This window comes from Corapipo altera, unplaced genomic scaffold, assembly GCF_003945725.1.
Source record: "Corapipo altera isolate COAL_440 unplaced genomic scaffold, ASM394572v1 133, whole genome shotgun sequence".
Classification (NCBI taxonomy): domain Eukaryota; kingdom Metazoa; phylum Chordata; class Aves; order Passeriformes; family Pipridae; genus Corapipo; species Corapipo altera.
Genome location: NW_020884939.1, coordinates 2,955,887 through 3,023,347, shown reverse-complemented (window position 1 = coordinate 3,023,347; position 67,461 = coordinate 2,955,887). Strand labels below are relative to the sequence as shown.

General features: G+C 40.1%; 1 long non-coding RNA gene across 2 annotated transcripts; it reads right to left on the bottom strand.

Annotated features, from left to right (window-relative positions):
* Positions 1 to 6,835: 6,835 nt before the first annotated feature.
* On the bottom strand, positions 6,836 to 37,995 carry LOC113955472. 2 transcript variants are annotated; one of them, XR_003530571.1, is made up of 7 exons: positions 37,914 to 37,995; positions 36,616 to 36,763; positions 17,715 to 17,818; positions 15,065 to 15,346; positions 10,546 to 10,641; positions 9,507 to 9,630; positions 6,836 to 6,922 (listed from the first exon to the last, which is right to left on the bottom strand). It is a non-coding gene; the product is annotated as an uncharacterized LOC113955472 (long non-coding RNA). The 2 variants fall into 2 exon arrangements; XR_003530572.1 differs by lacking the exon at positions 9,507 to 9,630 and having other exon boundaries at positions 6,837 to 6,922.
* Positions 37,996 to 67,461: the final 29,466 nt, after the last annotated feature.

Sequence of the window (67,461 nt, the reverse complement as noted above, 5' to 3'; positions counted from 1 at the left end):
TCCCTATCCCTATCCCTATCCCTATCCCTATCCCTGTCCCTGTCCCTATCCCTATCCCCATCCCTATCCCTCTCGCTCTCCCTATCCCTATCCCCATTTCCATCCCTATCCCTATCCCTCTCGCTCTCCCTATCCCTATCCCCATTCCCATCCCGGTCAAGCCCGGCGCGGAGGCGGTGCGGGAGCTCCCCCTCGTGCCCCGTGGCCGCGGTCCAGGAGCGGGGAGAGTGCGGGGTACACGGGGGGAGGGGGGGGGGGGAGCATGGGGAGCAGTGGGGACACGGGGAGCACGAGGGGGGCACAAGGGACAAAAGGGGATCACAAGGTGTGCAGGAGGCGCTCCCGGGGGCCGGCTGTCCCACCGCAAGGCTGGAACTCGGGCATCTCCCGCTCCTCTCTCACACAGGATTTGAGAAGGGGGGTGAGAAACATGAGCATCACCGAGTTCCCTCTGTGTAAAAAACCTTTGTCTCTTCATCTAGGGTAGTTTCTGTTAACATAACTTTTAGAAAGGCAGAGCTTTGGAACACAACAGCACCCTCTGCACGGCTCAAGAGGCCTCTATCCGACCCCCCTTCCCTTCCAGCTGCAGCAGGCACAGGGAAGCAGAGCCACCCCTCCCTTTTCTCACCCACAGCGTGACAGAGGGGACACACATCCAACACACCTGGCGTGTTCCTGCTTACAGGAATGTCTCCAATTGCATATAACGTTTTCATAGTGAAATTCTTAGGAAAAAAAAATCTTATTATTCATTCTAAAATGTCAAAGTCCTAAATTAAAACTGTAAATTTATTTGAAAAAAAAAAACACAACAGAAAGTGAAAATCTTCGGCCTGAGATTTTCTTGTATCCATTACACGGATGAAGAAGTGTGACTGTTGTGTATCAGAGAAAGATAAGTCATCTTCATAAATATCTCCAAAGGCCATTTAGCTCTATCAGCAAACTAGGGAAATGAGCTATTTAGCATAGTTTAGGGACTGAGTTTTCATTTCAAGGTTGAATAATGTCTTAAATAAGAAAAACAAAGGAGGCTTTGAAATTTTTCCTAACCTTCAGCTCCAGTAACATGAAAACTAACTGCTGAATTCTGGGGAAGTGACCTATTTCTCAACACTTCAAAAAGCTTAAAACTGTGCAAATGACATTGACAAAAACACAACCCATGTTTTCTAAGCTCACTTTACACAATATGGTGAAAATCAAGTAGAATATAAACTGAATTCCCGGGAAAAGGACTGGAGTTTCTAGAGGAAATGCACTTGTTCTAAATTTTTTCTTGACTTTTTTCTTCTTTTATAACATCTCATCAAACTGGATTATGAAGAAAAAACTGATCCCCATGTAGTCAAAATATGTCCATTTGATGGAGAGTTCAGTTCCAATCACAAAATAAGTTAGGAAGTTTTTCCCGATCTTGCTCTTCAGTCAGAATTTTTCACCCACCACTGCCACCAGCAGGAGAAAAAGTATTTTAGCTACAAATGAAAGGACGATACACTCAACATTTTACAACTTCTTTGGTACCTGAGTAAATAGTGGACATCATCACTGTTTCTGAAGCTCCCAGAAGAGTTTGCTAAGAAACGAGGCCCTGCTTGGAAACAGTGCTGCTTGCAGGTGTCCCTTGTCTTCCACCAGAAAGATGTTGGGAAAGAGAAATCATTTCGCTCTTCCAATTTTGTTTTGATTTTATGTAACTCCTCATTGTAAACGCGGCTTTTCCTAGAAGTACAATCAGATCAGACTGCTGTCCATACCCTCTGGCAGTCTAAGTTTCCTACAGTGACAATAACACGGAGAGAGAAAAAAAGAAAAGAAAGAAAGAAAGAAAGAAAGAGTGACCATAGAATCAAGGAATGGTTTGGTTTGGAAGGGACCTTAAGGGTCATCTTCTTCCAACCCCTGCCATGGGCGGGGACATCTCCCACTAGCCCAGGTTGCTCCAAGTCCTGTCCAACCTGGCCTTGGACACTTCCAGGGATCCAGGGGCAGCCACAGCTTCTCTGCCCAGCCTGGACCAGGGCCTCAGCACCCTCCCAAGGAGCAATTCCTTCCTAATATCCCATCTAACCCCACCCTCTGGCAGTGGGAAGCCATTCCCCCTTGTCCTGCCACTCCATCCCTTGTCCTAAGTCCCTTTCCACCTCTCCTGGAGCCCCTTTAGGCCCTGGAAGGGGCTCTGAGGGGCTCTGAGGTGTCCCTGGAGCAGAATGCCAAACAGACCATCAACTTGTGCGCTGTAAACTCAACTTCAATATCAAAATCAAACCTAAAAGGGGCAGCATCCCAAGGAGGACACTCCAAGTTAACAATCTCCAGTCAGCCACAGTGAAAGACAGATTCCAGGCAAATCTTCAAACTAGGCTTGAAAATCATTCTATAGATTCTACAGATTCCTCTTCTGAAACACTCTGGTACCTTATCAAAAACAGCATCCTGCAATCCTCTGAAGAATCCTTAGGGTTCTCCCTCAAGAAGAAGAAGGACTGGTTTGATGAAAACAATCAAGAGATCCAGGAATTGTTGAGGAAGAAGAGAACCACTCACCAAGCACACCTTGCACTGCCGTCTTGTCAAGTAGGAAAAGCAGCCTTTCGTCTCGCATGCAACAGGCTCCAACAGAAACTCTGTGACATCCAGAACAAGTGGTGGATCGATCTAGCTGAAAAAACTCAATTATGCAGATACAGGTGATCACAAAGGATTCTATGAGGCCTTGAAAACAGTATACAGGCCTACATACCAGGTCCAAAGCCCTCTACTCAGTGCGGATGGCCAAATGCTTCTAACAGATAAAACCTCCATTCTGAATCGTTGGTCTGAACACTTTCGGACTCTCTTCAGTACCAACCGTGTAGTCCAAGACTCAGCAATTCAGTCCATCACACAACAACTGGATTGTCCCCAATATCCCACAACAACTGGATATTGCCCCCACTTTGGGAGAAACTCTTAAGACCATACAGCAGGTGAAAATCAGCAAGGCAGCTGGGGTTGATGGAATTCCACCTGAAGTCTGGAAACATGGGGGCCAAGCACTCCATGCCAAATTTCACGAGTTTCTGGTGTGCTGTTGGGAACTCGGCGAACTACCATCAGACCTTTGTGATGCAGTCATCATCACTTTGTGTAAGAAGAAAGGAGTCAAATCAGACTGTTCAAATTACCGTGGTATTACTCTGCTCTCCATTGCTGGCAAAATCCTGGCAAGAATACTCTTGAACAGACTAATACCTGCTATAGCAGAAGGAATTCTACCTGAAAGCCAGTGTGGTTTCAGAGCCAACAGGAGTACCACAGACATGGTATTTGTTCTCAGACAACTGCAAGAGAAGTTTAGGGAACAGAACAGAGGTCTCTATGTAACCTTTGTTGATCTCACCAAGGCTTTCCATACTGTGAGCAGAAAAGGTCTGTGGCAGATTTTGGAATGTTTAGGTTGTCCCCCCAAGTTCCTTAAAATCATCATCTCACTCCATGAGGATCAGCGCGGACAAGTCAGAAAGGAAGAGCCTCTTAGCCTGTTTTTCCAACAGTAATTTCTTAACACATGATGATTTTCCATTGGATTTGCCAGCGAGACTGACACCTTTATTGCAGTTACACCCCTGCACGACTCATGCAGACTCTTCGGTACCTGGATAAAGACCATGTAGCTTCCATAACACTCAGAAAAACAGAGGTCATGGAGCTTGTAAAATGGCCACAGAAGGTTAAACAAAGTCACTTATGAATGATAAGAAGAAGCCAGGAAAATATTTTGGTTCTGTGCATAACTTATTCCTTACTATTTTCTTATAACTATAAAAATTCAATGTCTGAACACTTACAGAAAGCACATTTTGGCTGTACATTCAAAAGCTAGTCACCCTGATTTCATTAGGAAGGGTAGTGCACACCTTCTGAGGAGCTCAGTAGGATTTCAGAAAAACTGAGGAGAAAAGCAGCTGGCATTACTGATACTTCTAGAGTAGAACATAAGAAATAAGATTAAAGTAACCTTCTTTGAAAACAAACACTCTCATAACCTCTTTTTAGAACACAGAGCACCTAGAAACCTCACTTTTTGATTGACTGTTTTGCAAAATTCCTTCTGTATCACTTTTTATATGATACATGTATATATCTCACTGCAGCCAGGGATAAATCATATATATCTCTACAGCTGGTGCTGCTTTTGTTTGTGTAAAACCTTGGTTGTAGACTGAAATGATAAAAAGATGAACGTTTAGTGCTGGTTACAGATAAGAGTGCAACAGTGCTTCAGAAGAGACATAAAGTGTTTGAAGTTGATGAGAAAGTTGAACATATGTAAACTCAAAACCCAGCAACCCCTCAGCCCCACCTGCCAAGCCTTTTTTTTTTTTCTGCTTCTCCCCTGCTGTGTACACAGAAAAAACACAAGAACAGTTCAACAATTAACAACAATCCTTTCACATAAATCAACCATTATCCTTTGAAATAATGTGGATATATTAATTCTTCAAAGCAAGATACGGGACCAAATAATTTTTGCAAAAAAAAGCTGTGATCTGTTACAGACACCCTTCAAAAGCCATGAGCTATGTATGAAAACAAGTGAACATTAAGAGTTCAAAATTCCTCATTCTTATGAACATGTGGAGAAAACACATTTAATAAGTGTTTGAGTTTTTTAGGTTGGACTTTGCAAACACTCTCAAGGTGTCAGGATGAATTGTTCATCTGTTTAAGGCAGGAATGTTTTTTGACCATCTTCTTGGAGGATGGACAAAATTTGTCTCAAATTCAAAATGAGACATCAAAGACAAAAACATGCACGTGGTGCTATGAGATAGGAATTTGCCACGTTCTCATTAACAATCCATCTCTTGGTGTGACAATGACTTGAAATAGAAAGATGCAGCTGTATTTTTTGTTTTGCCTGATTTTTGAGTGTAAATTTCTGAAGGCAGAACAAGGAGAGGATCCAGTGTAGAAGATACAGCCATTTAGGCAATGAACATGTTTTAAAAATTGGAATTTTAGTCATGCTGGCATTCTGGATGAGGCAGCCTGCTCTAGCATATAAATGATATAATTCACTAGTGTTAACATCAGTACTTTCCAGGATCACAAAAGCTTGGAGGACACTGTAGAATCCTCTTCACAAAACTGCAGTCTGGCTAAGCTGCTTTACAAAATGGACAGATTCTGTTAATTCAAAATTTAAGACAGTGAATCACTCATTTTGGCACTTGTTTGGCATGTGCTAGAAAAACAAATTACATTTTTTGTTCCTGTCGATGGCTGGCTTTCATAGCAGCCACAAGAGACCAAAATCCCCTGCTGAGTGTTTGCTGGCTTGTTCTCAATATCCATCACTGTTCATCCCCTGTAAGCCTGACTCTGTTTCAAGCAAAATGAGGTCAACCTGACCTAAGCAGGACATATGAAGCCAAGTGTTTTGGGAATCTCCTCCAGAGCACACTCAAGTCAGCAAGCATCCTTCTGCTGGCTGCCATGGGCATTAGATCAGTCCTTGAATAACTTAGTTCCTGCAGAGAAAAATTCATCTGTGATCCTTGGCTCTATAAACAATACCTTCTACAAACAGTCTCACTCCAGAGAAAACTATTTTACAAGGCTTTATTTTCCCCTGTTTCTTTTACCTTGATTACAAATATCGTATCATTTTCTATTCAAGTTGACCAAAACATCATGAACAACATTCCCCTTCCGCAGCTCATTTATAACTAGCTCCAGAATGTACCACCTTGGGTCAGTTGAACATTTACCAAGATTCCTATTATCTTTTATTTGCCAAGCATTATTTAGGCCTCTGTAAGAGCTTTCTTCAATTGCTGACAGTCCCTTGCCACCTCCAATCTATTTTACACATCACAATCCATCAGGAACATGACAAATTCTCTTCTCTTCCTACTGTAGCTTTTTTGCTGCCATTTCATTATCTTTAGGTTAAATTGAAGCAGCACTGACTATTTCTGTGCATTTGAGTTTTTTCTGACATGTAAGGAAAACACACCTTGCTTCCATTTTCTTCCTTCCACAGGACATATGAATTTAAAATTTCACCTTTATTTATTTCCTCAGGTATAGCATTTACCAAGTAAATTCTTTCTCCTATGTTATTTTATAAAACACAGAAAAAAAAGGAAATTCCGTTTACACATGTAAATCATACAGATAAAAATTGCAAGCATTTGGTAAATATTATGAGGTATAGAACCATATTTTTACTTAAATACTTTTAAAAGGACAAGAGAAAAGAAGTGGTATCTAGTTTATGGAAATAGATTCAACAGTAGCTGATGCAGTATTAATCTCCTCTCAAATTCACAATTACAAATTAGTTACTTTACAACTTTGTTCAACAACTTTTGAGGGATTCCACAGACTCTGGCATGATTGCATTATGCCATGACTCACAGCTAATGAATGTTTTCCAGTTCTCACTTTCACAGAAATAAAATTCATGAATGAAGTGATTAGTTCCTAAAATAAGTTTTCCTTTCTAGTATTACAGAATCATTTTAAAACTGACCATGATCAAACTGTCAATGAGCTAATTAACATGATTACTTTGAATTTATATATATATATATAAGTTATAGTAATTAGAGTTGATTATATATATAGTCATAAGTCTTGGTTATATATATATATGTTAGAGTCAATATTTTCTATTAATTATTTCATTAATTTACTGAGAAGGGAGGGAAAATGACAGTCACCTCTACCTTCCAGTCAACAACAGAGAAAATTCTTTAACTATTATTTGAAAAGCCATGGAATTATTTGAAATAACATTCTGAAACCTGAACGGTGCTACTTGTCCAGTTTGGGGATATACTATCAAATCAAGACAAAGTTCCACATGAGTACGTTATGCCAGATTCCATCTCTGCTCAAATGCTCCAATTTACACGTGGTAAAACTGCAAGAAATAAGATTTTTGCTGTTCTGACAAAAAAGCAAGGAAAAAAATTAATGGCTCACTGTATTTTAATGTTAAGTTTGTGGAAATCTCAGTCAATGATAAGATTAAATCTAAACTCTATGAATGAGGAGTGAGAACAAGCGTTTTGTTTTCTTTTCACCCCTTCAATTTATTAGTCATTCCTAAGAGCTTTGTCAACAAGTGACCCCATCAAAGGATTTTATGCCTCTTCAGACTGTTCTTACACTTCCAAAACACTACTGTAGCTCTTTTCAGCAGCTCTCTGCCAGCTACTGAAGATTTTTCTACTACTTCAGTTTCTCTCTTCACCAAATCCTGTTTTTTTCACCAGCTCAAAGGAAATTACCAATGCTTCAGTGAAATCAAAATATGCAAAACCTGACAGTTAAAAAACCCCAACCAAACACCTCCCTATGCCCAACACATTTTGCTAACTATTGAGTTTGTCTTTATTTCCAATTTCAGCAGCTGAAATTTCCTATGTGTTCGTCAGCCATGTGGAAAACCCCGGCACCATCGCTTCATTTCTGTGCCTAATTAGCTGCACAAAAACAGAAAATCACCTCTCAAGTTGCTCTTTGACAAGCTCTGTTATTATTTTGAATATATTCCTCTAACAAGTACCAGCAGTGGTGTTAAAATTTCTATTCAGCACACGTTTATCCATTGGTGCACCAGAAAAACCTTTTTTTACAAAAATCCATAAATTAGCACTATATTTCTTTTATTTACAAGAAGCAGCAAATCTACTATTAACTTCTTATCAAATCTCCCACAAATAAGCCTATTTTATTATTGTGACAAGGCTTAATTCAGCTATGAACACTCTGTTTTGACCTACGTTGCCCTGAAAAAGTGAACCAGAGAACATTTGATTAAGTGATAGCTTGAATGGATTTAACCTTTTTTACCAGTTTGCAATAAAAATGCAATAATAACATCCTTTCCCTGTTATTTCTGTATTAGCATTAGAAATCCTAAGAATATTCTTAAAGTCACCTCTAGAATGCTCCAGTAGAAGCACTAATAACCTTTAAGAAAAATCCTGTGTTCCCTAAAATGCTCTGAAGTAATATTTTACCATCTGCTTTCCTCTACAAGAGCAATGGGGGTGATTATAATTCAATTACAGACGAAGGAACGATAGGTGCAAGAGACATTCTTTCTTGTCTTTGCTAGAAGAAATCAGATCTGACTGTCAAGGGCTTGTACAAATGTGTAAAAATTGCATCCATATGTTATTTGCTTTTGCTTTCTTCCACAACAACACACTGAGTAGGCTGAGCTGTGTTGTGCACTGTGCTATGGCAGTCAGAACTTATCCATTTTCAAGTCTTCAAGTATGTTTCCATTATGCTTCCTAATAAATCCCCAAATAAAGTCAGTCTGATATGATGGCAGACCAGTTCAGGATAGCTGCTTTCCAGGATTGTTGCCAATGTACAGCCTGGATCTTTAATTTGTTAAAAAAGACTTCACAAAAGTTGGCAGGGCACGGGGTATAAAACAAGGGCTCCTGAAAGCTCAGTGCCAGCCTGTTCAGACCACAGTGTAGTGAACCACCTGTGTTTTTCTAGATTGTCTGTATTATGTACTGTTTCTTTATCCAATATTTACTCCTTCAATCAAAATGATTTTCTGTGAACTCATCAGCATAATTAGAAATACAGGAGATGTGTGTTCCTTTTTAAGTCACCTGGAACCTAATCCTTGCCTGTGGGTTGGCTGAACCAGGTGCAGAGCACATAAGGCAACCAACATTTACCTGTCACTAAGAAAAAATGCATTACCCAAAGGTACCTGCAGAATTAGGATACTTGGAAGAACAAACTGGTTACTGGGAAAATGTTGGTTACCTGGGAAAATGTTGGTTACCTTTGAAAACTTCGTGTTTTATTGTTAAGTGGGATAATAACCCATATATCAGTAACACATTTGGAAAACCAAAGAGGTTTGAAAAGACTTTTTCCAAAGCATCAGTTCCAGAGCACAGCTAGTTCAGCAAATAATCAGATTTGAGGATGAAACTTCTATTCCCCAACGAGAGCAGGGGTTGGGAAACATTTATCTAGTGACCATACACACAGTAATCTACGGATAAAGAACACGATGAGAATGAAATCAGGAGTCTGTTGCCACAGAAGGGTGGTAATGGCATTATGGAGAAAAGTCACAGACACCTCTGACACATAAGAAGGAAAATGTGTTCTCTTTAGAACAGGAGTTCACATTGTGTCCTGGGAGCAGCTCTCACATGCCCAAGATGATTCTTCAGGTATTTTCTGACAGCTATTTGACTGAGACTCCATTATGCTTAGGAATCACTTCTCTGGAATTTATGACATTACAAAATGAAGAAGACTGCTGAATACCATGTTCTAGCTAGACAGAAACTGTCCCAATCTTTCCAGCAGAATTTGAACTTTTCCAGCATTTGTGATAAACACATTAACTTTTCTTTTTAAACGACACCTTCACGTGAATGAAGCCCAGGACAAGCTCCCACTCCCACGCAGAAGCAGCAATGCCAGACTTCCACCAGAAAAGCTCCTTAGGTCACCTCTGCTTAGGCAGAGAAGAGAGTTTCACTCTCCAAGGAAAATATATACAATATCCAACCTAGTTTGGATCAGCAGGGGACGTCTGGAGTCTTCTCTGCAGCAAAACCTTTTGATATGTATACCCTGCCAGTAAAAACAAACATCTACCTCATGCCAGCTTTACTAACAGCACAGTTTTGCAGACAGAAATAAGACCAAATTGAGGGGGAGCACCGGAGACTTTCAGTGAGAAAAATTATATGATGTTCTTTCTGTAATAGAAACAACTCCCTTAGTATTCTTTTCAACCAGATTGAAATAAAGTAAGAAAAATCCCTGTTTCTAATGACTCTCAGCATAGCTGTGAGATACATTTGTTTGTGAGGCAATCTGTGTAAGAACATGTATTTTAAAGCATGCAGGAGACAGTCAACCTTTGACAAAAAACAGTTCACAACTTTAACACAGCCAAACTAGTGCTCTGCCTGTAATAGTAATAATCCTTTCTTTGCTGTTTCTTAAGCACCAAAGAAGGGGAATTACAAGGATGACTGACTCTTTGGTTCCTGTGTTTAAATATCTAACTGAAAAGTCAGGCTGCTAACCAAGGAAGAGAGCATTAGCTTCAGGTCAATATACACACTACTGAGCATGGCAGGGTATTATACAATGCAAAATTCTTATTATCTTCTTCTTAATTCTTGTAAATTTGCATCAAATTCAGCAGTATATATTTCTACTATACCAGCAGAATTAAGGCGAAAAAAAGACCCTGATCCATTCAAAGAAATCCATTAAGGACTAGACCTTAAGATAACATTACAAAGTAACAGAAATAATTTTTGCAGTAGCTACTTCAAATTTGACTTCAAATGTTATCATCGTACATTTTAAAATCCAAGTTATCAGGTGATTTGTCATTACTGAAATAGTGCATAAATATATATATATTCGAGACTTACACACCAATTTCAGTTATCTTTTTAAGTAAATGCTTCTCAAACCTGATATAAAGAGGGAAAAACACTAGACAAAGAGAGACACATTAACCATATATACCTACAAAGCTTCTCTTCTTTAATAATGGGAAAGAGTAGAGGGGAGCAGCAATATCTGTTCTTACTTTTTAGCCAAGTTCCAGTAGTATATGAATATCTGTAAACCACAAACAGTAAGTACCTGGCAAAAGTATTTGAATACCTCTGAATTAAATAAAATCTTTCTCTTTATTGGCTTTAGCAGTGAAAGAGATCTGCCTAATTCAGAGTCAGGCTTTTTGGTTTTCCAATAAGAACTGAAAAGATGATTTATTAAAAAAAAAAACAAACCAGCAAAATCAGTGCCAGAAATATCGGAAGTCCTGAACCAGGACTTCTGCCTGTGCTTCTCCACCTGGGCTGGGTGCAATCAGCAAATTATCAGCCTCTGTCTCCCTCATCCCTCATCTCACTGCCTTCCTGACTTCCTTAGGAGAAAGAAACCAGACAACATAAGGCTCTAAACACAGCCAGAAGAAAGGCAGAAAGGAAGAAATAAAAGAAAACAAGTTCCCCACTTCCCATCTATATCTCATTCTCTCACTTCAGCTATTTTTCTATCACATCCAGAACTGTGACTTCTCCCTGTAACTTGCCAACGAGCCTCCTCCATCCAATTGTGTTTTCCTGCCTTGTAGTCACAGCTGGGACAAGGCAGCACTTTGGTTTCCTCTTAAGTCTGTGCATACTATGTACAGAAGAATTCTTTATTAATTTGCATTGAAAATATAGTGGATGGCCTTTAGAATAGACCTACCTTGCCATAAGATACTGAACTGGTGTCAAGCACAACCACAAGTCTCCACTGAATTTACAGCAATGATAACCAAGGCAAAGGTTTTTTTATTCGGGAGGGGAACAACCCTGTGACACCTGAAGTCTCAGGGAGTATTTTAGATCTTGTTCTCTAAGACTTTCTCCTGTGCTGTATGAAGCTTTGCACAGAGAAAGTTAATATTGACATAGAAAAAAAGTACAACAGTCTGTATTTTGAGAATTGACAGGGGAAAACTTTTGTCTTCTCTCATATTTATTGAGTTGCTGCATTTGAGAACAATATAGTTTTGTGCACTCTACATAACAAAAACTACTAAAAATGGTTTCATTTAGTTATCACTCTACCACAGCAAAACCCCCCACCCTTTATGACTAAATTCCAGTGAAAATCTCATAAATTAATTTCAAAGTATGCTTGCATAAATCACAGTTTGTTAGATCTATAGAGCCTAGCAGTCCATGAAAATAGAGATCCCAAGTTGAAACTAGAAGGTATGTGCTAAAACCACCCCTGAAGTTAATGATGTCCAAACCACATGACACTACAAACCATTTTCCGCCGGTGAAACAAGAAACCCAAGTTTCAGAAGGACAAGAATCAGAAGGACAAACTCATGAAAGAAGGGTAGGCTTTCAGTTTGGCACCTTGGAAGTAATTGAAGAGTGCCCTAAAGTGCCCTAAAATGTAATATGATATAATAGACACCAATTTAAAAGACTACAAATGTTCTTCTGCAGTAAACTCATGATCATGAGTTATAAAATCCACAGTGTTCTGCTGCTTGTACTTCAGCATCAAATCTTTACTTGGTCTCTGGGTGACGTTAATGAGGAGAATGTATTCCCCCACTATCAAGCTCAATTTGAAAGAAATCCCAGCCTTACTTTAAGCTAAATCAATTTTTAGTTCTTTCACTGTTGCTTCCTTCTATCAAAACGAAGAAAAAAAAAAAAGGCCCATTCACAGGAGCTAGAGGAATAAAACCCACAGAGCAGTCAGCCTCACTGTGATGGAAATAAGTGAAAATTAATGGAGAAATACTTATAAAATAGTAGGTCATCAAAACACACACACACACACACACACACACACACACACACAAAAACCACAACAAAAAAAACCCACAAAAAACCCCAACCAAACAAAACAAAACAAACAAAAGACAACCCCCCCACACAGGGTATACTGAAAAAAACCATGCCAGAAAAATCAAATTCCATGATGGGATAATCACTGGGATGGAATCTAGGGAAATGGCTGACCACAGCCAGCCAAAGGCAATGTGACTTCACTGCACTGCCTTGGTCCCTTGGTCCTTTTGGGAATGTATTGCTGGCTTCCAGCAGTCCAGAGGATCTTTGGAAATTCTTAGAGTTGATGTGTAGCAGGGCAGACAAAGAACAAATTGCTCTGGTGACCTTGTTCATTTCTAGTACAAAAGTTCAGGCTTCCTTAGAGGTTAATAAAAGATGTGATATTCTAGATGTGACATTTTATATAGAAATATTTTTAGCTTAAAGAAAAACAGTATTGCTTGAAGCACATTGTTAAAAAGAAAAGAAAGTCCACCCACATTTTTGTAAGCTAAACCAGCAGCAATGAAATTAAACAAACTAATGACCCCAATCAGTTATTTCAGAGCATGGTTCCCTGGGAAAAAATTGCCCCATTTAACACTAATGGACTGACCACACAGGCACACTGACATTTTGGCAGGTGACAAATAAAAAGGCTGTTTATATTATGTATTCCATCTGGGTACATTTTACACATACACGTATAACCTCAGGTGGTAATCAAGCTCACTCAAATTTCCTACTGGTAATGTAAAAGTTTCTCCTATTTAGACAAACTATAGTGTGCAGAAATTAAGGTTTCGAAAAGAGAAGACAGCCTCAGGGTAACACCAGGGTAACACCAGTGCTTTTCCTCAGGGAGAGAGCAATCAGTTCAAGTCAGATCACCTAAAGATACATACATTTCATCCAGTGGAATGACAAAATACACACATAAGGAATTACTTTATTTCTTTATGATAGCAGCACTAGTGTCATCAAAACCCAAGGTCATGCCAAAATTGCAGTCATGGGTGTGCATACACACGTGCACCCCCCCCTCCCCTAGAGACAGAATCTTGAATGAACTGAATTAAACACAAAAGAATGTAGAGAAGTAACCAGTTTTGGGTTACATCTTTGAGAACAAAGTGAATAAGTCAAGGATTTTCACCAAAAGCAGGTGAGTCTACACAATCCTAAAGAATGAATAAATCACCAGTATAATGTACCATACACTTAGTCCCCCAACAAGATTAGGTTTCCGTGCTGCTTGCTGCTCACTGTGACATTTAAAAACTCTTAAGTACCAAAGCCCAAATGTGGGCACAAAGAGCACAGCTCCCAGTGAAACTGCCCCCAGTTACCCAAGAGGTCCCCAGCCCCCCGGGGATGATGATCTAGACAGGTACATCCTCGGGCAGTACAAGACTGTCACCCTGGAAGGTAGAACTCAAGCAAGAAAGACACAGAACTTCCTCACGTGGCAGCCTGAGACTGTGAAATGCTCCTGCAGTGTTTATTGAGTACAAACTTCCCTGCTAAATGTGAATGGATCTCTGCAATCCATACAAGGCAGAGACGGGAACGGAAAACAGATTTACTTTGGAACAACAGGAGTCACGCTGAGCCACCTTTCAGTCTGCCTGAGCCACCCACCCATCTCTCACCAGGAATATCTCCGGATGAAAGAAAAAACATGTTCCTCCTTGTTCCCAGGCAATGTTATTACACTAAACAGTGGCTCAGGGGAAGCTACAGCTTCTCTACACATCTCACATGCGTGGTGGAAAGCCCTGGAAAACTAGTAAGCACTGGAGGAAGAACAGAGACTGACAGAAATGAAATTATTTTTTTTTTAATCAAGTTAACAACTACCTCCTCCACTGGACAAGTAATATTCCTTCAACACCTCATCTGAACAGTTAGTATCCAGCTTGTCTTCGTGCAGTCCACCCTGCCTAAAATCCTCTTGGCTTGGAGAGTCTATTTCTAGAGCAAAGAAGCATTTTCTCCTCAGAAGTGAATTTTTTTTCTGCAATACAGCTGCTCAGTCTACACCTTCCAGAACTTCATGGGTTAAGCAATGGGACAACCTTAAGATTTCAAAAAAGAAAAAGTAAACTTGGATATTTAGTTGTTTGCTATTTAGATAGTGCTGTAAGTTCCTCAAAGGGGCAGTGGGTAGCTGTGGAGGGTGGACTACTGCATTCAAGAAGAATCTCTGCTCCTAATTCAAAATATTTCAGGACAACCTTTTCCCACAAGTAGGAACAGTTCCCAGGGATCCACAGAAGAAAATCCTGTGGGATTTCCATGGGTTCAGCAGTCCTTTCCAGACATACAGCAGCTTGTTCACCTGGCAGCAGTGCAGGGAAGGAGTTGTGCTGTGCTCCACATCTCCAGTTGCCCTTCTCAGGCTGTTGCAGGTGCCCAATTTTGATAATACAGACATTTATAAGCTGCTTTTGTTGTTGCTTTTTCAACATGGAGAAAAAGGAAGGTTGCTATTGAGGATGCCTGACATGTAGAAAATTTTCTTTTCAATTAGAACCTCAATTAGAACCTATTTTAAAATTTCTATGCATAACACATCAGACTGACTGTTACAGAAAAGAAAGTCACTTCTATTTTAATACATTCCCTGAATAAGGAATAAATAATGAGATAAATACAAAAGTAATCAGAGAGGCAAGCAATGGTGCTACCTTTGAGATGTCTGGAGGCCACAGATAGCTTCCTTGGGCGCTTTACCATGGGTGGAATATCCTTAGGCAAATGCTCTGATTATTCCCAGAGAAGGACAGACTCAGCTCTCTGTGAGTAAGTGGACATCCTGCCTGGAAAGCTGGGAAAGTGTGTGCAGCTTTATCCCTTTCCTCCTGATTTTATAACCTGTCACAATGAAGAATCTTCTATAACTTTGTTAAAACTTTTACCTCCCAGAAAATGCAGATCAAGAAATGCCTTATGCTTAGCCATGGGGAAAACTGTAATGACATAAATGCAATGTAAAATGTTTAAAACCTTATTAGTAGACAATCTTTATTGGAAAACTCATGAAAATACAGAAAGCTGTCACTCTTGGACCTGAATTACTATAGAAAAAAATTCTGCCTGTTTTTCAAAGGTATTCAGAGAAAGCTAATAAAATAGTAAAGTCTCTAACTCTTTTCTGAAGGAAAAAAATCTGAAAAAAAAAAAGTTAAAAATGAGTATTAAAGAAAGACCAGCACTGCCGTGAAATTGTTAGAAAAAGGATTTTGGTGAAGCACATTTCACACACCGAGTTTTTTTGTGAAATATATTCTTCCACGTACTAGGAAGTCAGCTCACTTGGCTTGATAGTACTTGATCCCCCTTGTCCCAAATATCATGAAGTGGTGCCCAATACTAGGATTTTGAATACAAGTAAGGGACTTTTTTCTCATTCATATGCAGACTTTTATATCAATGGAAATTCTGTTTCATTGCTGAAATATCAAGAAGACACGAAACACAGCGCAGAGGGTTTTTTGTGCCTAATTAGGGAAAACCTAATTAGGTTCTTTTTCTGAGTTCTGTGAAGTGGCTGTAGAATCACACATAACGGAAGCATGAGGCAATGGAATAATAAACAAGAAAACAAATAAACAGTACATCAGAAGGCCGAAAAATCTTTACCGCAGTGACTATGGTAGTGCTGTAATCGAAATTTGGTGGATGTGGTCTTACAACTGGAATGCTGAAGTTAGTGGTTAATTCAGAAATCTAACACCAAAGAAATGGTGCCTTGAAGTAGAATTAACCTCACAGACAGAGAGGGTCAAAGGCAGTAACACTTGCTGAAAATTAAAGTAAAAACATACACAGATAGGAGAAGTCAGCGGGCCAGGTCATCAGCCCAGCAAAGCACACAGTTTGAAGGGGTGTTTAGTTTCAGAACTGAGAAATGAAGTGATTGGCAACCAAAAGCTTTGGAATAAAAATTAAGTTCCAGGCAGCCTCCTGCCCATGTACCTGTGACACCAGTCTGTCAGGGCTGGCTGAGGATGCCAGGGAATGGCTGGTGCTGGGTTTTAATGGGGAGCGGTGAAATCTTGTGATTTTTGCCAGGAATGAGCAAAAAAGTGACACTTTTTGGAAGGTGGACAACACAGGAACGTCTGCCTGGAAACCTTCTCCTGCAGAGCAGCAGCTGCTGTAAAGATTGCATGGGGGTACAGCAGGCATGGGAAGCCTGTTTTCATAAACTGAAATGTTCTCTGAAACCCAAACATCTGCATATCTGAAACACCAGCTGTAAGACAGCACTTCTAGACCTCAATCCCTTTAAAGCAGAGCACTTGAGTTTCAAAGGGACCAACCACTCCCCTCACTCCTACCAATCTGCTGAGCAGTGACGCTAAATGTTACCAACCCTTTCTTGGGCATTTCAAAAATAGGAACCCTACAGAAAGGCTGAGGCCAGAAAGACAACATTGAACTGACACAGCACAGGTAAGAGTGAGGTTTTGCTGAAAACCAAGTGATGGCAGCCCCATGAGGCAGCCAGGATCAAGCAAGCTCAAAGTCAGAAGACCGTGGTAGGAAGACCAGCACGTATCTGGCCCCACTGCTTTCACTGCTTTAAAGGCAAGGCTGGGCTCCAAGTCGAGAAGTATTCCAAGCTGGTTGATAAAAACAGAGGACTGAACAGCTGGAAGTCAAAATTTGGCAAGTTAACCACAAGTTAATATACAATTAAGTAGCATAAGGAAACATAAAAGATAGTGAGATAGGATGTGGCTGCCAAAGTAGAGGCACTAAGCACTGTTTTTGATGCCCTGGAGCATTCCTCACTCGACAGCCATCTGTCACTCAGGAAGAAACCATTTTCCCACAGGTCCTGACTCACACCTGCAAGTCGAACACTGACATCTCATATTCCCAGGCACCTCATGCCCTAGAAGTCTGCCTAGAGGAAAGACCAACTTCTAGGAGAAAACATCTGTTTATGATCCATGAGGACTGATCTTTCAAACTGACAATTGATAGAGCTATAAACCCTTTTGGCCTCTCCTTTCTCATGCTTTCTTGGAGAAGGCAGAAATTTTTGTGTTATTCTCTACACATTCTGAGCACTTTATGGATTGAGCATATCACTAAAGTGAGCCAGGAAGCCTTTGCTTTTCCATACTATGTAAAATCTGTTTTTTTCTGCCCTTCTCTGTGGCATTTTAGACCAGCAGTGAATGAACTGCATGGTATGGGTCACAGCCCCCTGACACTACAAAACCTCTCATGTCCAGAGTCACTGATCTGGGGGTAGGAAGGAATTCTACATTTGGTGAAAAACACAGGATTTTTTGCTTTCTCTTTGTACAAGAAGTGATTTACCTGCTCAAACAATCTGGTATATCTTACAGTATCAATTCCTTGCCAATGTGAGGACCTTCAGGCACTGGCAGCACTCCTCTTCTTTGCTCATGGCAGCTTCTGGCCTGAGGAATGATATTAAAAATATAGATTCTAGAACACAATTCTTCAGGATGCCAAAAGTTCCCACTCTATGGCTTCCATAAATGAATGCCTACCTTCATGGAGAGTAAAGAAAAAAAAACAAAAGGTTGTGGGCTGTAATGCCATTAAGCAAATATAACGTCCACTTACTCAATAATTAAATTGCACACAGTCTTTAACATTAACAGAATCTTGCCATTATGACCAGAAATTATCTGGCAAAAGTGCATCTGGAATATTTCAAAACATCTAAAGAAGTGACCATTTGAAGCTACTGCATACGATGCATCAAACTTACTTGGAAAAGACAAAATGTCCCCTATCTGAAGGCAATTTTTCTGTGATACGCAGACTGAACACAATCCTGAGAAACCTGTTTCCATGCTTAAGTTCTTAAACTTTAATTTCTTCACTACCTTTCTTTTGAGGAATTTTACTTTGCTCTGCATTTGCAATAGAAGACAATATATTATATATATTACAGTAGAGTGATCAGTGACAGAATCCCAGGAAATGGCCTGAAGTTCCTCAGGGTAGGTTTAGGTTGGATCTCAAGGAAAGGTTCTTCTCCTAGAGAGTGGTTGGGCACTGACCAGGCTCCCCAGGGCAGTGGGCACAGCACCAAAGCTACCAGAGCTCCAGGAGGGTTTGGACAATGCTCTGAGGGACAGGGTGTGACTCTTGGGGATGGGCCTGGGCAGGGCCAGGAGTTGGACTCAATGATCCTTGTGGATCCCTTCCAACTCAGCATATTCTATGATTCTCTGACAGTAGATTTTCACATATTTTCATTAGTAGTTACATTTTAGAGCAGTGTTACATTAATAGAAATTAAACCTAAGGATGGAAAAGAGTGACTATTAACTATTCCAGCTTCTATATCTTCAGCTGAAAGTTCTCTGGCATGTGCTGGCATGATCTGATCCTAACCCAGTTACTTAATGTGTGAATTTTTCTGAAGAAAAAAATAGTTAAAGTAAGTATGCATATTTACTTAGGAATCAGGTGTAGTATATATTCCTGATTTACTGCTCTTTGCAATTTAAGGTGCTTGTAATGTCTTAAAAATTTTAAAACAAAATTAGGTACTGAATGACATGCATATATTGCAACAGAATAGTTTCTAAGCTACAAACAAAACTGACTAAAACAATATTAATGCTTCTCTCCACTTTTATTCTTCAAAAGAATGAATACAAAGGCATTTCCAGTCAACCAACCTGGTGTTCCAGAATCACCATCCCTCACAGATGATTCGAAGTTCATCACATTGAGAGAAAATACCCTTTCACTGACCACAGTCACAGAATTATGGGCATTCCACTACCCCAGCAACATATTAATCACAGGTTCCAGCCTAAATTTCTTGGCAGTCTACAAGATGAAAGACAAGCACAGTTAATGGTGTTGAACATGTTGTGGGTTTAGTTACCAGCATGAATTTCCATTAGAAATAGGGAAAATTAAGAGGAAAGGAATAGTTGGAGAAGCAAAGCAAGGAAGGGCAATGCATCTGATCACACTCAGACATAACAGGGACTCACAGGTAGAGAGTCAGAAGGAGTCATGTGGGACATTTAGAGGGAGGGCACAGAAATGGGTGGACAGTTCTATCAGACTGATTTTTCCCTTATACACAAGGGTAGACATGGAAAAAAGTAAAAAGATATTTATGGGTGAAGTGGCTGAGGAATCCTGTGAACAAGGGGGAAACTAAAGTGAAAAGTGGGCTTTACAAAGAGAATTTTGTGTAAAGAGAAATTGCTCTTAAAGCTTCAAGTGGGAGAAGACAAAAGCTAAAGACAAAAGCCAGGTTGGACAGGGCTTGGAGCAACCTGGTCTGGTGGAAGGTGTCCCTGCCCGTGGCAAGGGGTGGAATTTAGGTATTCTTTAAAGGTCCCTCCCGACCCCAACCATCCTGTGATTCTGTGCAGAGGTTGGAGTCAAGATGATGATGTTCCTATGGCAAGAAAGAGAATGTATTAAAGAGTCCTACAGAAGTTGAAGCACAAAAAGTTAAGAACATAGCTGAGTTTTGATGAAAGAAAAAAAGTACAGTTCCAGCAAAACAGCTGTGCCCCATTCTTCCACGCTTACAAGAGGAAAAAGCTGAAAAAATAATAACCATGCTGGAGGCAAGAGTGGCAGGAAAAATAGGGGAGTGCCGTCTAAAATGACAGATACTAGGAGATGAAAACAGTAGCATTTCAGGAAGATTTTGCCTCGATGAATGATGTATTTTTTAGCTACTAATAATTAATTAGATTAGGATCATCTTCCTAGCTCCAACACATTAACTCCAGAGCAACTGAGACATCCTCCTCAATTCCCTTGCCTCTACCTTACTGTTCTCTCTCACACATTTCTGTTACCCTCTCTTGTGCCTCACTTCCCTTCAGGACCTCTGCACAACCCAAACAGAACAGCACCCCCACAACCACAGGGAAAGAAGGCGGCACAGCAGCTTCAGAAACCATCACATTTGTCTGAATTTTAGAAAACTGCAAGTTGTCAAGTTTGCCTTCGTTACAGGGACTTTATTCCATCATCCTCCTGAGTACTGCAAAAATCCCATGAAGAGTTCCCCAGATAAGCCCTGTACTGAAACACTCTGTTCTGCTGTAGGAGTGGGACTAGAGAGATTTACAACAGTCATAATACACCTTTAAAAGGCCATTTTACATGTGAACTGTGACAGTTCAGAGAGACTTGTTATGCCTATGGTGTCGAGTCAGGAAAATAAATTGATCTAGTTTGTGGATGAAACAGTAGGTGGCAAGTACAAAAACATAAAGAACCACCGAAGAAAAAGACGCTCTTAAATTGGATAAATGCAGGATCGGGTGTGGGAGTTGATGGCTGAAAGAAATGCTGAGACATCCTGGACAAACTGAGCAACCCATATCTGGAAACACATGTGTTTGCTTAACAAAATATCAATGCTGTAAAATGCTTTGAAAATGTATTGATTGCAGAAAACATCAAGCAGTAATACCCAAATCCTCTGTTTTCCTTCAGATTTCATAATGACAGATAAACTTTCTCAGGGCTTTAGCAAGCAAAAATAGATAAACCACTTTCTTGTGCAAACCACACGAATTCATCTCTGCGCTCACATTTTGTCTGAAAGAATGCCAACACTGTAAAATAGAGCAAAATATCAAGAGAGTTAATTTTTTTTAAGAGTACATTTATTCTGTGGACAATAAATATCGAGACTGAACAGGATATGGAATTTCCTTCACAGACTTAGAAAATTGTTTTAGGTAGATTCATGGCTGCCAGGCCACGGTTGAAGGCATGTTGTGTTGTAGGACAGATGAAAAAACCCCCAGTGCTCACTCACTGGTCTGCCCATCATCTTAGCAGGATAAAGGACAACTGAAAGGCTGGGAAATCAACACAATGTTTGGCTTCAAAATGCAATAGATGATGTAGACATGTGGCCCATACTAGAGGATTATCTTCACTCCTTTTAAAAGGACGACTAATACTTATTTGTTTCTTGTATATTTAGTTATAAAGCAAAGGGAAAGGATGGGAAAACTGGTTGCTCTTTGACTGGAGTTAGACTGGAGTTAGTCCCATGGTTTAACCCCAGGCAGCAGCCAAGCCCCTCACAGCCTCTTGCTCACTCCCCCACCAGTAGGATCAGGGAGAGAATCAGAAGAGTAAAAGCCAGAAAACTCCTGGGTTGAGATAAAGACAGTTTAATAGATGAAACAAAAGCTGTGCACACAAGCACAGCAAAACAAGGAATTAATTCATTGCTTCCCATGGCTGGGCAGGTGTTCAGTCATCTCCAGGACAGCAGGTCCCATCCCACATAACAGTTACTTGGGAAGACAAATACCATCACTGCAAACATCCCCCCCTTTCCTCCTTCTTCTCCTCAGTATGATACCATATGGTCTGCCATATCCAGTTTGGATCTCCTGTCCTGGTTGTGTCCCCTACCAGCTTCCCAAGCACACTCAGCCCCCTCCCCAGCGTGGCAGGAAAGGCCTCAGCAGTAACAAAACCATCTCTGCATTATCAACCCTGTGCTCAGCACAAATCCTAAACACAGACCCACACCAGCCACTGGGAAGGAAATTAACTGTACCCCAGCCCAAACCAGGACAGCTATTTAGCTGCAAAGCAACCAGTTTCTTCTGGATTTGCTCTCCCTCCCACGTGAACACTGAATGTAACACAGGGTTGCCTTCAGCTGAGATAGACCTCTACCTCCTGCAAACCAGGGAACATCCAGCTATTAAACACTCTTCCTCATCTTTCAATTTGATCCTACTTCTGTGATCATAGAAATGAGTTGCAAAGCTTCCAGAAATACAAGCCATGAATTTCCAATGTGTGGATAAGAGAAAAAGATAAGAGCTCTTTGACTCTTCCGATATCTAAGGCATAATAGCATCATTTTCCCATTCTGGCTGGAACTACAATGAAAAATAACCTTCAAAGGTGCATAAGGAGTGTGGAGGACACATCAGTTCTGTGGTCAGAGGAGTCTCTGCTGCCCACTGAAGTTCAAAACTAGTTAACATCCTACAGAAGCCTATTTGAGCAAATATAACAACATGATAAGAATTAATTAGAATTCCCATTCAGTAATTAAGGGAATTCCCAGGACTCACCTCAATAGCAAGGGCCACTCCACAAGGGCTCTCTGTCCCAAGGTGGATGTTAGGTATCAGGTAGTGAAATTCTCAATGAAGCAACAACTTCTATAATTGAAGAATATTATTTTGCATATTAGCCAATTCCATAAACACTTAAATCTCAACACCTTCTAGAAACTCTTACAAACCTAATTAATATTTATCTTTAGAATATTCAAGGAAGTATTTCATGTGACCCCGTGTCTTCTACTTGCCTGAAGAGTTGCCAACTAGAGCGAATTCCTGGGCTAAAGGATGTTTGTCTCACTGTCATCCTGGTAAATTAATCCTCAAAGTATGTTACAAATATTAAAACATTAAAGCAGTAATTCTGGAAAGCAATCAGAAAAGGCATGAAGCTAGTAAATTTTTTCTTGTGGTTTGGTTACTAAAAGAATATAAAATATAAAGTCCCAAACCTTCTCTCCTGTGACCACAGACCGTTGCAGTAAACATAGGTTTTTCTTACACCATCTCTCTATTCCAGAGACAGCCTCAGTTCTTTCTGTACCCTCCCCAGCACCAAACCTTTAGATTCTATAATTTAGACAGCTATTACATTTACTCCTAATATTTACTCCTAAAATTGTGCAAGAAAATGTTTGTTATTGTCTGTCAAAACAAATGCAAGTTATGTTCTCTTCTTTAAATCAATTCACTAAAAGGTTAATGTTCTTAATAAGGACTTAATAGTCCTTCTTTTGATCTATCTCTACGTAAAACAAAGAATTGTTCATACTATCTTTTGCAATACCTTAACAAGATAACTGGTGTCCATGTCTTTGCATTTGCAATATTTTCCTAATGGAGTTTCCTACTAAAAGAAAAAAATACAAGTGCAGGAGAGAAAGTGAGAGGGCAGGTAAAGCCTTTAGAGCCCAGCTCTAAATTCTAAATTCTGCACTGCAGAATTGAGTTCACCACAGTATAGGTTTTGTCCTCCATATTCTCTAAAGGGGAACTGGAATTTGTGTTTCTCAGTCACTGAAACCCGTAGCTGTCAACGAAAGAGGAGCAAATTCACTTATTCTGCAAGTGGAAGCTGGTTTGTACAGACAGACAAAGTCTGGAGCCTGTTTTTACAGTCAGGGACTGAACGGAGCTATTGGAATGCAGGAGTTATGCTCAGGCTCCATTTCAGAACCGTGACTAGACTGAGGTCCATCACTAAGATACAGCCCAGCTGCAAAGCTGTTACACACGTAACGTGCACACTTACAGGCACAAAAACTGTGCCAAGGCAGAGGCAACAGCGACAGTGAGTAACAGCACAGCCTTCCTTCCCAGGGAAACTGGGACCCACAAAGCAGCAGCAGCCATGGTGGGACTCTTTAGGTTGTATTTTGCAAGTCACAAAGGTATCTCAGAGAAAAAAAACCCAGAGATTTGGACTTCTCTTATCCACCCAGGATCTGAACTTGTTTAGCATGTTAGGAAAAAGTGCATGGGCAGAGTGCCCCTGGGACAAACAACTAATGGTTGTGTCTGACAGACCAAGGTTATTAGTCGTTCCACCTTATTTGCATCCTAAATATAAATGCCATAGTTGACTTTTACAGGTTAAAAAGAAAATAGATAATGAACAGCTCTTTCAAGTGTCAGATCACATAATTCTTCTATTCAAAATCTGAAATGTCATTTATGTCCTGAGTGAAATAACTTTCAATATACTAGAACAATCCCTTCATTGTAGTATCTTGCAGTCCACAATATCATCTGCATTTTCTTTATTCAATAAACTTTGAAGGGTTTTCCTCAACCCTCCCTCTAATGCACAAATAACCGTGAGATATGGAGCCAATGTGCAAAATACTCAGTTGCATAAAAAAAAATTAGTAATGAATATTCATTAAATACCAACAGATTCCACATTTGTAAATATAACAGGAAAGCTACATTGAGCTTGTAAACTGGAAAGACAGTCCTTCAGCTGCAATCAACTTTTCAGAACACGGGAAGGACTTTTAGGAGACAGATGTAGCAGAGTTCCAGACCTCTGTACGTCTCTGCTGAAAAGAAGGGATGCAATAGCTAAAAAAAAAAATAATTGAAACTTTTGAAATATTTGAAAAAGAAAAAAATAAATCCTTCATGGGGAAATTGTTTTTCTCTCCACGAAAAACAAACTGTTCAGAGCACCAGTGATCATATAAGCCTGTCACTGGATAAACTCTCATCTCAGGCAGGATGATGAATTCCTATCTTGCTCATCTTTCAGCTGCTGCTGGGTAAACAGTCTGAAATTCCAGTTCCTGAATGCCCAGGTAGGAGGAATCAGGGGCAGCTCTTAGATCCCTGCTGAGCCCTCACTCCTGTGGACTGTGCCCAGGGCACATCCCTATCAGAACTGGGGCACTATCTGCTGGTTTGTTGCAGCCTCTGCTATTGCTGGCCATCACCTTGTCACAAACCTTACTTGTGCACCTCGAGATACTGAATTTGCAGTGGCAGTAAAGGAGCAAAGAAGCCTTTCAGGCAAGATTCGTTCATTTTTTAGTAATAGAAGCAGAGTCATCTCTACTGTTATACTTAATTAAAGATCACTTTGCAGGAGCTTCCTTTACAAGTGCTATTTAATAAAGCTGAAAGAGTGACAGCACAGAGCAGCTCCTGGGAAAAGAGGGTCTGTTGACAAAGGAGTAGGAGCAAAAAGTGGCATAAAATACATTGAGGTTACAAGAAATGACAAAGGAATTTAATATTACCGTATGACAAACAGTCTGTATTTACTCAAATCTGATCTGAGTCTGTCACACCCCTCTGAAGAGCAGTCTAGACACAGACATATTTCAAAAAGTTCTCATGGTAAAAAACAATGATAACACTTAACTAAACCCCACATCCTACTCGCCATTCCACCAGCAACTGGGCAGTCAATATGTACAGGTGACCGGAGCACCTGCCAAGCCACAAAATTCATTTGGGTTTAACAAAAGGTACCTTGCAATAATACATCTGTGGGGAATACAGAAGCAGCCTAAAATACAACATCAGTCCATTGAGAATCAATATCCCAGCAGAAATCCTGCAACACAACCTGCAGAGGAGGTGTGCTGGGCATTGCCCTGGGGAGGTCTGTGCCTTGGCTGGGAAAGCAGGAATGCCACAGACCTGCAACTTAGTCAAATATTCTGTCTCCTGTGCTGGAATCCAGATGCCAGCATGATTACTTTCCCCCAGCCCTGGAGTCAGAGTGAGTGAGACCTGCTGAAGTGACTTGCCAAGGAGCCAAGAAAATCATGCACTTTGAATTCCTTGCTCCATCAAATCAAATCCCACTTGAAATATAAGTGACCAGTTGCTCTGGGAGAAGATTTGATGGAGGTTCAGCACACAATGGGAGTGAAATGGAAAGCTTGAAGAGAGGTTGTCTTGGCAACATAGCCTGACTCATATTTAAAGATAAAATCACTCTCCAAAGCTAACGTAAAGTGGATGACAGAGACAGGAAAAAAAATGTAGGCACTCATAATGTCTTCATGGCAGAAAGCTCTGCCTTCTGTCAGTTGCCTGAATTATTTTGGGGCTGTTTGGTAGTGTTTCCTCCGTTCATTGTAAAACATTATTTTTATAGCAACTATTAAGGCAAACAAAAAAGTCTGGAAAAACACAGCATAAACTCCTCCAAGACATTCATCATGTGAAACAGCATGATGCTTCAATGTACCAAATATTATGTTTTTTAAGCATATATTAACACACTATCATGCAATCATAACATTGCAGTACAGCCATGCTCTCACTGTCAATTGGTGCAGGTAATTTGCAGAGGTAGGCACTTTATAAAACACAGAGACTGCTATAAACTGCTCTTTGTATAGTAATTGATTTTGAGGTCCTTAAGTGACACGTGATTTCTTCTGCAAAAAATCTCATTAGACCCAGGGGTTTGATGAGATGGGCAGGAAAATCCAGGAGACCCTGGCAGGGGTCTGTCAGGGTACCAGTGTGCACACCACAGGACAGAGTGACAATGCCAGAGTGTTACCTGCTGCACCCCATCAGGTGTCTGGGCACTCTATCCAGGTACTGCCTCCCAGCAGTAATCTCTTAGGCCAGAAATTCCAATTATTAATCATGCTCAGTAAATTGCTCTGTTGCTAAAATGCTCTATCTCTCATTTAATCAGAGTTCTACTTTAGAATAATATAGAAACGGCTTGATTTTGTACATTTTCTGTACTTCTGTCAGGATAATGAGAACAGAGTCAAACTGGAAAGTCCCAGATTATTTGTCTCTTTTTCAAGTAGTTTAACACCCAAAGGGTGCTAACAAGATAGTAAACCCTACATTTTTCTGCATTTCTTTTCCCTCTGTTTTGTTTTAATGGATGACTGCACTCAGTGCAAAATTCCAGCAGGAAAAAAAAGGGTTTACAATGTTTTGCCATGTCAGTTCAATCTCCCTTATCAAATACTTCAAGACTCAGTAAACTTGGTGGGTTATGTCCCCAGGGCTAGCTGGCTGCCCCCTTTTTCTAGCCCACAGGTTGCTTCTTCGCCGAGCACTGTAAGGTCACAGTCCCTCCCTGTCACCTCTGATCTCCACTGGGCAACACCACTCTGTCACCAGCTAATAACAATTGACTGAATATCACTTTCTCAAGATCCTCAGCTCTAAGTCAAGCAGCTTAAGACGCTCCCAACTTTTTCTAACTTGACAGCTTCTACCATTTCTACTTTATTGGCACTTTTCCATCCACCCAGCCCTTTATCTCTCTTGTCCATTAGTCTCCTGAATAGCCTCTTGAGGCAACTACTGCTGAAGTCTGAAGAATTGAGGTAAATTGGTGAAGAAGATTGATTTAAACACAGGTGATGTCTTCATCAGATCTTTCAATCTGTGAATAACAGACATTCCTTAATTTCCCTCCTAATAACCATTTTTCATTGCAGAGAGGTTTGCTGCTCCCTCACTCCCAGGCTCAGCTGAGCACTAAAGAAATGCTATTTTTCTATCAGCCAGTCAGCACACTTTCCAAGGAAACCTTTATACTAATTTCACCATTTGACTTGAATTTCTTTTTTATTAGTTATCTTACTTTCTTCAGTCCTGACTTGTAGCACTGCTCTGCTAACAGATGGCACAGTCCTTCCCTTGCCAATGAGAAGTCTAACACTTTTATAAAGGTAGGATTTTCTTAATGGGAACGAACAGGTGGGTAGAGCAACAGAAGAATGCAACAATTACATTTAACTCTTGGCAATAAATGATGATCCCAAATATCTGCTGTTAACACAATCTTAGTCTGAGTTACAGCAAGCATGAAAAGAAGAGGGGGAAAAATAAAAAAAAAAATTAGAAAGGGGCAAATGTTGCAAGCTTTACCTGGGCTTGAGGTGAGTGACAAAGTGGAACATGAGCAAAAATTAGGGGATTTGGGGCCAAAACAGGTCATCCTTGAAGAACTGAAGACTGGGGAAAAAAATTGTTGGGAAGGTTGCAAATAAAAAATCATCCCCAAAGAAATGCATCCCCTTGTGAATGTATTGCAGAGCTAACAGCACTGGGTTTAGCTGTAGGAATATGAAGCCTACCTGGGCAGTCATCCCAGCTCCTAGCCATTCCTGCAGGCACAGTCCCAGCCAGGGGAAGCAGGGCAGGATTCCCTTCAATGGCCCTTGCTTCATCTTTGCAGTGAACCAAAATAGAAAGGTTCTGTGAAAGGAAGGACTTGGGACCCGAGTTTCTCAGGTGTCCAGATTTTTAATGTCACAGTTGTGTGCCTAACAGGACCCTCAAAGGAGTTTTGAGAGAGTTGGGGGTGTTCACCTGGAGAAGAGAAGGCTCCAGGGAGACCTTAGAGACCCTTCCAGGGCCTGAAGGGGCTCCAGGAGAGCTGGAGAGGGACTTGGGACAAGGGATGGAGGGACAGGACACAGGGAATGGCTTCCCACTGCCAGATGACAGGGATAGATGGGATATTGGGAAGGAATTGTTCCCTGTGAGGGCAGGGAGGCCCTGGCACAGGTTGCCCAGAGAAGCTGTGGCTGCCCCTGGATCCCTGGAAGTGTCCAAGGCCAGGTTGGACAGGGCTTGGAGCAACCAGGGCTAGTGGAAGGTGTCCCTGCCCATGGCAGGGGTTGGGACTGGATGGTCTTTTAGCCCAAACCATTCTGGGATTCTATGATTCGATCTACAAAGTAATGGAACTCTAGTGTCTGTCCCACAAAACTGCATCAGGCATCTTCAGTGCAACACTGTAGTTCAGCTTCGTGGTTCAGTGCCTTCATAGAGCAGCTCAGTAAAATCATGGTACTTGTATTCCATTTAAGTTTTTTTATCTTGTTGTGATGAAGAGCTGTTTGGACCTCAGTATGAAAACTACTCGATTCTGACATTTTCCACCCAAAGAATGGCTGCCATTTCCCCATCACCCTTCCCCCCAGATTCACTGAAGTGGAGCAGCAGTGTCTGTGTCAGCGCCCTGCTGCCCCTGGCAGTGATTCCACATGGATGGATGCCTCAGTTTTGCCCTCTGGACTAAGCATTTCTTCCTGGGATGCACTGAGAAGCTCAGCTCGAGGGAAGAATCACACTGTGTTAGGAGAGAGGCAGAGAGCTTGGCTTAGGGCAGCAAACAGGGGCACAAACTGAAGCATTGCTAGCAAAACACTAATAGAGAAAAGTTGCTAAATTGGTAGGACAGGAAATGTTTGCAACTTTTGCAGACTCAGAAGTGCAAGATTGGAACTGTATTTTATAAGACCCATGCCAATATATTTATCTGATAGGAGAGACCATCACAGAGAATTCTATTTTTCTGACAGAAGCTACAGTTTTGCAGGGCCATAAGAAAATTCTTCAACCAGGCAGCCTCAGAAAACCTTTGAAAACTGATTCCTATTATTGAAGAGTACATTACTCTGCCATCAGAGCCTTCCAAGCCCTTCAAGGGCAAAAGAAACTCAAATATATTCCTGTAATCAAAAATCTAAAACTTAATCTAGTGGGCAAGGGCTATGTACTTGATCTGAACTATGACTGTAGAAAAGCTTCAGTCTTCCTGTCCCCAGTTTCCCTTCCATAAACAATAAAAAACTGATTAAGACTAGACAGGTTAAGTGGAATCCACTTCCTTCTTTTGAAGCTTATATTAATCATCAAGCTTTCTCCTTAATTTTGGTGAGTAGTGACATTATAGAGCTACAAAACAACAGCTAATCATACTGGACTCTCTACTTGGGCTCTCTGATGCTCTGCCAAGGTTAGAAATGGCAGCCAGGTGCAGCACTCAGGTCCCCTTGTCACTCTTTATGGCATAAGCATTACAGGCCTACATGGTCCCTTTGAAATATTGCAGCAATGGGGCATTACAAAAATAAGGAAAAAATTCTGGGCTACATTTACAGCATTTGAAAGAACTGCCAGTTTGCTTTCCTGAAATGAAAATATTCAGCTTTCTCGAAATGTAAGTGAAAGGTCATTAAATAAATAACTCAAGCAGTCAAATGATTGACCAAATTACAAACTTTGTCAATAAAATTTTGATTATAGTACCTTCACAATTTCTTAATAATGCCAACTTTCTTTTGCACTATGCAGAGCAGAAAAGGTTTTAAACCTGTTTCAATGAAAGGAGAAGTATAACCAAAAAGGACATCACTGCCTAAGGTACATAGTCCCCATTTTTGTATGAATATCTGAATGGGTTTTAGAACCTGTTTTTTAGACAGTTGGACTGGGGTATGATTACAGGTCTCTTCCAACTAATGATTCTGTTCTATTTTAACTGACTTCTCTCTCATGTTCACCCTATTATTCTCCTGAACGACCACTGCTCTGGAATGTCTAGAAGAACTTCCATGTTTGAAAGAGGCTTTGGATGCACCTGGTTATCCCAGAAGAAACTTACTGAAGCAATGACAAATCAGACACATCAGTGAATGTGCCATATTTGTACTCAGTCCACATACAGGAAAAAAGCCCACTAAGTAAAATCAGAACCACAGCAATATTCTTACCAATATCTTCAAACAGGAAAAGGAGATTAAAGTTTACTTAATTAATTTATTACATCTTCTGTATCTTAAAACAAAAGTGACATTTTAGTTTCATAGTGTGCTTGCCTGAACAAAGAATTCATCATCATCATAAGGTATGGAACTTAGAGTTTAAATGTTGTCTAAGCTCCAAAGGTATCAGGTTATTAAAAGTAAAAATAACTGCTACTGAACAGACTGAAATACCAACCTCATTCCAACTGGAATATCCTTCTCAATATCAGCTGCCTTTGGAACTGAAAGATAGCAATGTCTATAAAACTTTGCTACAAATTAATCCAAGAGATGAACCAGTAGCTTGTCAACAGTTTGAAAAAAGTGTATAAAACACTGCACAGAGATATTTTATAGGGAAATGAAGAGGATATGTTTTTATATAAGCCAGTTTTATGATTTATTGGATGTCTGCTCAGTATAAGTATACAATAAGGTAAAAGAATGTTTCTACTTTAGCAGACTCATGAAGGTAAAATGTATGAAAATAAACTGATCCCTGAAATTCTAGTACATTTTTGCCTAATAAATATAACTTGTGAAATACATTTGTCCAAATATTTTTCATTTTGTAGATATTTTTATGCAAACTATTAAAATAAAAACATTATGGATTGCTTAGAATCAATTTAACAATTATATCTTGTATATTATCAAATACATTCCTTGTGTGGGCACATAGACAGCTTATGAACTGCCACCATTGGGGGGTGGCAATTTTAAGTACTTCAATATACATTATTTATACTACTTCCTTTAAAGCAGCTTCAGCTCTAGGTTCAAATGCTCAGTGAAAAACCAACAACAACATACAGATTTGCCCAGGTTAAATAAGTCTCCAGTAAGATAAAAACCAGTTTTGCAAATAACACAAACACTACAAAAGGTTTCCATGAGAATTCACTTGGATTTCTACGTGAGCTCCCTTTGGCAAAGGAAGCACACATTTAGTGACCATTGAGCCAAGTTACTCACAACTGTGTTGAAAGCATGTTCCAATGATACACACCCAAACATCACCCAAACATCTACCAAAACTTGCATCCCTTCATACACAAAATCTCCACTGGAAGAGTTTGGATTGGCGGGAGTTCTTGTTAGGGAAGCAAACAAGTGCCTGTGTCTTCACAAAGTCAAACAAGTGAAACAACTGATCTGGTTTTACTCTATTAGAATCACAGAGTGGTTTAGGTTGGAAAAGACCTCGAAGATCAAGTCCAACCATGAACTCAGCGCCACCACCAGCTTCACCACTAACCATGTCCTCAAATGCCACATTCCAATGTTTGACAACCCTTTCTGTGAAGAAATTTTCTTCAATATCCCACCTGACCCTCCCCTGGTACAGCTTGAGGTCGTTCCCTCTCCTTCCTGTCCCTTGTTCCCAGGGAGCAGAGCCCAACCCCCCCCGGCTCCCCCCTCCTGTCAGGGAGTTGTAGAGAGTGAGAAGGTTCCCCCTGAGCCTCCTTTTCTCCAGGCTGAACTGACATATAAGTTTTGGGGGCTGATGTCTCAGACTGTAAGCACTATAATCTTCTGCCATTGCTACCACAGACTCTCCATTGAAGGTCATTCCTGTAGCAACTTATGTTTGCAACATTTGCATAGGAATGTTCATCTGAAAAGCCTTCCTACACAATTGGGGGGCACAGCAAGAGAACCAAGGAACAAAACACTGTACAGCTCTGAGAAGCAATACTGTCCAGTTCTGCCCGTGGACCACCCATTTTCCTACTCAGGCCTAGGTGTGGAACAGACTGCTCAGATTTTCTTTGTTGGCAATGTTTTCTTAAAAAAGGGGGAAGCAAAACAGCTGGCTCAGTTCTGTATGGAAGCTAACTTTGGAGGCTGTGAGATCTCAAGCAGCTTTCCGTGCTGAGATGACCCTGCTTCTCTCCCAGAGAGGCCCCCACCGTGCCTGCTCTATCCTTGAATTTCTCATCCTTTTCAGCTGAAAATGCAGAGGGTAATTGAGTTTCTTCTCTTTTCCAGTCACTCTGTCCCCAGCCCATGGGGCTGCAGGGGTTTGTTTTGACTGAAGTGCAAGACCCAGCACTTGGCCTTGTTGAACCTCATCCTGTTGGAATCTCTCTCCATCTTTCTTGTTGGCTCCCTTCCTGTGAGTTCCTTCTTTTCAGGTTTCTCCATCAGTCTCCCCCTATTCCCTCTCTCCCCTCATACCTTGATACCTTTAGGAATGCAGCACAATACTAGATGGGAAAACCAAAAAAATTGCAGCCCTGAGGCACCTACAGGCAGAGGATTCAATGACTGCATACTAAGCCCTCATGGCAGAGTTTAGTCAGAGAGATGAATGCTAAATTTAACACCACCAAATGAGTGCAACTACCCTTCTAGAGCCAGGATTCTTACAGTATAACTAAAATACCAGAGCCCAGCTCAACAATTAAGGAATCAGAAAGCAAATCAGGGTGTAGGATAAAACTCTTGCTGACACATCTGCTGCCAAATGTTTTCAGACCTGTCAAACCTTTTCTACAAGGAGTTCCTAGTGAGTTCTTTTTGTTGGTCTTTGTGTTGTTTTCTTTTTTAAGTGGACTGCCATTTTTTGGAGTCATCACCAGATACACTTCTCATTTCCAGTTCACTTGGCTGCACGGTTGGTTTTTTTGTTGGACAAGTTTCTAGATTACCCATGTCATCTGTAAATAACAAAAGCATGCTAAGAACCTCAACATCGAATCATCTCTGCTGCTAAACTGGAAAGACAGCAGAAAATGAAAACATCAGCAAGTTCTCTGAGAAGAATATACTAAACCTCAAGAACCATGTCAATTAGACATTGAAACTACTGGTGTCTCAACTAAATACCTACTTACATGCATACCAGGAGACACAATTTATCCCTCATTTTAAGTAACTTTCACTGTCCAACTCACAGAGAAAAGCCTTTCACATTCATAATACAATACAAAGACACAGATTATTCAACCTAAAAAAATCTGACATTTAAGAAAAACAGGTCAAAGGATGTCAGGACACATTAGCTTCTTTACCAAAGTTCATTAGCCCTCTTGAAACAGGATGCTGGGGCTGCATGGCCAGCACCAGAAGCTTCTGAGGAACCTCAAAGGGTTTCAATCCAAAATTTAAAGCACATAGTAAATTTCCTTTCTTAAACTCTAAAACTAAAAAAAAAATTTCAGGTATGCAGTCTTAAGATTATATGAAACTTCCTTTACTGTTTTATGCCTTAGATATAGTACAATACTTTATGTCCAGTTGATGCTCATAGAAGCTGTTTATATATTTATGAAGGAACATTATTCAGAGATTGCATTTCCATGAGGTCTTTTGTGTTTCTGATCCCTCTGACTCTTGTTACATTTTATATTACATGGAGTAAATCTCTGAAAGTACAGGAGCTTTGCTTACAAACAATGGCACCGAAACACTAAGATTCTTTCAAATATTGTAAGCATTTTTGGCTTTGGTTTATTTGTAGTATTGTCACACTTGATTTATAATGGAGTATTCTGTCTGTGAACAAGCATGCTTTAAAAAAAACTCACTAGTCTCTTCATCTCTATGATATCTTGAAACAGCTGAAAATATGGGGTAGGGAAAAAATAAGTAATTTCCTTTCAAACAGATGTTAGGTCTTTCATTTAAATGAATATCTCTATCTCCTATTGTCATGGCAGAAGGAGCAAAGGCAAGAGGCCCCTCTTGGCTTCACAGTATCAAATGATAAGAGACCTTTTCATATCTGTTCTTATTTACTGCTTCTTCATACTGAACAGCATCAATCTTGTCAGTCTTTCATAAAAAAGTTTTTCCACATCCCTAATCTCTCTTGTTATCCCTTCCTGGTTACTGTGCTTTAACTTGGAACAAAAACTCGTGATGAGATCCAAAACTAAGTGAAATGAGTTGAAAGTGCACATTTTTACACTGTGAGAGTAGACACTTGCCCAGCTTACAGAGGGATGTACAATGCTTTCTTATTTCTATGTCACAAATGGGTACTTTTGGAGATAATTTAGTTCAGCATTACCAGATGAAGCCCTTTAGTCAGGACTACAAAGAACATCAGAAAAGATGACTCCAATGATGTCAAAAACCTCTGGCATCATCCCCAGTCTAAGGCAGTCAGCAGGGAAACCTGGACATCCTTTGCCTCCACCCCAAAATTTGCCCAGCTATTCAGGGCAAAAAGGGGATAGAAGCAAAAAAAGTTTCCATGTAGCTGCAAGAATCCATGTGGTGTTTTCAATCTCAATGTGGTGTCTTTCTGTACAAAATCTTATGAAGAAATATGAGACATTTCTTCCTGCTTTAACATCTGTTTGATCTTCCTTGCTTCATTTGTGCACATCCAAAAGAACTGTCCTGAACAAGCTGATGCAAGAACAGGAACATTTACAGAGGTAATGACTGGCATGGATGCATCATCCTGCAAATGCCTCAATACTGGGGAAAATACACCGGATTTTTTGTGCCAGTTTGAGGGAATAAACAGTAGAAGTGACATTGTTAGAATCAATATTTCCCAAATGCACAGATAAGAAAGGAATGGTCCACTGCAGCAGAGGAGGGAGAACAACATAAACATTTTGTGGAACAAACAGTTTTGAGAACTATTTTGCCATAAGGCAGCTTAGCCCATTTGTGAGATAAGGACAGCCTCTTACCTTTGAAAAACCTCCTGCTGATAAACCCAGGAGTAGAAATCAAGGGGCTTAAAAGCACAGTGAAGTGCTTTACTGAGTAGGGACAGGCTTGTGCGTGTGCCTAAATGCTTCACAAAACACTTGTTACCACTGACAGGCACTGAAGGGTGCCTAAGTCCTTCAAATACCCACTTACAAATTTCCAAGAAGCATACAGTGAACATATTCCAGGTTGGTTCTACAGACACAGTTCCTCATGTTTCAAGAACCATCCCAATGCCCAGAATAGGAAGAAGGTGCAATCATCCTTAGGTCACACCCTGCATTTTTCAAGAAGCCTGCTCAATATTTTCCCCCACCCCTCTGCTACCATTGATTAGAACCAAGGGGTGAAAGGAAGCAGAGGTTAGGTCATTTGGGACCTCAGTAGGAAATCCACCGTTATCCAAGCACATGGCTTCTTAAACATCTTAACAAGACTTTTATAGCTAAACACAATGGCAGGGGCCGAGACCTAACGTGGTTCAGTGTTTCTGAACTTGAGGCTTCAGCATGCTCCCTCCTGCCAGTTGTTTTGGCAACACAGAATGATTTGGGCTGGAAGGGACCCTGAAGATCACGTAGACAAACATTCTGGGCACTGGCATTGTTAATGATGCTTCACAATTATATTTTTTGTGCTTTAAGGTTTTCATAATGTTAAGTGCTACTATGATTTCTTCAAAGAAAACAAAGAGAGCTCTGTATGAACAGCAGCTTCATTTAGACAGAGATTACCCACTCTGAATTGGTAAGTAGATTATAAAATAAATATTAATAAGACTAGTCTATATGGGGAAATTAAAAGGACCTATGAATAACGTTGCTCTGTATAATTGAACACACAGATCTATCAAGCTATTAAGGGAATCTGATTATGTCTGATTTGCAAAACTGGAGAAAGTGAAATAAACCGATTAACAAATGAAACTGGGCAAAATTATCTGTTCTTAGCTCCTTGCTCTGTTCCACCAAAGCCTGCCATCCCCAGCACTGAAGTGCGCAGCCGTCTCCTCCTCTGGCTACAAACATTTCAACCACGTTTACCCACGTTAAATAAAGATGAACAGAATGTAACACTATGTAACAGGCCAGGTTGAAATACAGCTTGGATACTCCATTCTATTCAGTGGAGTTATGTCACAGGATTTTTTCAATGTGCACAGCCAATGGTACCTGGAAGTGCAGACATTCCCTGAAACCCACAAGCTCAGGCATTGACTGGATCCAGGCTAGCAGTAAAACAGACCACCACCTATCCCTAGAAAACTGAGGAGTGTCTTAAGAGAAGAGGATGTTTATTTTCTTTACAAGGTGTTGACTCTTTCAGGCAGCAATTAAAATGTGCATGACTACAGCAGCAAGGAAAATTAGAATTTTCCATTATCATTATAATGAATTTAATTTCCTGAACTTGTTTTTTTTTTTTTTTTTAATTTAATTTACTCACAGGCACAGTCTTCAGTGACGCAATCTTCATGCTTCTCAGACAGAAGGAGTTATGCCACTTATGCCATACTCTTTACTACAGGCTAGTTATTAAGAGTTTCCTTTCCATGGAATTTATTTTCTGCATGAAAGCAAGTGAAAATGTAAACCTCGAGGGAAGGACACAAAATGGGTGAGAAAAATGTTACAGTTACAGCTGCCATCAGAAATATCTCAGAATCCCTCAAACACTCCGAGCAGGTCCGTTTACTAAGACCCATAGAAATGGGGGATCTTTAAGCTACGTTGTTTTTTTTTTCTTGACTTTCTAAGACCCTGTCTAAAAAGGTACAAAAGGGGTCCTGCTTTGAGAGAAATCTACTTCAAATGACACTGTTGTTTGCCTGTAGAAAACCTGTCTGGCTTGTTCCAGGTGGGTACTGAATGAGTGAGATGAGGCCAAGAAGGAAATGGTGTCTTGCTGTGAAGGCAGTTGTCAAATGATGAAAACAGCAGGGGGAAGAATGATTCCAAGATCCTTTTAGAAATGAAACTTTTCACTTGAGGGCCACAGAGCTCTCAGTGATATGGCTCCTGGTATGGTAATCAGGCTGCTGCACAGGCCAGTCTGCTCTTGCAGAGTTTACTCAAATTATTTAACCGTAACTTTTTCATGCAAAATTATCCTGGAGACTCTACTGTATTAATACCAGTACTTTTCCCTTGTGCTTTGAACATCAGAAAATTAAATTCATGAAATGCTTCCATTTCATAGTTGCTTAGTATCCTAACTTAGCAATCTGCAAACATCTATGAAGAGTACGATATACTCAGAATACAGCAAATGGTGCTGGAATATTTTAGTAAGAGCCCGTCCTGAGGTAATAACAGGCAGTTGAGAGCAATGCTGGTCACTTCTTGTGTGCTGTGCACTCAACAAGATGCTAGAGCCACTAAAGAAAGAAAAAAATAGCAGTGACAAACATCTGTGGCATGTGTTACTGGGGAGTCCTGCAGTGCACTGCTCCTCTGAATTAGATTCAGGAGTTGCCTCTACTCTTAGTGTTCGGGTTTACAGGTTTATAGGTTGCAGGAAACTTTCTTATTATTTGCTCAAAAATACTGAAGTTGAATGGGAGAGGAGGAGTGAGGCAGGAGGCTGCTCATGCTAGTCATGACCTAAATTCCTACCAGGGAACTTGTCTTTTTTTCCTTCCTTTCAGTCAAACTAGACAACTTCTCGCATTCTGACAGCCCTATATAAAGTTCTTAAAAAAGTCTAATCATCACATAGGAAGTAAAGCTCTCTGGGATACATACCATGTTTTCTCATTGACTTGGGCTTTGTAAATTGCTGGCTCAACCTGGCTTTGATCTTCACCGGTGTCTTTGAATGTCACAGCACTGTAAACAGAAAATGCAAAGAGTCACTGCAGAAACATTAAACATACAAGTAGAAGAATGGCAAAGCGAAGCCCTGTTAGCTATCAGCACAGATGGGGAAAGCCTACAACTCAAATTGAAAGGGTTCAATGGTTTTGAGTATCCCAGCAGTTGCCTGATTCACATAATGAGATGAAAAACTCTAAGCAGAATGGAGCAGGAAACAGACGCAGTGAGACATTGAAATAGGTTCTCCAGAAACAGGAGAAAAAGGATTACACCACTGATCTGGGGTAATGCCAGCAGTGAAACTGAGGGAAGGTGGATGTCCCTTATTAAAAACATTGTTTTACAGGCTCTATCATTCTACCAGCTTTGCTTATGAGGCAAGATGCTCTTCTGTTCTTAATGTTTCTGGGAGAAGGTAAAACAGATTTCTGGGGATATGACTGCAAAGACAGGATAACTCAAAATCTGTTCAAATTTCAAAGTTCAAATTTCATTCAGTGACATAAGAATCCTCACTGATCCCTGATTAGTAGTGCCCTAAATGTCATAGAAAGCCCCATATCCTTCTTGAAACAGGAGATCTAGGTATAGATGGGACTGCTCTGAGCCAGTTTGTCATGGTATGGACAACATACACTCAAGGAAAAAAAGCATGCAGGAGCTGGCTGCTGCTGCAGTCATACCCAGCCTAGAAAAAGAGGATATGACCATGGGGTTTTGCCACTCTGCCCAGGGTCTTACACAGATCTGATGTAGATTGATCAGGATTCCACATCTGACATCATCTATGCTTCTCCCTCCCTCCCCATTATACCAAAGTTTTGTTTATTTAAATACACTGATATACTGTGTTCACAAGCCTAGCACATAAAGCAAAATCTGGTCAGCATCTTTCAACTTGAAAGTTTTGGAGGACAGGAAAGCCAAGAAGTAGAGGAGCACTCTGCTAGAATCTAGTGAAAAGGAGGAAAGATAAACAGAAAGGAGAAACTGGCAGAGACTAACACACTCCTTTTCAGGAGTTTACTAAGCTAGATGTATTTTTTTATAGACAGTATCACAAATGTATTATATAGTATAAGTGAACTATCATTGGTGATAAGGTTTGAACTTATGACAAATCACCCACACATGCCTGGGTGAAGGCTCCACCTAATCACAGCCAAGACTTGCCAGCATCAGGATACAAAAGCCAAGAACCCAGAAAACTGAGAAAGGAGCTTTATGTAATGCCTGCTCCAAGGTGTGAGCTGGGAGAAGCAGTTCCAGGGTCCCTGATCAGCTAGAAGACAGTGTTAGCTCTCAGTGCCCTCTTTGGAGAAGCCACAAGAAGAAGAGCTGTCAGCAAGGCCAGTATAGACAGAGAGAACAGTGGGTGGCAGAGAGCAACAAGGTAGCATGAAAAAAGCAGGTCAACACAAAAAACCTGACAACTTAAATCAGGCCATGCTTCCCATCAAGCTTGAACAATGCCAGGATGGAGTCAGGGAAGAGACCAGCTGGTCTGACCATGGGTTCAACAGATGAAGGCACACTGAAAGTGCTATGTGTACCCAAGGCATAGCAGTGCCTGCTACTCTACCTGCCACGTTAAAATCTACTGCTGCCCTCCAGGGTAAGTCTTGTTTGCCAAGCTAATTTAAGCATGCAAGCATGGAAGATTAACTCAGTGCCATCAGACAGTGTGGTTAATTTTCCCCAGGTTTCTCAACAAGAACTGAGCCAATGCGGTCACAGTGGTGACCCCCCTGGTCTGAGGTAGGCTCTGGTCACTGCAGACCGAGTGACAACAGAAACCCCATCTGTGCAAGTGCTTCCAGAACACCCACCAGCACTGGGATTTTGCTGGTTTCCAGCTGAAGAGCTGAACCGAGTACTTTTATAGGGATCCCCACACACCAAATGTGATTCTGTTGCTAATGGCCAATGCCAAGCAGCAGAATACAGAAGACAAGAAAGAGAAGTGGGCAGAAGTGATGCAATTTTTTTTTCTTGAGCCTTAAGCCTAACATTAGAAATCCAGAATTTTCTCAGAAGATGGTGACTCTGTGTCACAAACCTCACTTCACATTTTTAAAAGAGCCTTAGTGCCTGCCCACAGAAGGATGCCACAGCTTTCATCACTGTTGTCACTTCACACCCTTTCCACTCCTTTCTGCTTCACCGCCAAGGGAGCAAGTGAATAAATTAGCTTCATTTTCAAAACCAGGCTCTGTCATTTTTCTTGACTGTTAGTTCCTAGCAGTATTTTCCTTTTTGTGATACCAGTATCAATTTCAGGCCCAATTCTGAAATTATAGAAAGACAGAGAAGCACTCTTTCTTTACTGAAGTCAGTGAAGCAACAGATGTACAGTCAGAATCAAGCCCATTAAATGCAGAAGATCAAACTTTGTCTTTCATTTGTCTCTCCCGAATACAAGGTACCAGATGGAGGATTTGGAGTGTCTAAAGAAAAGCTTTGGTTCAAACCCAGTCCTGAGAGAAGCAAAAATCCAATAAGTTTATGGCATACAAGTCACTTTTGCTCTGACACCCACAGATGTGGATTCCAACCTTCTGTTTGCAAATCCCTGAGGTCCACCTGACTGTTTTCAAGGGATTCATAAAACCTGCAAAAAATAGCTTAGGAGAGCAACCTGTGTTTGGGGACAAGGTATGGAAGGTTATGTAGAAATCAAACCAGGTCAACAATTACTCAGTGATTCCATTACCTCATTTTTTCACACTTTCTGTAAAGGTAGAAGCTATGAGCAACACCTATATGAATAAAAATATTATATTTATACATATTATATTTATATATATTTAAATTTTTTATATCTATTTATTCTGCTATTGCTTTTTGCTTTCAGAAGCAGGCATACTCCTAAGCCACAGGGATGCAGTGTGGTGGTCATTCAGAGTGAGATCCGCTCATGATTAATACAGTACATAGCCACAAGCACTGCAGTGGTTGGATATTATAAAGCCATGCAGAGTTAAATTAATCCCTAGTCTGGAAAAAAATGTTCAGTGCAGTCAGGAGCTGTCCCTTGGAGTCACTGCCAAATCCTGTTCCCCAAAATGCTATTCCCTCCAACTTCAGTGATTGCACATGACTTTCCTCCACGTTCACTCTGCCGTATCAGAGATCATTGCTGAGTTTTCAGGTCTGATCCAGTTCATAGTTTAGGCATAACAAGGTCAGCAAATTAACTGCCAGAGGCCAACACAGAAGCACAGATCTCCTTCCTCACTTCTGTTCTGTCAAAAAAATACACTGTGAGGATATTTCCTGCTGCAGTGTTGTCAGATCAGAGGTCATCAGGGGCAGCTTTTGTGTGACTGTGGCATATGCTGGAAGCTGTGTGTAAAGAAATAACCATAAAATAAGACATAATTTCAAAACTTAAAGTATAAAGCAGTTCCCTAAAACTGTGTTGCTTTGGCTTGGTTCTGTGTGCATTGTTGGGATGTTTTTTAAATAAATATTTCTCAAGAGTTACGTGTAAACTTTCCACCACAAATGGAAATTAGCTTTTTCTAAAATGAAATCTACTACTTTACTCTCTGTAATAAAGCTGGTACCAAATAAGTCTGACTGGACTAAAGCCTGTCCTTTGAAGAAAAGTTGCAATATAAGGACATTCACCAACAGCATTAGTTTTTCTCTGAAGCTACATCGGCCACAAAACTAAAACTAGTTTTAGCTCAAATCTCCATCATACATTTATGCTACACATAAAAAATTATGTTTTCCACACAATTTCATTTGTATTTCTTTGCAGATATGCAAGTCCACTATAAAGTAGATGCAGTCTAACTGCTTTCCAGAGTGTTTTATGCCAATGTTAGTCTAGATCAAAATCCGAAAAAATCTCTAACCCCTTCAAATACTTATCATATCTCCTCTGTCACTGACTCTGAGGATGTTTCAAATCATTTTTCACACAACCAATGCTTTTTATACTGTCAAATGTAATGACACCATAGCTACAGCGATGATACTTGCTGATGGGTGATGCAAGATTTGATTTACCAAGGCAGACACATTCCTACCACACACTGGTCTGCAATCAGAGCAGGCAATAGGAGAAAATTCCAGCTACCTCCCTGAACCACACACACAGGAAGCAGTAGCAGGCAGAGGACAAACTCTGAGTGAAACAGTGCACAAACCCAATGCAGTCACTCAGTCAAAGCTGTGTTACACACTGCAACTGAAGCCTACCTGAGCAGTTTGGCATCTAATCCTGAGACCAACCTCGAGGTAAAAACCTTCTCTGCTGATAACATCAACTCAGGAAGCACACAAATGAATCCCCAGCTCAGGCGCTGCTCATGCTCACTCATCTGTGCAGGGCAGCCAAGGTTCACCTCTGTTCACTTTACACACTTGTTTCCAAAAGGTAATGTGGAAATCTGACAAGTTCACAAGTGAAAACTCTCTGAAATGCACATTTTCCTCGGGCATAGCTGTGACTCAAGCTAGAAAACTTGAGTTTTCCAGCAACATAAGCAATGACAGCTACAACCGCAAAGGTATTAGCAAGGCCACAGACAGCTTCTGATGGGTACAAAGATTGTGATATCAGCAAAAAGGGTTATGTTTGTCAGTCACATTTAGACTTTGCATCTTGTGTAATCCTGCATAAATTTAGCCAACCACATGCAAAATGGCATGTGACAACCTGTAAGGGGGCATGTGATTGATTACTGTGCCATGCCAGGGGAAAGGCTGGAAAAATGAGATGTTTTTGGAAGTGTTACATATGTCTTAAGACTGAACTGCCAAACTTCTTAGTTCTTGGCAACTTTATTTTCTTTTGAACCTCACAGATGGGGGTTTTACAGGTTCCCTTCTCAAATGTATCATGCAGCAACTTGCATAGTAACTTGTGTTGTGGTTCACCTAACAACGCACCTGGTTGTCACTCAACAGCACCTTTTTCAGGTAACACTGTGGGGCTGTCACTGCAACCAATATAAAGAAAAAGGCTTTCCTTGAACTATTACTGAATGCTTGTCTAATTGCCAGTACAGTATTAAATGCCTTGAGAGAAATCCTATTTAATGGTTTGTCTGTAGGTATGCTGTATAAATAGAGGCTTATATGTATTTTCATTCTGTCTATAAAACACTGACCTTTAATTATCAAGCAAGTGTTTGATACTCATAACGATATTGGAAACAAATGTAAAGAATAAACTATTGGAGAATTCCAGCCAAACAGCACCGAGTTCTAATTAAGGCAAACTAATCAAAATGACTGTGTTTGCCTTATTACAACTTCTGCCTGCCTATTTAAAAAAGCTGCCTCGTGGGAGAGGGTAGAGGAGACAGAGTCAGAGCCATCTCACAGGTGTGCAGCTAAAGGACAGGGATCAACAGGCACAGGGTAGAAAGAGGGAATGACCTTTTTTCACCTGAGAGTGGTCAGACACAGGAGCAGCAGCTCAGAGCAGCTGGGGAATCTCCATCCTTGGAGATATTCAAAGCTCATCTGGACACGGTCTTGAGCAACCTGATTTATCTGGGCTGCTTTGAGCAAGGCGTTGGACTGGGAGCCCCCAGAAGTCTCTTCCAAACCCAGTTATTCTTCAGTTCTGCAATTCTAAATAGGCTTGGGCACAAAAATGCAGAGAAGGAACATATTGATTACTTCATTCCCTCTTCCCAGTAGTCACCTGAAACTAGTCCATGGAAATGGACTTCTTCCTTCAAGAGCAGGTTTGAGTCAAGTTGAAAAACCATTTTCCACTCCAACTACTTTTGTAAAATGTACATATGTGAGGCCAGGAGAAGAAAGGGGACAGAACAAAGTCTGACATTGATAGCATTAAAGTAAGACTGCTTAAATTCAGAGGACAAAAAAGGAAAGAAAATATCCTCGGGGAAAAAAATCTGGTAGAAATCTGATGAGACCAGATTGATATCATCAAGAAAACAGTTACATGACAGCTGTTAATAAAATAAAAAGCCTTTATGGATTAGTTTTTGCCCAAGAAAAAAAATGTTTCCTTCTCTTCCATTACTACAGACAGGGATGAGAGATGGACAAAATCATCTGGGAAATACCAACATTTTAAACTGGATTCTCAGTGTGAATGGGAACACTGCTGTCCTAGTTGAGCCTGCCCTGCCTGAGGACCAGACTGGAAATATCATCAGTTCCTGTGAGAAGAGAGAAGGGTTTCTCAAGATTTTAAAAGCCCCATTCTTTGAAAATCTCCAAAATAATGTAGATATTTAGAAGTATTTCAAGTGCTTTTTGCTTGCTAGTCTCATCCACGACAAATTAAAATGCACTCAAAAATCTGCAAGACAGATAGACACAAGCTGAAATACATGATGTAAAGAACAACAATATAAAGGAAAAATGCTAAAGCACATCTCTGATACACATATTCCTTGAGGATAATGATGTCTTTCCAAAGATTAAGGGATAAGTACAATAACTACTGACATGGGGAATGACTGGGAAAAAGGTAAATGAAAGGAGCAGGTAATTTTAGTTTCATTTAAAAATTTAATTTAAAAATCAGTGTTCTACCTTTGCTGTTTCTGGCATGGAGGAATGAGGACGTACTACTCCTCAGATTTCAGTTCAAGTCATCAGCACATCAGAGATCTTTCTAAAATAAAGTATGGGGGATTTTTAGCTTAGTTTTCCTGGGTTCTTCCTTCATTTTCTTTTCCAACAATTTATTCTTTTTCCTCTCCTCCCATCATTTAACAGCATACTAGTGTGAATATGAGCATTACATATCACTTGCAGGTATAATGAAAGGATAGCTCTGAATAGTACAGTTACTTTCTACAAATACAATTCCTTTGCTATGCTTTCAGTAAAAAAAAAACCAAAAAACGAAACAACACCACCTGACAGCAAATGAATGAGTTGACAGAACATAGGGCCTGGTCTCAAACCAGAGAAGGTGGCAGAATGAGACAAACATCTTCTTCTTTGAAGTAACTCTTGCACCATGATTGGATTACTCCTTTTGTAAAGGTGATGTGTATGTGCTGTGCAAGGAACCACTGTTCACACACTCCAAGTAAAGAAAGAGCCTGACAAGCCACAGTCTGTTTGTCACATCTACCCAGCAAGAGACTTCAGCTCACACGTTTTTCAGGCACATCAAATACCTCTCAATATAAAAAGAAAGTAACTTTCAGCCCAGCTGAAATAATACAGCTCAATCCATCTACTCTCCCCTGTATAATCTAGCTGAGAACAAACAAACAAAAAATAGTCACGGAATTGATTTTCTCCTGCTGTTGCTTCTTCAGTGCTATTGTCCTTTTAGTAACACCTCTGGAGACCAGAGTAGCACATTCCTTTTCCAGCAAGACCTCTTCAGAAATCAATAGCACCTGTTCAAGGGATTTATAGCATGATTCTGCAAAATCCTTTCATGGTGGCATAACTTGTTAGGGAAACCGTGTGCAGCATTGTCTTTGCAAGAGCTCTTCTAAGACTGAAAAAAAATAAGTCAGTGAAGGTATAGTAGCACCAGTACCACACAAATAACTAATGAATTGATGCAAGATTTTAAGATAACTTTGAGAATGAGAAACGGGGGGAAACATCTTATTTCTCTGGCTTGGGGAAGGGCATTACCACTTCAAGGCAGGATACCACTTTATACAACAGAGAACAGTCTTTATTATTTTAAGTTCAGTGTTGCTGTATCAGAGGAAGGATGAGAGAACACTAAGATTTCTGATCAACAGCTCTCATCAGCAAATTCTCAGGGCGATTGATGCAACTGAAAGGGATGAAACCAGTAAGACAACATTTAACAATTTGCTCCACCCAAGCACAGCAAAATCATGGCTGAGCCCCAGTTAGAACAGGCACGTAAATCAGCTTCAGTCTGTAGATCAAACTGCAGCACTGGGAAGTCTTGAGAAGGAGCTGCCCAAGTATTTCCATATATGAGCTTCTGAAAGAAGATTGGAAAATCATTAAACACAGGGAAAGCTAAACTTCACTATAACAACAGGTGCTCTGTCTCTTTTTTAAACAAAGAAACTCACAGAATCCCGGAATATGCTGAGTTGGAAGGGACCCACAAGGATCATCCAGTCCAACCCTCAGCCCTGCACAGCCCCATCCCCAACAGTCACATCCTGTGCCTGAGAGGATCATCCAAACCCTCCTGGAGCTCTGGCAGCCTTGGGGCTGTGCCCACTGCCCTGGGGAGCCTGGGCAGTGCCAACCACCCTCTGGGGGAAGAACCTTTTGCTCCATAGCACTTTAAAATCTTTACTTATTCTTTGTTAGTTCTTTTTCTTTAGGGTGGGTGCTTAAGTTTTTGCTTTACTTATTATTTGTAAGGTGTCTTACTTCTTTGCAAGTTGCTTTTGCATAGCATGTGTGCCTATGCTTTGCATTATTATTATTACTGCATAGTTTAAGTGTGAGTTTTTTGCAGTTAGATCCTATTCCAGACATAGCAAACCCCATAAATTGTCACAAATTTGTATTAATAAATGTGCTATTTCATGAACTGTTAGAGTGAGTCCGTTTTTAGGTGCTGACAGTTTTGTTGATGGTGAAATAACTCATAGGAGAGACCTGTTGAGGGGTTTTTCTACTGCTATTTAGTGCAGTCCTTATATAAAAGGTATGAAAGGTCCTGTCTGTGAATCTGTGAAGCGAATGTCTAATTAGGTGAGACACTAACAGACCGTTTTGGACATTAAAAAGTTTGATCTCCTAGGGGATGCTCCTAGACAAAATAAATTAATACAGATTGGACAGAAATTTCATCTTTTCTGCCCCTTTTTCACATGACACCAATATAAAATACCAATGGAAAGAAAAAAATCTTTCTTTTTTTTTTTTTTAAGAATAGTCACACTAAGAAGGCAGCATGTATGTGTTCTGAGAGTAGTTTCTTGTGTCCAGCAGCAGTACTGATTTAACTTCTCAACCTCTATTGTTCCACACATGTCTCATTTGTTAAATTTTACTGATAGAACTAATCTTTAATTCATTTCAGATCATTATCTGGAAACTATTTTAACATGGCAAAAAAAACCTCCAGGGGATTGAAAAGCACATTGTTTCAAGAGTTTCTCTAATTACAAGAAAATTAACAAAGATATCAGAGAAACTGCTAGCCTGAGATGTTAAAATAACAAATTAATAGGCTGTATTCAGAAACATACAATATATTGATCTTTGTTTGGGTATTAGCATCCAGGGAACTAAAGCATATGAAAGTAAATCATTATCACTTCTCCTGTGGAATTCTTAAAGAGGGAAAAAATATTAATATTCTTTGTTGCAGAAGTAGTTTTAATTATATTTAACCTTCTAGCACTATCCTCCCATGCATTCATTCCAAAGCACCAAAATTTCTTAATGAAATATAGTGGAAGGTGAAAATTAAAAATAGAGAACTAGGCATATAAAGGTCCTGAACAACTACTGCATTCTTTGTTCATACTATTAGTCTTTAACTTTCTGTCTGATACAGAGACTACACAGACACAGACAAGCATTTCTTAATCATATTCCTATGGTAGGTGGAACAGAAAGTTTTGTATAGAACAGTATGGCAGGAAATAATATCGTGGAGATGATTTTAAGGAGAGAGAAGAGTGGAGTAATTGCAATTTGACCCTCAATACTTGCACTTGCCTTCACAAAGGATATATTTAAATTTCAGCATGTGTCAGATGTGACGGTGCTGAAAAGTAATGAGCTGTAATAATATGTGACTGACATATTTGACATGGTCAGGGCTTCAATCAAAATTAAACTACTGGGTACATCACTTAGTAAACATTCTGCATACAATACAAGAGAATTCACTCATTTGGTTCATTACCTAGTCAACAAAACTCTCAGAGAATGAAATGAGTATAAATAAGAAAACAAATCATGCAAATGTAATATCAGGGAAATACACTCACCTAATCAGGGAGTGGAGACTTATTTTTTAAGTCATATACAACCAACCATAGCTCCTCTCTTGGTTAACTGTAGGGTACTAGGCTACTTCTGTGCAATGAAGTTAAAGACGTTAATAATGTTAATTTTTTTCTTGTTATGTTTGTTATAGAAGATCACAGGGAGATTTAACCAACATACTGGAGTTCTGTTATTTACAACCAACATTGCCCTGCCCTGCCCTGCCCTCCCCATCCCCTCTTCCTTTTCCTGGGATAAGATTCATGCTGACTTTCCTCAGCCTTCTAAAACTTTAGTTTCTTTTTCTTAAGGACCTAACTCTAAAATGTGATTACGCAAATCAACCAAATCAAAATAACAAAACCTACCTATATTGGTTTCAGCTGCCAGCTAACTGCATTTCCTTTAAACCATTCTTCTCTAAAGAATACTTCAGCAAACACCTCTATGCCAGACAGCTGGAGATAGCACATCACCAAGACCACCTTTTTAGAGGGAAAGGTGCATTTCTGTATTCCTTTATGTCAACATCCATCATCAACACCATGCCATTATCTCCAAATATACACAAGAGAAACACAAAAATACAGTCTTTTCTAGTCTATTACTCCCTTTGAGCACATACTACAGCTAAAAGAGTTTCTGACAATGCCTCTTCAGTCATGCTAATTCCTACTTCCAACTCGGATGGCATTTCATATGGTCCTGTTGTCCGCTTGATCAGGAGCCCTACAGCATCACTGACAAAAAAGATTTATCATTAACAACAGTGATTTTGTTTCAAGACCCCAGGAGTCCCTTGAAATACACACTTATATCCACAAATAATCCAAGAGTTTTCCTTCTCTATCGTTCCATTACACTGATAGCACCAGACAACTTCAGAAATACCAGAGAGAGTGGAAGCAGAGCAAAATGGTCTCTCGTCATAAATGACTGACTCACAATATTATTGCTTTACATTAGAATGTTTTAAATTCTTTAACCAATTCATATTGTTTCCACTGATGCATGCATCACTAGATTCGAATGGGTTTAAATAACAGTGTTTGAAAATGAGTTGTAAAGAAAACAAGAAAAAAATGGTGTTTGTTGTTGGGATGTTGGTGGGTTTTTTAACAGTTCTTTCTCAGCAAAGACAGGGAGACTAGCCTATACAATTCCCAGAAAGCTACTTAAAATCCTGGAGTTAGTCAAGAAGCATGGGAATGACTACACTGTGAGTAGAGAGTTAGCAACAAGGATAAAGAGAACACTGTGTTTCCCTGTTTTCAAGCATCTGGTGCTCTCCTGAGGTTGGCTGAACTGTCCAGGGCAAAACTTTGGAAGAAAAGACTTCAACCTACTGCCTGATTTTATTTTTGGTTTTTTGGGTTTTTTTGGTTTTTTTAATGAATGGAGCCATTTCAAGACATGTAACAATGTAAAATATTATTTAAAATGAGTTTAAAGGCCAAGAAATCTCAGGAAAAGGGAAACCTAAACCCTCAATAAAAGAAAAAAAAGCCAATATAAAGCAGAGAGATGCACAGCAAGCCATTTTGTGCTACAATCTCTGTAAACCAAAACAAGCTTTACAGCTGTGTAAAGATCGTGATTAAGCCATAGGCAACACAGTGAAGTGCTGTAGTGAAAGATAAGTTTCTTTGTGCAGTTATATTAACAACAATTTAAACTGTGCCTCAGTCTGCACAAAACAATGATGCTTTGATAGAGTCAAGCATGGAAATTTATTAGGGCTTAGTAAAATGCCAGACAAAACCAAAGTGACAACATCTAAGTGGCAATCAGGAGATTCAGTTCACTGCTGAAGCCTGAGATGGTATGAAAAATACCCAAAACACCAGCAAAACTAACACACTCTCGATAATACCATCTACCAAAGGACTTGTGAAGGAAAGGTCTGAAGAGGAAATGAATGCTGAAGATCTAGAGGACATTTGGGCCAGCAAGATGCTTTATTGGTGACCAAAGAAATTCTGATCTATGATGTGAAGATCAGTAAATGATCAGCAATCTGATCCAGGCATTAGTTTCTTCCACTTCTAGCAATGGGTGGAAACCAAAAACCTACTCATACACATCTCCAGATTCTGAAGGCCTTTCTTTATAATGAAGACCAGCAAACCCAGGTCCCACCACCTTCATATTTCTTAAATCCCAAATTTATGTGATGGGTACAGCACTTGGGAAATGGAAGGGCTGAGGCACAACTGACCTTGTGACTCTACACTGGTCAATGTGAGGAAAAGATTCCTCCCAGAGCTGCACAGGGGTCACTTACAGCCTCAACCACCCTGTTAAAGGCAGCTCTGAAACACCTCCTGGGTATTAAGCTCATACTCAGCACAGCACTTCAGTGTTTTCATCTTCCCTGCCTATGGAAGGAATGGAAGACAGCAATCTGGCTAAATATTCTCATAAAAGAAAAGGGACAAGTTTCAGGGACAATATTTTATCTTAAGATGGATGCTGATAATAAATGCAGCTTTTGTAAACTTTACAGAAAATACCTTTTCGAAACTTGAATTGAAGCAACGACAGCCAATGCAAGGATCAATGGGGATATTCACTGAAGAATGTTGACATCCTTACTGGAGACCATCTGCTTCCAGGGGAGGGTACATTTTGATACACTTACACAAAAAAACCAGCAAGGCAATTTTTCAGGCCTGTGATGTGGGTTTCAGGACCTCACAACCCTGAGATCAAACATAACCAGTCAAGAACAAAACACAGACATCATCCTCTCCTTTAATAAAGTTCACCACCATTTATCAGATATTGACAGCCCTGCTCCTCTCCTGGATTTATTTTGTAAAATCTTACCTTTTCAGATTGCCCCTAACAAAAACAGGGCTCTGTGGGTCTACAAAATACAACACTATTTTTCTAAAGAATACAAGATTGCAAACACAGTATAAAAGAACCAGAAATAATTAATAAATATTATGGTTATTCCAAAAGAGAACACATGACTTGCCAAAGTTTCTTAAAATCACTTAGTTAATATTTAGTTATCTACACGAAAGAAACAAAACTTCTCAGTTGACTGGAGGTCCTCAGAGACACTTAGATTGGAATCATCACAAAATTTTTGATGCTTGAAGAATTGGTGTCTTATTATGTAATTTCCCAGGTCAAATCCTAAGACTAGAGGATCTTTTCTCCCTCCTCAGCTGCCTAACCTCTTGTACAGCCACGGCAGGTTGCTATTATCCTACACTGCCAAAACAAACTAGACAAAGTCCAAACCACTATCACACAATGCACTTTACTAAAACTGTGGATCATATTTTTATAAGAAACACTGTTAAAGTACTATGACGAGCAAAGGATCTCCTAGATATGTTGACTTGGCTCTAAAAATAAGTTAATTTTGTGTCAAAGCTTGTGTTGGCACAATGCAGCATTTGTGGAAACAGGTACAGTTGCTAAATTTTACCCTCCAACTTAATTATCTAAACAAAATTTAATGTATACATGAAGAAGAGAGTATCTTGCCCTAATATTATCCTTTCCTGCTTCTTTTTTCAGTGTTCACACTAAGATCTTAAAGGTCTTTCCCAACCTTAACAATTCAATGATTCTATGATATTCAACAGTCTTGGTATTAACCAACTTGAAAGGACAGTATTGGGAAGAAATAAGTTAATAATTAAAAGAACAACCAACAGACAAAAGAAATACATGATATGACAATGGAATTGAGAGATTTAACAACAGAATTTAACTCCTAAATTTGTAAAAGACACTTCAATTGTAGAAGTCACATAAACATACACAGCTGCCCAGGTTTATATGAAGATAAAAGTTTTATTTCCAAAAATAAAGTAAACCTCTTTAATTTCCCAAACCAAGTATTTTGTTCCTTTCTCAGTATTTCAGAGAGCCTTGAGTCCAAGGACACATCAAACTGTTACCCAAGAAAGAAGGTATCAAAAATGACCTTGATGGGATAGATGGTCTGCCTTGAAAGTAAAAGCATTTACTGAATAGCTACTGACTAAGAAAGGTTCTGCAATTAAAGCAACTACATATCTTTGAACCACGCTTTCATTAGTTTTGATGAATTTATTTTCGAAGCTACAGTCATTACACTTGCCTTAATGTGTTTTAGAAAGAGAAAAAAACCTCATCACTTTTTCAAGGGTGTTTTATTTAGTTTTTATCAATTGTCGTTGAAGTGTCTGCACTGGCAGTAACTCCAATGAGGGGCTCCTGTCAGTACAACCATGCAAACCACAAACTTCCTTTCCTCTTCAAACAGGAAACTTGCTGGAAAACTTGGGATCACAAGAGAACCAAAATCTGCCTTCAATGCTTCTTGGAAATTACCTTGCCCCTGCACGCAGTGCACATTTTAAAGCACACACAGTCACTATGCCTGTTACCCTGTGCATTACAGGGTAATTCGGGGGGGCAAGAAAGGAAAAAAAGAACCCAAGAACTCTTATTTTGGAAAGAATTTTCAATGAAATCCCTCTTTTAAATGAAGGTTTGGTGTCTTTACTGGAATCCATAAACGAACAAGAAGGAAACTGCCATTCCAAGATCAGCCCCAGTGCTGAGGATTGTATGGAACAGTCACATGGGCCAAGCAGCAGAAGCACCCACTACTGCAATTAGGAACAATAGGTTTTACAAGCTTACTGTCTATTTCCACCAAAGCAACAGCTCATTTGTTCAAGTTTAATAGTTTATTATACCTTTAATTGTAAAAGTTATTCCCATACCACTTTAACTTCAGAAAATTATCTCATACAGTGAGTGAGTGAAATATTAAGTCACAGAGAAAGCACTGGCTGAATGAGATTTGGGAATTTATTGCTGTGTAAATGAGGTCATGAAAGCCTCAAGAGCTCCCTGCAGGATGACTTTATAGTAGAACTGTAATTTTGGAATATACATGCAGATGACAATTCTAAAGCCACAGAACATTAGATCCAAAACATTGACATGGGATTTTGATGAAAGAAGCTGGTGAATTTACTCAAAAATAAACAGAAATAAACTGCATGCAGATCAGCTGTAATTACTCAAGATACCAAGAGAAAGTATTTTTGAACAACATTATGACAGAAATGTTTGCATTAACATGTGGCTACTTATAATCAAACATTTAAATAGGCTTCTTCAGACATCAACTTTTAATACAGTAAAGCTTCAGGGTTACTCTTCCATCTCCAAAAGCGAGTTGGAGCTCAGGTACTGATTCCACATAAAGCAAGAACTCACAACTATAAAAATGTTCTGCTTTTACCATTGCTAAAGAGTCACAGGAATTTATTTCTCAAACCTAATAAATCTCAGCACAAGAAATGAATGCAGCAAGCTATGGAATGGATCTGGATTTGTGAGCTATCCCGAAGAGAGAGGGCTCTACACAGCCCCTCCTAAAGGTGCAAGGGCTTTCCAGACAGAGCCACTGCACCTTTTTCTATATAAACTTGCAGGTTTTTTCCCTTCCATCAAGATTATAAGCCTTGATCCCATGATCATTTACACTTGTATGAAAATAAACACAAACCTTTGCTGTGGAGTTTCCTTGACCTTAAGGAATCCCTGTCACCTCTTTGCTGGTCAAGAAAAAATGGTCCCCAACTGCATAAGTCCTCTGCAGGGAAAGTTCATCTTATTGCCTGTCAGGAGGCCTCAAATTCCATCTAAATTTACCTTTTAACCCTGCCCAGACATGTCTGTGACAACTTCTGCTTCATCCTAATCAAATCACACTCCATGTAGATTAAGGTGATTGACTCTCAAAATCTAGGCAGTGTTCCATTTTAGTTAGTGAGCTCCCACTTCTTCAGCTGAGGTTACTTTTTTTTTTTTTTTTTAAAAAGCAGAGAAATATATAGAAATAAAGGATAAAAGTGATAAGGATAAGGAAGAATTTATAGGAAAAAAGTAACAGCAGACAAGAAGGCACAAATACATGCCTTCAAATTCCAAGCTGCATGCTCTGACTGGACAGGAGTTGGTTACTGCATTCCTGATGCTCAGCTCAGCCTCTCTCTCTCTCACAAACAGGTTTTCTTCTTGTGTTCAGTTTTGCAAGCACACCAAAGGAGAAGCCCACATTGCCCTGCTAAAAGCGGTCAAACAGAAAGAACTCAGTGCCTTTCCAGAGCAACAAATGCTGGATGACAGAAACGAATTAATATAGTCTTGAAATACTTGGAGTAAGCCAAGGAATGCGAGGAGAAAACTAAGGGGGATCTAAATGACGTCTTCAGCTCCCCAGTGGAGCTGACCAAGCTGGACTTCTGTTGGGGTAGGGGGGTGATAACTGTAGAAAAAGAAATTGTGTCTTGAGCATAAGGGGGAAAAAAAGCCCCCACTGAGGGCACAGAGACTCCAGGGTCATATTACAGTATCCAACCCCAGAAATATTCAAAACTCAGCTGGACAAAGCCCAGAAGAACCCATTCTACATTTGAAACTAGCTCTTCTCTGAGAAAGAAACTGAACCTCATGATCTTCAGAGATCACATAAATTTCGTGCCCTGACTGTGATGCTTTGTATCCCTGTTGGAGGGCTGGTCCCACTGTTTTCTATGTGCTGTGTGCAAGTTGAGTTAGAGGGAACAAACTCCTTTCTTCAGAACAAACTAAGTGATCTTTTCTGAATCACCATGATGTTTATACATCTCCTCTCTTCTGTCTTTCCTTCTCCCTCTTCCTTCCTGCTTCTCTCATACTCAAAATAAGGAAATGAGTTTGTCTCTCAACATCTAGATGTTTTTCTGCCCTTGAGGAAGGGGGGATGTCATTCCAATGGATTTCTCTGATTCTTTGTCTCTCTAGCAGAAAGAAATGTTATTGCAATAAAGACCAGGACGTGTGCCCATTAGCCAAAATGCACAAGGTCACTGAATGAAGTAAACCAATGACTGAGGGACAGAAACTATATATTCTGCTGCTGCTGTTTCACTACTTGCAAATGAGTCAGCAGAACTGACCAATTATTGTTATATGAAATCAATGACAATCTCTTCATGGGCAGTAACAATTTTACAAAAGAATATGAGACACTAACACAAAATAAAGAATTAGAGAGATCCTGAGGATACAACTGATTCAAATCTCAGTTACAGGAAGGACTTTTTGAGTACAAAATGAACTGGAAACTAGACTCTGAGTCAATGTCTGCTATCAGCTCAGAGGTGCCCAGATCTCACCCAAATGTTACTGCAAACTGCCTACCATCACCTTCACTGCCACCCTCACGATTTGCAGCTGCTGTTGAACATGCTGGAGCAATTTCAGCAGAACTCCAGCCCTTTGAATACCCGTGAGTGTAATAACTATTTTGGCAAGCCCCTCAAATTTCCCAGAAATACAAAGTTGGCACTGAAATAAAATACTATGTAACTATTTATTTATTAGGGAAATCATAAATGGTATTTTTAAAGGACAAAATGAGGCAATCTTAGTAATTCAGCAGCATCTTTCCTTCTCTCTCACTTTCTCATTTGATGTTAAGGGTTTCCTGAAAAATCTACAAATCCTATGACACTAAAAAAAAAAAAAAACGCAAAGGATTTTCCAGTTTATAAACCAAATGTGGTTGTGCTAAGTTCATCGCTTTCTAGGCATATTACACAGGAAGAGATATATGATATAAAGGGGAAAAGCCAAAAATTGAAACTTCAAAGAGGAGAAGCAAGCTTTTTTACACTCCGTGTATTTAACCCGACATGTTCACTGACCTAAAAGACCAGTAAGGTCAACAGCTTAGTAAGACCTAAAAGGAGGATTAGCCATTTATACAGGCACTAAGAATTTCCATGGTTCTTCTGATATCATTCAACATTTATAAAGTATATTAATCCTTATTCTTTGGGTATGACACAGCCACTTGCTGTCAAGGGTTAAGGAAGAATGTGATGGCCCTGAGCACCATGAGCAGATGGCCCAACCTTTTCTCCTAATTCCACTGCTGGATCAAACCACATTTCTGTCTCACTGAAATTTGTTTCTTTGAGAGCTGTACCTTGATGGGGTGTAAGAGGGCTGGTGAGCACCACGGACACAGCAAGTGATACCAACAGCAATCAAAGGGGAAAGCACATGTGCAAAGCACCCAAATGATTGTGTGGACTCAGCTAGAGGAAGGTGACAATAAATTATGACTGACATTCTTTCTAATTAATTTTAAAAAAGGACAAGTCACAAAAGTAACATGGAAACCTCCTTACCAAGGACACTAAAGGACCAGACTGTTGTTCAAACCCAGAAACAAAGTGGCTTTCCAGAACACTAAACCAACAACAGACACACTGTGGGTGAAATGAATTAACATAATCTTTTAAATCCTTGGAATACATTAAAGACATCTAGCAGCTAACAAAAAGGAAATTGAAAATGAAAAACGAAAATAAGAGCTGTAACACAAGGAGACAGGCATTTATTGCTCAAATGGAACAATAATGTGATGCCTTTCAACTCAGGAAGAAAAGCAGAAAATACATTTTCCACAATTAGCAGCAAATTGGCATTCATACAGCACAAAAAATGTAACTTCCATACTAAGTTGTACAAGGAGGAGAATAAAGTTCATTCTTCTCACATCCAAGACTAACAAAATTCCCCAGACTTGCATCTGCTTGGCAGTAGGAAAATTTCAGCACAAACTGGGCACATTTACTAAGAAAAACAACTGGGAAAAAAAGAGCCATGGCAAAACAAGGCTTGTTTCTTAATTCAGAAGAGTGACATTAGATCTTCTCACTGAGGAAACACACTGCTTCACAAATGAAATCACCCCAGAAGAAATCAGACTCTCTCCATGAAATGTGTGTGCATGGAGAGAAAGGTTCACTCAGCACAAACATGCTGATGACATGCACATGTGCCATCCTTGGATTTGACCCCACTTTTGGTTTAAATGGCAATTTTTCTGTGTTCCAGCTGCATAGCCACCCACAAGAAGGGCCAGGAAGGCCTTTGACCCTTTCTAAGGATGGCTGAGGCTGGGTTGGGGGGGAATTAAAGGAGAAAACCTTACATCACTTTGAGGTGGTTTCCAAGTTACAGCCCAGCACGTGAAAGAAAAGGTGGCATCCAGTATAGCAAGAGATAACCACCATGAACAAACAAATTAAGAATGAACACCAGCAATATCATCTATGGACACACTTCGGAAAGAAAAGAATACAAGGAAGGAGTTGGTCTGTCAATCTACACATTTCAGCACTGATCTAAAAAATCAGTTTTTGCCAAAAAATAATGGCATGTGTTACTAAGGTGGTAGGGAAAACACAAGAATTCATCATGAAAAATTTCCTTACAACATGATTATATCATGTATGTGGCCTGGACTGCAGTCCTGCTGAGTCTGCCAGCCCATCTCTTTGGGCAGGAGCAGCCCACTCTGAGGGTAGATCCTTGTGAGAGAGATGGAGAGCAAATCCACTGTGGCTGCTTACAGAGAAGGTGACAAAGTATCTGATAAATACTGTTAGCATTCTGCTACAAATTCACATTCTGTGTGTCACCATGCTGCCTGAGGCTCTCCAACACATGCTGCTGGCTGAATCCAAAGAGCCAGAGAGGACTCAGCACAGGAAAGGGTAGAGGCAGGCAACAAGCCTGGCTGGGCAGGTCAGCAATGGGAGAAAGCAGCTGACTCAGGAATTATATTGCATTACTCCAATTGAACCTAAAATCTGAGCTGTGATGCAAACACAATGTAAATATGTCCTTTAAGACACCAAATTGTAGAATCATAGTCAGAGAATCATAGGATGGTTTGAGTTGCAAGTATAGAGCTCATCCAGTCCCACCCCCTGCCATGGGCAGGGACACCTCCCACTAGCCCAGGTTGCTCCAAGCCCTGTCCAACCTGGCCTTGGGCACTTCCAGGGATCCAGGGGCAGCCACAGCTTCTCTGGGCAACCTGTGCCAGGGCCTCCTCACCCTTGCAGGGAAGAATTTTTTCTCAATATCTCATCTAACCCCACCCTCTGGCAGTGGGAACCCATTCTCCCCTGTCCTATCCCTCCAGGCCACTGTGAAAAGTCTCTCTTCATCTTTCTTGTAGACTCCCTTCAGGTATGTGCATATTAGTTATACTTGAACATTGCAAAAGATGGAAATCTACTGGAAATAGGTGCAAAACTGAATGTTATCATTGATTCCAAGACCTACAACAATCTTGTATCTGTAAGCTTGTGCAGAAATATAAATAAAAAATATTGGCATGTATGTTAAACCCACATCAAAATGTTTCTTAAAAAAAAATTTTAAAATAATCTAGCTATGATAGGACAGATACTTTATGCAAATAACTGCATGGATTAAATCTTGAATCTTAATAATATTCCAAAGTTATAAAAATGTTTAAAAACAAGTTGCATAGAAATTTTCAATGCAGTTCACATATTTTCCCTCCAAATGTGAGTATTAAAAGACATAGGAAATCATGTGTGTTTGAAATTACCTGCTTCCTAAAGATCTCTCCTCTTAAGTTCAAATAATTAGAGGCTGGCTAATCTTCAGAAACATGAAATACATCCCACTACTTAGTCAGAGTAAAGATTGATAATATAATGTATTTTTATTCCTTTAGTCATTTTTCTCAGAACAAAGGGATTTCACCTGATAATAAGTGGTATCAAAAAATGTATGGGAAGATCTACAGTGTAATACAAGACACACAAGAGGCTCAACTGGCTGCAAGCAATAAAATGGAGATTCTGCCCAGGGAAGTGGCAAAACAGTCAACTTGTGGTGGGCTTCTTCACATCTAATATTAGATTAACTTAGTTTGGGGGTCTGCATCTGAATCAGTCTTTTGGATCAACTGTATACAGTTGATACAGATGTATCAGTGGATACAGATGTTTTGGGGTTTTTTGTTTGTTTTGGTTTTTGTTTTGGTTTTGGTTTTTTTTTGTGTGTGTGTGTGTTTTTTTGAGAAAAACCCACAAACAAACAAAAACCCATGTCAACCTTGTAATGTGACTCATATTCTACAGTCTGGAATTTTTGCATGAATCAACAGGAACTTCAGAATGTGGGAGCAGATCAGTATCATTTAAAGTCAATTATAAACTGTACCTTTAAGTAGTATTAACACGAAACTAGAAAAGACTGGTATTTATAATGCAATCACTCCACATTCTACTTAAGTCAGAATTTATTCTCAGTAACTGTCTGCATTAAAACAAAACCTTCCAAAAAGGTTTGTTACACAAATTTTTTTCCCTACAGTCACTGACTAAGACATATATGTACAATGTAATAGGCCTTTTATCAACTATATGTTCAGTTATAGGTTAATTATGAAGTAACTTAAAACTGAATCCTTTGAATCTGTTTGCATACACAACACTTTCCTTTTTTGCTCAGCAAAGATTTATGATCTATTGCAAGAAAAAGCATTATTATAGCAATTAGGAATCCTCCATGGATTGAAATCTCTGGAAGTCCCTGTAACCCCTTTGCGAGCTAAACAAGTTTTCATTGTGTGTGGCATTAGTATTTTGACTTTTAGGCAGGAAAATAAACCCTTAATCTCCCCATGCCCCAGGGATCCTGATACTCAGAATGGGCTCAATCTGTCTAAGCATTTTAAGACATATTAGGGAATAAGGTAATCTGATTCTGAACCTAGACTTCTCTTCATAGCTCTTTGCAATCTGCACTGGCAGAATAAAACCACATACATCCTCTACCAAAACCCACACAGGAACAGGGCTCTTACATGTCCCCAGACACAATTACAGGGAACTTTTATAGGATCTCCCTTGTGAGTCCCCTTGCAAGACACATTTCCCATTCTCTGCTCCTACTGTGCAATTATTCTTCAGGTCAATTTTTCCACTGTACTTGCTAGAGGCAGAGTCTGCTAACAGAATCCTTGGTTTGGTTCAGTAATTGCAAGCATCTTTTAAAATTTATTATATGCTGTATGCTGTATCACAATACTTCACATATAGAGACAGTGACAATTTTATTAACACTAACCAGTATCCATGCTTATTCCTGGGACAACTCCCTGGGGCCATGGGGGGTTTCTTTTCCCAAAGGTGTTATCTGCAGAGAAGACTTAGAATTGAAGGTAAATTTAAATGGTCAACCCAAATTCAGATATAGGCAATGACAAGTAACTGGGTTGATGAAGCCAGTACTTAATCCCTGATGTAGAAGCATAACAGCACAACCCAACAGGAGCAAAATGCAATCCAGCTTTGTGGAAGCCTGCCTATGGACAGAGCAGCCAGGAACTCAGTGATTCCCTGGTTTTCTGCATGTCCTACACTGTAGGAAGGAGCTTTTCATATGCACCCTCCCTCTTCAGACCGCTGGACCTTTCAGTTGAAGGCATGATCACATCACAAACCCCCTGGGAAAGGGTGTGAAGTGGAAAGATTAACCTGGTTGTCACAAATTACGTTACATAGATGAAGAACGAAAGCAGGGGAAAATTGGCTTCTAGCTGGAAATGTTGATTACAGCCTCACACCTAATAATCATGCTTGTTATTGGAAAACTATCAAAATAAGTAGCTTTTGTAGCATTTCTGAATCAGGTCATTTCCAAGTGTTACTGTGTATGACACTACAGGGAAAAAAACCCAACATTGCTCTTCTGACGATTTCATTTTTTTCCACAGTCTTTTAAGCATCTAAAGAAGATGCAAACAAAATGACATTTAGCTACGTCCTAGGAAGGAGAAACTTTTGTTCTCTGCTGGCCACACGTTGGCACCAGTAAAACTGACCCACGAAGTCAGCACAGCATTGGTTGTGTGTCCATTCAGTGGCACTTTGGTGCATCCTGGCTGAACACCACAAAAAGTGTTGCAGTGAAACAGCTTCAAAAAGACACATCTTGGACCCAGTCTCAGTGTCTGATATACACGATGGTTTTTCCTGGCTCTCAGCTGAAGCTATACATATGTATATGAGGATAGAATTTAACAGCAACAGCAGATCAAAACTACTTTGAGAAGCTTCCTAGTAAGTGATACAAAAGGGAGAGTAAAATAAACCAAACAACATCAGCTGGATATCTTTCTTTATGTGGAAAAGCATAAATAAAAAAGCAATCCCCAAGCCAACAGGTACCCATGTGGAGAAGGAGGCTCAAGGACTGCAAAGTTCATTGAATAATAAGTGCCTAACTGAAGAAATAGGAAATGCCAGAGTGCATTAAACAATTTTCAGGGGTATAAAGGAAAAGAAGAAACTGAATAAAAACAGTTTCACATAGATATAAAGTAATTATATTAGGGAGATAAATGAACAGAATATTCAGTGGTTACCATCAAACCACAGACCACCCCAGAAAAGCACTTATTCTTTTCACCTGAAAGAATCCCTCCTGCAAACACCTTCAGTGAAACACCTGCAACTAAGAGAAAGGACCTGAAACACCTTGTGTCCCGCTCCCCAGAATTTTTGCACATTTCTTCCCCACAGGCCAGGCTGATTGACCCAAGCAGAACTGTCTCTTAAAATATGTAATAAGACATCTCTCACCCTCCTCCTTAAGTTATGTGTAAACGTAAGAAAATGGTTTTATAAAACGCAGGAGATGAATCAAAATAAACGATTGAGGTGTCCACTACACAAAATGAGAAAGTACAGGTAAATAATTAATTTAGCAATTAATAGAAATAGTCAATATGGGCTCAAGTCGTGGCTATAACTTTCGCTCTTATTCCAGTCAGACACTGTGCTATACACTTAAAAAATCCTAACAGCCATTTACATTTTGCCTTGTCACTAATCAATCCTATTTAACTTAAAATAGGATTTAGAGAATGCTGTCATTTGACTGTGACAGAGTGGTCAGCCACCTGAACAGAATCGATTAACATTCTGAAGAAATACAAAAGGCTGCAAATGTTCTCCAGTCATCACATGAACTGTGCAGCAAGATGTAAAACAGACCCATCAGCAGCAACACCCTGGCAGTAACAAGAGCTTAATGAAAATGCAAACTCTGCACTAGGTATTGCAATGAATAATCCAGAACTACAAAGTATGACAAATACAGCGTGTAAGAAATGTGTTCAACATCTGCTTCAATTCTCTACTGTTTAGATGTGTAACTTTCGTTATTAAGTAGAACTAATAACTTATACAATAGTTATATCACACTAGGATTCCAGGAAAATTTTCATTATAAATGGAAAGGGCCCAAAAAACGTAATAACTAAATAGCAATTAAAGTTATTTGATTAACTTGTTTCTAATTTACAACTGCAATTCATCTCAGAAGCTTAGGGATGTAACAGATGTGATCTTGGAAGTTTTATTCCTGGAGAAAGTTGTTAGCTAGGCTGTTACACCCCTGTGTGGTTTTAATGCTAAATTTCTTGACAGGAGCTTTCCATCTCCCTAGTAACTGTGCTACAACTCCCCTGCTCCATGGACACATTGCTCCTTCTCTTCCATCTTTTGCTTCTGCTCCTAGTCTACTCTCCTTTTTCTCTCTGACATCTCATGCTTTGTCTCTCAAACAGTTTTCAAGTAGCAGACTGAGTAGCAGGCCAGGACAAAACCACCACAACTTCCTAGGATTAGGGATAAGTCAGAGGGTACCCAAGAATCAGCCAGAAAACACCACAGTTCAGCCACGTGTCACAGCCAGGAGGGGAGGCCAGGTTGGACCACAGCACCAAGCAGAGTAATCAAGAGAAACATGACAGAACTTCACAGCAGTGAAATGATGCACCAACATCTGGCTTATTGAGTGCTTGGATTGGGGGAAAATTGGTTCTTCTTCACCTTCAATTTTAGTGCAGTCACAGCCATCAGAGCACAATGTAAGGAACTTAAATCCCTGAGTTGTGTGCAGTAGAATAGATACATCTCATCTTTCCAGGCCAACAGCCAAATGTATTTTTCATGTAAATCTCACATGTTTATCAAAAATATAAGTCCAATAATCACATATTAACAGTTATTCTCTTCTTCCTGTGTTTCCTCTATGTATAGGAATTCTCATGAGGCTACGCTACAGCAACAAGCTCTTTTGCCATCATCCCTCTCCTGTGTGGCACAAACAACAAACTTCCCCCAGCTTCTGCAAGGGATCAGCTTTTAATGCTGTCAGATCTATATAACACCTTCTGTCATATTTGGACTCCATTTCCCTCCCAAAATACACTTTCTGGGTGCCAAGATGGCCAACCCACAGCTACAGGTACTTCCTGTATTCATACTGCCATATCAAAAGGAGGTTGGAACTTGATGCTGGCCATAGATCAGGGCTTCCCAAATTTTTGGTGAGAACACTGTGAACTGTTTTCCATGGCTGCTTTTCATGAACCATTCACTATCACTATCAATTTTTTAATGAAAATAACAAGAAATTGTTTTCTCCTGAGAAGCAGCTTTGAATTGCTTTGTAGAGCTTCAATGACTGCTCTTTGGGAATGATTGGCTTTAATGGTTAAAATAATATAGCAAGGGTGTTCCATATGGGTGTCAAAATTTAGGCAATCAAGTAATCAGCCTGATTTTTCAAAAGGCTATGTACCGACAGTTCATTTTGAAGTTATTTCCGAAAAATGTGGCAATTTCAGGTCAGAGCAATGAAAAAAATGTCAGTTTACTCCCATGGAAACAGAATAGGTCTTTATTTAGGTACCTGCATTTAGACACCTATTACTGAACATTGTTATCGTAAAAAAAAGTACCTAACGCTCTATTAAATTTATTTTCCAGAATTTTTCTTTTTTAACAGGCATTTTAAAGAGCATGCAGTCATTTTCAGGTGTATTAACTACCCAATTAGCAGTACTCAACAGTGGACTTTATAATCTGAATTTACTTAAAAGGGCAGTTTACCTCATCTTTACAGATGAAGTATATGTATTTTTCAGTTTGCCTGTATCAAAGTGACCTTCCAGCTCCCTCATGTATTTACTTGCACGAGTCCTATTGCACCAGCCTGATATCAAGCAAGGACCACAACTGCCTCTTAACCATTTAAAAGCCACAAGATTACAGCTGTGCATGTAACCTGCAATCACCGTGGCCTGCACACAAGATCCTCTTAACTGCACATGACCTTGGCAAGAGGTTATTCAGGGAGCATTTGAGACAGCCTGATAAATTGTCTGCACAACCCCACTTCCATTTAATTTCATCTTCTGCCTTTCTAAATGGATTATCAACGGTTCGATACTGTCCAAATACACCGAGGGATTTTGTTGAAAGAATGAGGGCTGCAGTACAGTATGGTTCAAAAAATAACTAACATTCATTTAAACAAAAGTGTCTAAGACAGAGGATATAAGATATGCACAGCACTTGAGTGCCTTCGCAGCTTCCCCTGCCAGTGCACCAGGTTTTCTCTGACACTGCAGCTCTCCAAGATCAAAACTGTGCCTACATATCCTACTCATAAGACAGAAACTATCCCTCTTAGTTTCAGAATCTTGCCAGGACAGGTTATGACACAGAACTGTCTAAAACAATACAATCTAGCAATAAAATACTACCCAATAATTTCCTTCCAGAGACAAAATATGTACTAAGATATGACTGGAGGAACAAATCTTAAGAGCTGTTTAAGATAAAGTAGTTAAAAGTCTTTAGGTATCTCAGCAAGGCTTCTCAGTCTCATTAATCTGTAGAAAATATAAATTTAAAGATAAGCTTCCTCTACTAATTGCTGGAACTGTGTGTGTTCCATCTGCTGTAAATCAGTGGGAGCTTTGCCAGCCACAGCTACCTGTGAGACAGAGCAGCCTGGCTCCACAGACAGGTGTCTTTTCCCCATGGCCTGAACCTCCAGTCAAAAAGCACAACATCTCCTTGGGGGCCCAGGTAACTCTGCTTCACCTGCCAACTTTACACCAGACCCAGCAGGGTTTACCCAGCTGGCTCTAATCCTTCAACTACTCCCTCATGACAGTGAGATAAGGCTCCCCAAGGCTGTGTGTTTTCCCAGACTCCTCCCAAGAAAAAAGCAGGAAGGTGTACTGGGGACATCGGGGAAGATGGAAACATTCATCGTGCTTCAGCTTCTTACCTAGCACAGATCTCTGGTGAGGAGGTAGGACAGGGAGGCCACTGGGAATTATCTTCCTTCTTTAATTCCTCTTCTGAAAGGTTCTGCCTGAGCTGCTTCTACAGAGTTACTTCGAGGATGAGGCAGAAAGGAAAAAGGTACTGATGCAAAGGATACAGGCATGGCCTGGAAACCCACTAGTGCAACATCCACTGGGGGATCTTAAGCTGGGAGGTGGGTTATATGGAGACTAAGGCTCCTTTAGAGAAGGTAGGGCTCTGCCAGAGGAATCCCTAACACAAGCCTGTCCCCAACCCTCTTAGGACATACCATGAAACACTAATACGAGGGAATTTTCAAGAAGTCCAGCAGAAACAGACTTTCTTTTGTGGTTTGTTGAATAGCTACTAAGGGGCCAGCCAGGCCACTATCTTCTTCAGCAGCAGAACCAGTCAAATTAATATTGGAAGCAATGTATTCCTCAGAGGAAGCACTTGGCTCACAGTATTTTGTTATTTGAAATATATATATATGCTTCACTGAGTTTTTAATGAACATATCTGGGCCAACTCTTGAGAAATGATGAGTATTTTTGCCCAACAACTTCAATTAAAATTCAGTCCATGTGGCTGGTTAACGGATGTGCTATCCATTTCTGCTCCTTGATGATCAACAGACAGAGTTCCTGAAGAAACCTATCAGTCAGGCAAACAGGTTCAGAAAATGGTAGTACCATTTTTTGGTTCCATTCCAGACACTAGATGTTCGGAATTTATTGTTTGGAGGTTTTCCTTCAGCTCAGATGCTAACACAAAACAAGCAGGTATTTGTTGGTTGTTACCATAGCAATAGCAGGCAGGGAATGTTCTGACAGCACAGTGCTTGGCATAATGTAACCTCTTTAGCTTGCTAACAAATGTCTGATTAAACATTCATGTTCCCACAGACATCCAATCCATATGGATAACTGACTTCATAAACACTTGACCCAAATCCTGGTTCGTTATGTGGGTGAGGTAGGAGTGAGGTGATGGGGAAAGAACCTGTCACAGCACAGCTTTGCTGCTACAAGGCATGGCTCTTATTTGGAAACTAAATGAACAGCAGGCATGAGATCCAGCTCCTCTATCTGCACATACTACTCGAGTGAAATGTGTCTTACAGTCTTTATGATATGCACAGACACAAAAGAGTGCTGAAATCACCATGGATCACAAGCAAAAATATCTTTTGGAAAGAGTCATAACTATTTCTTTGACTTTAGATGGGGTGTCAGTCCCTCACTGGTCTCCTGCTGGAGCCTGCCAGAACAGGTGCCACTTCTCCACTTTGAACATCTCTGATAAAGGGATCCTCCTCCTCTTTATCCTCACACAAATCCTCCCACTGCCTTGCTGCCCTTCCAAGGATTACATCTCCATGTCCTGTCTTGTCCCTCTGCACTACAGCATTCTGCTGGGAGAGGAACAAAAGCTTTGGGCGAGAAAGTGGAATGCCAAATACAAGATGTTGCCCCTCACTGCCTCTCAGGCCGGACTGAGGATGCTGTGTACGTACTTCCAAGGAACACACAATTGTGTGTCAGAAGCTGGGGCCTCAGCTGGGGCACAGAGAGAATGCATGGCACTATGAGAAAGGACCAGGGGCAGCAGCGCTGAGAGAGCATAAAACATGTTCTGTAGATGCTGGCATTGGTGCCTCATGACTTCAGGGAATGTTGTTGTTGTTGTTGTTGCTGCTGAGTTGTTTTGTTCCTTTGCTTTACTTTTAGAATTTCATGTTAGTGATGTATTACCCTCTGCTAGGAAGGACTGCACAGGCGCCCTGGAGAGACAGCTAAAGGCTGAGGTGAGACCTTGGTGAAGTCACTGAACACACTCTTGGTGTGCAAAAAGTGTTCTCTGCCCCCTTCCACAGTAACAAACAACACACTTCTTGCCACCTTTTTTCCCACCTTAACTCAGAAGAAGTTTAAGCCACACAAAAGAATAAAGGAATATGTTTAAGGAAAATTTGTCCTATGTTCATACACAGTATCCAGGAACAACTTACAGAAGTGAAAGAACCATAGGAGATTTCAGCTCATTTTCATCACATCTTTTGTCTTGCTTTAAAGATCCCTTCTGTCCTTCCCTGTTAGAAGCCATGCTAGCAAGTATTGGCTGGTGACACTACGATGATACATAGGGCTACTAAATCACAAACATGGCATCTCTACTCACTAACACTGTGGGGGTGTTTGGGTCTGTGTGTTATATCAGCAGAGTGTCAGAACTGCTGATAAATTCGTGTGAAACACCAGCTGACAGGACTTTCCTGACTGGTGTTGGGCTCTCACAGCCTCAGCAGCAGGAGGAACATCTTCTACAAACAGGGTTGGTTCATGTGAATATTCCTACTATAATTAGCATCCCAAATTAGAGGCTGTTTTTTTTCTGTTGTTTTAAAAACATCATTTATTGAAGTCAGCTTCCATGAATGTCAGTGGTCATTCACAGCCCCTGTGAAGCTTTAGAGCAGCCTTCATCTCACTGTCAATGGGACACAGTTGTCTTGGGTCTGCGCCAGACTAGACCCAGCATTGAGG